Source organism: Sminthopsis crassicaudata, chromosome 2 (genome assembly GCF_048593235.1).
Source record: "Sminthopsis crassicaudata isolate SCR6 chromosome 2, ASM4859323v1, whole genome shotgun sequence".
Taxonomy (NCBI): Eukaryota; Metazoa; Chordata; class Mammalia; order Dasyuromorphia; family Dasyuridae; genus Sminthopsis; species Sminthopsis crassicaudata.
In genome coordinates, this window is record NC_133618.1 from 111,935,633 (window position 1) to 112,007,721 (window position 72,089).

Genomic DNA, 72,089 nt, shown 5'->3' on the forward strand with positions numbered 1-72,089 from the left:
CTTTGCCTACTCATCTGAGATGTTCTCCCATATTCTGTTTACTTTCAAGGGCTAAGGAAAGTCACAAAGACACAATCCTAGAATGTCAGAGTTGGAGGGGACCTCAGAAAGCATCTGGTCTGTCAGTTCCTTTACAATTTGGACTATATCATGTGCTTTACTTTCATTGACTTGCTAATTTCTTTAAGATCCTAATAGCATCTTCTCCATGAATCTTCCTCTCCTTGTCCTTTGCGTTCTTAACCCATATGACTTTTGTAGTTTTGTTATTTATATACCTGTAATATCCTCCTACTAAAGAGTAAGCTTCTAGAGAAGGGCTGTGTCTTATTCATGGATCCAAACTTTGTATTTCTTCTCAGATATGTCCCTTCATCTTCAATCTTGATTTCTTTGCAATGTCCATCCTGCATGCCTATTATTAAGAGACCATGGCCTTTAAGATACAGGTCTGTACCAAGTGCATGTACTTTCTCTCCCAAACTACTTTGTGTTTAACTATTTTGTATTTATTCACATTTAACTATTCCTGATAAGAGTAAGGTTTCATCAGTATCTGCACTGCCCCCGGCTTGGCTTCTTGTGTATTTCTTTTTCCTTTTTTTGCCTCATTTGCCATATATATATGTATATATATATATATATATATATATGTATATGTATATATATATATATATATATATATATATATATATATATATATATATATATATATATATATATATACATAAAACTTAGAATCACCCTATCATATCCAGTTCAGCTCAAGCCTTTCTTTGAAAGCACCCAAATGAAAATGACAATCATAAAAGTACTAATAATATTTTCACATATAAGAAGTAAATCATTTGATCTTTTTGAGTCCCTTATAAGGGGACTCAAATAATTAAAGTTTATTTCTATTTCTCCTGGATGTTAGTGAATTGTCTCTTAAATTCTGCTGTTTTTCTCACAAATATCTGAAAGTCTTCCAGTTTGCTGGCTAAATTATCCTTGTTCATAATTTCAACACTTTTGCTCTATACAGTATTGGATTCTAAGACCAGAAGTCCTGCAATGAAGTCTTATGTAATGTTTAATCATAACTCCACAGTATTTAAATTTTTTTTTTTCTTGTTGCCTCCAATATTTTTCTCCTTAAATTGGGAGCTTTGAAACTTGGTTATGATATTCCTGTAAGTTTTTCTCCTGGGATCTCTTTCTAGGTTTGATCAGTGATTGTTTTTTTCCTATTTCCACTTTGCCTTCTTGTTCTAGAAATTCAGAACAATTTTCCTTGATAATTTCTTGTAATATTATATCAGTATTCTTTTTTATCTCATTTTTTAGGCAGTCCTACTATTCTTATATTATTTCTCCTTGATCTGTTCTCTAGAATATAGAGTTTAGATCAGCTGTTTTTCTGATGAGATTTCATCTTCCATTTCTTTTCATTCTTTTGATTTTATTATTTCCTTGTGTCTTAGAATGTCATTAAATTCCCTGTGCTCAATTCTAGTTTCCAGGAAATTATTTTTTTCCTTAAAGTTCTAAGAAATCAATTTGTACTTGGGACCATTTAAAGTTTCTCTTGGAAAAAGGAGTGACTTTTTTTTTCTTCACTCCATTATTTTCCTCTCAGTATGAACCCTGATCTTCTCTGTCCCCATAATTATCTATGGTTGGGTTCTTTCTCTTTTACTTGCTCATTTCCATTTATTTATTTATTTATTTTAATTTAGCAGTTAATAGTGTGATCAAGTTCTAGTCCAGTCTAGTCCTTCTTACTGTTATTTTCTGAGGTCTGTCCCAAGGCTCTCTATTCCACTACTAAATCTGGGTTAGAGGGCTTAGTCATATTGTCCTTCAAATGATTTTACTCCATGGGGTGCCTCAGTGGCTGCAGCAGATTACAGTTCTCTCTTCCCTGCAACTGAAACCAGTGACTCTGCTCACCTGTAAGTGTCCATAGCCAGCAGGGTCCTTGCCTTTCTACTCCCATGCTCACCAGTAGCACCAGTTAGCTTTTTTCCTGCAGAACCAGCTCATTCTGGGACACATTTTATCAGCACAGATGTGCTTGGTATTCCTCCTCAATAGAAGATCCTTCAATCTTCTACTCAGCCTATCAGATTCAAGATGAAAAGTTTCTTAGGCTGAGGCTATCTCCTAACCCACTCCCTCCCTGCCCCTGCCCCTGCCCCTACCCCTGCCCTGGAGGGATAGGGGGAGTTGTTTGTTGATTCTGCAGAGTTGGCCTGGAGGTGTTTGCACTTCACTTAGGCTGAAAATTTTCATTAAGGAAAATTTTCATTTATTCAGCTGGTCTCCATTCCCTAAGAGCAATATTCTGTCTTTCTGTGAAGGAAATTTGGAGAGGTAAAAATTTAGTGATGTAGTCCCCCATTTTCCCAGAGTCCTCTCAACTTGTCAGAATTTTAAAATAAAAAAATTGTGTGTGTGTGAGAGATCCATGTTTAGTTCTGAGTAAACAAGTATCTTTCATCTGCCATGTTTAACTTTTTAAAAAGGGATCTGACACACAGTAGGCTTTAAAAATGCTTGCTCCTTGATTGATTGATTTAGATAAAGCATTTATTACGTGCTTATTCTGTACCAGGAATTGTACCAAGTACTGGACATATAAATGCAATCAAAAAGCCAGTCCTGCCCTCAAGGACATTTTAGGAGAGAAGACAATACATAAAATGTGGAGAGATTGAGGAAAGGTGGTCTGGGAGATTATGGGTTGGCCAGCACCAGTTCTTCCTCAGATGGAGAGAGGAACTCCACAGTAGAAAGAAGGGAATAAGTAAGGATAAACTTGGAAGCATTGCCAATGTGAGAAAAAGGCTGCTGGAGCAGGATTGGAGAGGTTGTTTGAGTCTTTCTGGACTACAGAAATACACCAGCTATTTTTAGTGTTTATTTTAGTGTTTATTAGTCTAGAAATCTTAGTTCAGTGTCAGTTCAAACCTGCTCATGTTGATATCAAAAATGGGTTATGTTTTCAGTAGAAGGGGAAAGCAAGACCCCAAATGCTGTGTTTTTCCTTGAAGCTAGAAAAAATAAATCACACACATCTTCTCTTTGCTTATTTTCTCTCTCTCTCTCTCTCTCTCTCTCTCTCTCTCTCTCTCTCTCTCTCTCTCTCTCTCTCTCTCTCTCAGTTTCTTTATGAAGTCTAAATTTGGAGTGTAATCCTTATCTGGAATAGGTTTCAGGTTTGTTTTATTCTTAATTGTTCTGTTATTTTGATTTTTCTGTTATGTAGACTGAACTGATAAATGTTTCAGAAAGAACACAATGGAAGTGTGAAACAAAAAAAACTTAATGCATGTAGTTTGGAAATTTTAACACAGACTAGTTCTTACCTAACTCCTTATTTATTTCAGGTGAATTCCATGGATAATCATTGCTGTGAGCACAGGGTTCTCCAAAAAGCTCAGGGCAGTTTTAAGCTTTAATAGTTTAAAATTTCACTAAGGATACCTTATATATGCTTGTGATATTTGAAAGACTTGGATCCAAATGAAGCCTCAAATTTTTTCCCAGGAGTCTTTCCCCAGACACTTTACTAAATCCAGAAGAGGAAAGAGAGCTCTGTCCAACCCACCAAATGGGAGTTAATTTGGTTTTTAAGATTGTCCCTACTGCACTGATGCATTGTTTATGGAGTTGTTAACTGATTCAGACGTTCAGGAGAGCAATTAGGAACTATGCCCAAAGGTCTATCAAACTACATATCCTTTGATTCAGTAGTGTCTCTACTGGGTCTGTATCCCAAAGAGATCATAAAGAAGGGAAAGGGACCCACATGTGCAAAAGCTTTTTTTTTGAAGTGTCAAGGAACTGGAAACTGAGTGGATGCCCGTCAATTGGAGAATGGCTGAATAAATTATGGTACATGAATGTTATGGAATATTATTGCTCTATAAAAGATTATCAGGATGGTTCAGAAAGGCCTGAAAATATTTATATAAACTGATGCTAAATGAAGTGAGCAGAATCAAGAGAATATTGTACACCGAGGTAATAAAATTATGTGAGGATCATCTTTGATGGACTTGGGTCTTTTGAACAATGAGTGATTCAGCATAATTTCAATGGATTTGTGATGGAGAGAGTCACTCCTACCCAGAAAGAGGAATGTTGGGACTGAATGTGGATCACAACATAATATTTTCATCTTTTTGTTGTTTGCTTGCTTTCTTCTTTTTTTCTCATTTATTTTGGATGCAATTTTTCTTGTGCAGCATGATAAATGTGGAAATATGTTTAGAAGAATTGTCCATGTTTAACACATACTGGATTGCTTGCTGTCTAGGGGAGGGGAGTTGGGAGAGAAAAACTTGGAACAAAGAGTTTTGCAAGGGTGAAGAATGAAAACTATCTTTGCTTATATTTTGAAATTTTAAAATTATTATTAAAAAAAAAAAAGATTGTCCTTACTGGAACTTCTGAATAACACTTTTCTTTGTATTCCATGTGATCTCCATTGAGAAAACCAATTCATTAAATTCATTAAAATGATGGCAGAATTTTTTTTCAAGTGAACTTATTCATGTAGAAAATAACAATATACTTACATTAGAGTTAATGCTATTTACAACATTTTCAGGCACAGTCTCCTTTTATCCTCACAACAACTCTATGGAGAAGATAGGACAAGTACTATTTTTCTCATCTTAAAGATGATGAGACTGAAGAACAGAGTTACATTATGGTAAAGTGGAAAGAAATATAAATGTGTAGTGAAAGATCTTTGATTCAAATGCCAGCTCTGCCATTTTACTATCTGTGTAAACTTGGGCCAATCAGTCTTTCTGGGCCCTAGTTTCTTTATCTGTAAACCAAGAATTGGACTAAATGGTCCCTTCCAGTTTAGAATCTAAAGTTTTGCATAGGGTAACACACTTAGTCTGTGATTAAATGACTTTGTGACAAAATTACTTGGTGATTATTTGACCTAGTCACCCACTTGAGTTCAGATTTCTTTCTCTAATATGTTACAAAATTCTTTTCACTCTGAAAGTTGCCTTTTCTGTAGTATTCCAGCAGCCTTCTCATCCTGGAAGATTCTTTGCTCATACAGCCTTCTCATAATAGAAGAGTCTTCTGCCTATATAGCTCCACATTTCTTCCCAGAATCTCTATTTTAAAGGAAGGATCTTCAGATCAGTCATGTTCACTCCTTCATTTCTCTAGGAAAACTCTTCTGGTAATCTTTCTCTATAATTCTCCTATGTAGGTATCTTTTCCCTTTCCCTTTTCTCCTAGTAGAATACAGGAACTCATTTGATTTTGAGGGGTTTTTTTTGGTTCTATTTGTATCTCTAGTACTTAGCACACTGCCTAGCACATAATAAGCACTTGATAAATGCTTTGTTAAATTGATTTGACTTGACTAAGTTGATGAACTAATACTAAAGACTAATTAATGAATTCTTGAAGAGTGAAGTAAGCAGATCCAAGAAAACAATATGTACAGTGACTACAGCAAAGTAAACGGAAAGAATAACAACTACAAAACAATCAAAAGTGAATATAATTAAAGAATTAAAAATAACAAAAAATAGTTCCAAAAATGAGATTTGAGAAGACACCTCTCTCTGGTCTTTAACAGGGTCAGGAGATACAAAGATATTGACAACTACATATGTTTTTTTCAGACTTTCTTATGAGGCATTAATCAGATTTCTCATCTTTGTCTTTTTCTTTTTTCTTAAAAAATATTATTTTGTTACATAGTTAAAGGGAGGAGGAAAAGGAGAAGGATGCTAGGAGAAATTTAGATTAAAAGCAAAAGATATCAATAAAAATTTATTTTAAAAAAATTAATAGACATTTCTGTAACACTTTAATGCTTGTTGATTTGACTACATTATGAAGCTGTATAGTATATTGAATGAAATAACATGTATAAAGTGTTTTGAAAAGTTCAAAGTGTTAAGTACTTACTATATGCCTGGCATTGTGCTAAATGTTGTTATTACAGTTATTATAATCCAAATTTTGCAGATGAGGTAGATGGAACTCTGAGGGGTTCATTAACTTGACCAGGGTTGCACAATATATAAGTAAAAATAGCAGAAGTTTAAGTTACTTGAGTACTGGTCCAGTCTTTCGGTCTTTGGGTCTGAATTCTTAGAGGCATTTAAAAAAATTGTTTTTTCCTCCCTCCCTCCTTTCTTTCCTTCTTTTTTCTTTTTCCTCCTCCTTCTTTTCCTCCTCCTCTTCCTCTTTCTCCTTCTCTCCTCCTCCTCCCTAAACCATAACAAATCTGGGTAACTGAGGACAATTCATTTAACCTATTTTGGGTCTCACTTTCCTCATTTGTAAAATATAAGAATTGAACTTCTCTCTATAATGCTAGCCAGAGCAAAATGACTTCTTTCTCTTTCAATTCCCTCTCTCCCCCACTTTGGACTACATGTTGCCCTTTTGTGATTTCTTTTACCCTTTGAGGTTGTTTAAAGTTTATTTTAAACTGATTTCATCTGTTTAAAAATAAGGGAGATAGTTAAGGGGCATAGTGTGATTTGCACCCTGAACTGTCCAGAGATGGCTTTATTGGAGAGTAAAGGTGCTACTGAGTCATCATGTTTTGCCATATCCCAAACAGAATATTGGTGACACCCCTCACTCTGATCTACCAAGGAAGGAAAAAAGGAAACAATAATTTATTAGTTACCAATCAAGTATTAGGTACTAGGCACTGTGCTAATTGCTTTGCAAATATTTTCTTATTTGATTCTTGGGAGGCAGGTACTATTATGATCTTCATTTTGCAGATGAGGAAATTGAACCAGACAGGTTAAATGGCTTGCCTGTGGTCATATAGTTAGCTAGTATCTGAAGTCAGATGTTTTTGAAAAGTGGTATTAGTCACTGAAATAGATATAATTATCTAATGGTTCAGGATGATTGATCTGATCTTACAAGGAGATGTTATGGGCCAGAACTTGAAACAAGGTACTGAGTGGAATTGAGGAGACAACGGTTAAATCTAATTTAGCATTGATTTAATCCTACAACAAATAATGGTTTTCTAGTGATGAAATGATTGGTGTGTACTCAGTGGGCAGCATACAAGCAAGAAGCATTCAGAGCTCCAGAGACTTTGGGAGTTTAAGAACTAGGATTGACTTCCCGGAGATTCACAAGACAGAAACCCACAATCACACACTCTTGGAGGCGGAGTCTGATTCATTCCAACTTCCATGTTTGTTCTGGCTGGAGACATTTTGGACAAGAGCTCTGGGGAACCAAGGAAAGAGGAATGCCTCCAGAAAACTAGACACAATAAAAGATCTGGACTTTAATTCCTGGCTACATTTTGGGATTATTGAACTGAACTGAAACTAAGGCTGCCTCCAGAAACACACCAAGAAATCTGCTCCCAGAGAACGATTACAATTCAGTGGTCCTCAAACTTTTTAAATAGGGGCCAGTTCACTGTCCTTCAGACTGTTGGAGGGCTGGACTATTGTAAAAACAAAAGCTCATACTCTTGTCTCCGCCCCTCAGCCCATTTGCCATAACCCAGCAGGCCGCATAAACAACCTCAATGGGCAGCATCAGGCCGGCATGCTGTAGTTTGAGAACCCCTGGATCACATTTTAGAGAAACAGAACATTACCTTTTCTTTTTCTTTTCAATAGTATTTTATTTTCCCAAATATATGTAAAGATAGTTTTCAACTTCATTTTTTGTAAGACTTTGTGTTCCATAAATTGTATCTAGGATATACTATAACATATTTAACATGTATAAGACTGCCTGCCATCTAGGGGAAGGGATGGAGGGAGGGAAGGGAAAAATTGGAACAGAAGTGGGTGCAAGAGATAATGTAAAAAAATTACCAATGCATATGTTCTGTCAATAAAAAGTTATAATAATAATAAAAAAGTAAAGTAATCCAAAAAGTGGGGCAAAAAAATTACAATGGTGTAACAATGCCTTTTCAAAAAACAACTAAATTTATTATAATATTTAAAAAAAGACTTTGTGTTCTAAATTTTTCTCCTTCCCTCCTTTACTTCTCCCCTTCTCCAAGACAGCAAGCAATCTGATATGAGTAAATAAGTGTAATTCTTTTAAACATATTTCCATATTTGTCATGCTATATGAGAAAAATCAGACCAAAAGGGAAAAAAAATAAAAGAATAAAAACAAATAAACCAACCAACAAAAAGATGAAAAAAACTATGCTTCGATCCACATTGCCTCCATAATTCTCTTGCTTGGATATGGATGGTATTTTCCATCCCAAGTCTACTGGATAGGTGTTTCTTTTCTGAGAAGTAATGAGGTCAAAGTTCTACTAGTTAATGGATGAGCAGAACAGGGATTTCCTGCTGGATTCATTGTCAATATATATACACACATAAATATATGTGTATATGTATGTATTGTTCAGTTGTTTCAGTCATGTGCTACTCTTTACTACCCTATTCATTTGGGGTTTTCTCAGCAAAGATACTGGAGGGGTTTGCCATTTCCTTCTCCAGCTCATTTTATAGATGAGGAAACTGTGGCAAACAGGGTGAAGTGATTTGCTCAGAGTCACATAGTTAATAAGTATCTGAAGCTGGATTTGAATTTATAAAGAGGAGTCTTCTGGACTCCATGCCCAGTGCTAGATCTACTGCACCGCCTAGCCACCCATATATGTGTATATATATATTTATATGCTGAGAGTGTCCTCCTTTCTGGTAGCAGCATCCTGTCTACATGGTAACCTGGGGTTGGGAAGTACCTGCTTCAAAACCTGGAAGCTCACAGAGTATGATATTTAAAGTACATTGTGGATACTGCCATAGCAATATTTAGGCCTTTTGCTTAATTCATGAGAGGTTATCGAAAAGGACAGGGAAGAAGGCCCTGAGCCAGAGAAATTTCTTTTCCTAATAAAAGTCAGCTCAGTTGGCAGCCTCTGCTCCTTAAGCTATTCAATTCAAAAAAGCATTTTAAGAAACACTGCTTAGCCAGCCAGCTTTGACCTTTGGCGAAAGTCAGCAAATTTTTTCTTATTCCCTTGGAAAACAAACAAATAAACAAACAACTTTCCTTTTTGGGGTGGGGGTGGGGGTGGAGAGCATTGTGTTTATAACCTTGATGGTTTCCAGAGCTAGAGGAAATCTTCTAGAGGAAGAAGGCAGAACAGTCATTAAATACATTTTAATAGGCTCATTTCCTCATAATCATATCAATAGTTCAGTACTGTTCTCCATGCTGCAATTATGAGAACCTTCTATTTGATTGTAATTCTGCAGGATAATCATTAAAGGTATGATTTTTTGCTTCCAAATAAACCTCAGGTTATCAGTATTAGAAGGTACCTCAGTGGCCAGATACAGTGCTAGGTTCTGATAATACAAAAGTAAAAATTAAACAATTTAATATGCTTTCCACAATGCCTGAAATATAGCTGGTACTTAATCAATGCTTATTTCTTTCCCTTCTCAAAGTGGTGAAAGAGACAGAGGTGAAGGTTACAATTCAGAGGGGCTAGACTAGCTTATTTTTGATCTAGAAGAAAATATTCCTCCCCCTTAGAAGTCCCAAGTAAAACTTTCAGATCAAATCTTGGCCCTTCCTTCTGCCAAAGACCTGAATGGGGAGTTTTTCTTCTGCAGTTGAGAAGAAACACTCATGACTGAATAATTATGCGTATGTATGTATGTATGTATGTATGTGTGTGTGTGTGTGTATTTTTTTCCCTGGAACTCAAGCTCAAATCTTACATTGGAGGATTATGACTTTGGTTCATTCTTCCATGAAGCCTTCCTAAAGTATATAGTATAGCCTACACTGATCTTTTTCTTCTCTGAATTATAACAGTACTTTACTGATTGTACTACATAATTTAGCATTTAATTGTATATGGCCTTATAATATTATCTAATTGATTTATGTGTATTTTTCTTCCCCCTTCCCCAATTAGATTTTAAGTTTCTCCAACCTCAAAATACCATTTTTATAATTCTTTTCTATCCTTCTATCTTCTATGTCTGGTGCAAAGCTTGTCCTTGATGATTGGTTGATATTTGCTATGGTCATTTGGGAACTAGGGATGCCTGACAATTTGGTGGAGAGGAATTATTTTTTTTCTCCAAACTTTGAAGGAAGTCTGAGAATGACGTTCCTGAAGGTTAGATTGATAGTTATGAATGGAAAGAAAATCATAGGATTCTTTGTCTTTGAGCATCCCAGCAAATCTCAGAGAAGATGTAAGAGCCAGATAAATTGTAGATGTTGGAGAGAAACTTTTAAATCTTCTAGTATTGGCTGGAGATACCTGCCTTGGTTTTACTTATGATTACTCAAACAGCCACTGTATCCATTGTTATCTATCCAGTCAAGAAGAGGTGATTTTCTACACAACATAGTACGGAGTGGTAGGGGAAAAATTGAGTTTTAGTCTAGCAATGAAAATCTATTCCTAGGTGTATTAATTTTAGGTACAGCAGAGAGAATATTTTTATTTTTGAATACTAGGTGTGAGTGAGCAGTTTTTGGCAGCTGTGAAAGATGTGGGTTCTAATTTCCTAGCTGAGTGCCAGTTGATACTGTTGCAGTCTTTTGGCAAATCTCTTGGCTAGTTTTGATAAAACGTGTCAATATCTGTTAGGCGAGCACCTAAGGAAAACATACACAGACACAAACTGATGTAACATCAAGATCAAACAAAATGAAAAACTATACTAGAGAAGTAGAAACTCATCTGAGACTTGTTAGGACAGAAAAATCTTGTAATATTAGTCCTGTTCTATCATGTTCATAGATGAGAGTAACAGAATGAGGAGTGGAAAGGCTGGAACAACGTATAGAAGTTTTGATTTGAATCAAGGAAAGTGATTTTAAGAATAATTATTTTGGCACATTAGAAAGAAATGGACTTCATTCATTTGAATTTCCCTGAGTTACTGCTAAATTTTTTGTTGAGTTTTTCTTTCTTTCCCTTCCCCCCCTTTTTTCCTTCCTAACCTCACTTCCTTTCCTTCTGCCTTACTAGTTTCTCCTTTGTTTTTTTCCTTTTCCCTTCCTTCTTTCCTTCCCCTCCCTGTCTTCCTTCCTTCCATCGCTTTGTTTTTTATCAGAGGAAAAGAGAGGACTAAGAATTAGAATGGTGAGACCTTATATTCTGAGTTCTACTGACAAGAAATCCATGCCAATGATGGAAGTTTTATTACAGAATTCTTAAATATTACCAGTAGATCATGAAGGAAATGTACTGTTTATTTCCATTCTTATTTGAAGAAGACAGTAAGAAGCAGTCTTATGATCATTTTTAAAAATTTTTCTTACATTCATTTCTTATATTCTTGGAAACCAAGGTGGAGGCCTCTAAACAATAGTTATCTTCTAGGGGTCCAGAGAAGGGCAACCAACTCATATATAGGCTTTTCCCTTTTCTCACATTCCTAAATTGATGCCTGAAATTCCACCATTTACAATGCATCCCTCAGGGCTTAGTATCCCCTCCCAGGTGACTATTGAAATGCAAATAGTCCCAGGAAAGATAAAAAATTCCTAGTTTTAAAACGGGAACTTCTGAGCTTAGTTTAGTGATGAGACTTATTGGAAATGCATTTATTAGGTTTCTTGCCTCCTAAACCAAAGAAATGAAGTAAAATAAGAATGAAGGGTAGCTAAATCGAGGTGAAGAGAGAATGGAATATGGAAAAACTGCATCCCACCTCGACACTCAAATACAGCAAAAAAAAAAAAAAAATTGAAATATTGAAAAAATATCAACAATAATTTAACTCCATGATCATGAAGCTCTATTTAAGGAAAAGCCCAATGAACTGCCTACATCTCTGCATAACTAGAGCAAGTGGACTAGAGAGATGACAGAAAGCAAGCGAACAGAAAAAGGGAGAAGCGCTGAGAGAAGGGTGGAGTCAGGGGTGCGGTGGAAATAAGAGGGAGAGTTCTGGTGTTCAGGTCCTGCCCCCATATGTAAATAGGTGGTAATACAGCCAAAGTGCTCAGCATACTTAAATTCCTTTTTTGACACTTTGGGATTACGGATTCCAGGTTGTGAGGGATTTATGAGGTCATTCAGTCTTCATTTTTTTATTGGCATGGAAATGGAAACCGAAAAAGTGACTAGTCCAAAGTCGCTCAAGTAGTAAACTGAACAGCCTGGAATACAGATGTAGGATTCTTTCCACTCGCATCACACTAAATTTCTTAAGCCTAGGGGGTTTTTCATTTAGAAAACGATCCTCCCTTTCACTCTTTAACAGAGAGTGGATGGGGGTATGCTGAGGTGTAGGCCGGACAGTGGACCCTCAGCAAAAGGTTTAAGCAAACATATTAAAGCGTATTTATTCTAGAAAAGCTAAGGGATAGGATGGACTGTTTAATAACCTTTAAATGACGGAGGAAATATTTTTTTCTTTGGAAAGAGATTTTTATTCAATGTTATTTTTTGAGTTGGTAAAAATAATTTTGAACTAAGTTGTGCTTCCAACTTTTTTGTCTCTCTCCCACACACATTTCCCACCTTAAATTTATCTAAAGGTCCCTAGACATATTCCCAGCATCCCCTCCATCAACTAATATTTGGTAAATGCCTACTAAGTGCTGTGCTAAGAGCAGTAAAAACAGATGTGTCCATCGTCTCCCTCAATGAATTCAAATGGGGCAAAAATGAAGCTAGCAGTATTTAGGTTAGAAAGAATGAAGAAGTTAATTGAGACCATAAAACCACCTATTATTCCGTCCAGAAACGTTTTCTCGTTATTTTAAGGTCATTACTTCTTCCCTGGGTGACATCCCCACCTCAGTTGTGGGGAGGATAGCTGTCGTTTCTTCTTTGACACTCTTCCCCAAACCTTTTATAGGGCTCCTACACGCATCCCAGAACACCCCAGAACAAGGAGTTGTTCTGGGGTGCGTGTAGGAGTTTTTCCAAAGATTTTAAGGTTGAGGGGGGCGACCTTGAGGGTTCCGGTTCTCGTAGATTCAAACCTTCTTCTGGCCCCGCTCCTTACTTCCTTTCTGATTGGTCTTTACCAGATTTTGGAGGCCGGGCTTTGGAGGGGGCGGGCGGGATTCCACTGTTCCCTCCTCCTTCAGACCTGGCCGAGTCGGAGAGTCTCACGGCAGCTTCTGTGAGGTCTAGTGGTGTGTGCTCTTTCCTGGAGAGCTGCATCGGGAGACTCCGGCAGTCTTCCGCTGTAGGGAAATTTTGAGGTGGGAGAGTGTGGGGGACTGGAGGGAGAGCCGAGGTCTGGAAGCAGCAGCAGCAGCAGCCTCCGACGCAGCGACAGCAGCGGCAGCTGCAACAAGTGCGTAGCGTGCCAGCCGCCTAGCCGGAGCCGGCTGCCCGCCCCAGCGAGGAGGAGCCTCGGCCGCCGCTGACGCCCACACCGTCTTCACTCCTGCCCGGCCCAGACCGCGCGCGGTGGGGAGCCCGGCTGGGATGGAGCCCGCAGCTGTGTGGTCTCGCAGGAGACGGCCCCGGGAAGCTGCCCGGGGCTGAGCCGAGGGCCAGCCGGCCGGCCCGCCCGGGGAACCGGAGGAGGAGGAGGAGGGTGGATGCGGCTCCGATCACCACCGTCCCCCACCCTCCCCGCCCGGTGTGAGCAGACACTGCTCCTGGACAAGGTAAGCGGACTTGGGCCGCCGACATACACTTCCCCCCCTCCCAACGGGGTCCACTGTGGCCCCACTCTCGGGCTGCGTATCCTTCCCCTTTAGACCGTCTCTGCCACTTCCTCCTGTGACCTTTTCTCCTCCTGCAGCCCACGCACTCGCCCTTCGGCTTTTACCTTGTGTGTTTCTTGTCTCTGCTTCTGGGCTTTAACCCATCTATCCCCCTCCCCAACCCTTTTATAAGTTTGTTGGTGAGTGTGGTCTCTTGCAGCATTATTTCTCCCCTTCTTTATTCGTTCTCCCCAACTCTTTCGCTTCCCCCCCCCCCACTGCGGTGTTAATTTCCGAGCCCCCAAAGTCGGATCAACTGAGAAGAGTGAACTGACTTTTACCAATGCGCCCCTCTCACCCTTCCTCCCATCCCTCCTTCACCTCCTCCTTGTCATCTCGAAAGGCCCCAGCCCTCTGGGTGCTCTGTCTAATTCGGCCTTTCTCTTTCCTTTGGCTCTTTCTGGGCCTAGTGCCCTAACTTTAATGAGGGAAAGAGGGGAAACGCCCGAGTCCGAGGACCTTTTAAGGCGGTGGGTGGGTTGGGTTGTTCAATCTGAAGCATTTAGTGAGAATGCTGTCTTTGAGAAGCTTGTTTTTAAGCTCTTTTCCCATTGCCCCCTGTCCCCTCCTCTTCACCTCCTTTGCCACTTTGCCGTCTTTCCTTCCTCTTCCCCCATTGCCCTTCTTTTCCTCCAGCACACCCAATGCCCCTCTTTGGCTTCTCTCCACTCCTATTGCTCCTCTTTTTGTCCTCTGCTCCCATTGCCACATTGCCCTTTTCCTCTTTTCCCTCCCGCATTGCCCCCTTTGCCTCTCCTCACCTTGACTCCTCCACATCAGGACCCAACCCACCAACATTGCCCCTAATTCCCTCCAACACATTTCTCTTGTACATATTGCACAATATTCTGTTTTATGCTGGGAAAAGTCAGCTGGTTTATTAGCTAAATAATGGCAGCAGCTTTTCTCCCTACCCCCCATCTTCTGGCCCCTAAAGGTTTGTTTCCATTAAACTTATTTAAAAGAACCCTTCAGTTTGACCTCTAGAAAAATATTCCATGCTGCCGAAGTTGAATCATTAACTAGGCTGTTAGCTTGAGTGATGGGAATTGAGATCCCACTTGGGTTACTGTAGAGACTGTTATTAGGGCCAGGCATTTAAAACAGTCAATCTCTGACAAACAGAAAAAACCGGAATGGTGAAATATGCCATAAGCAATCATGTTTGTTGTTAGCCCTTAGAATGGGGAATCTTAAAAAACTCCTAGCAGGACAGGACACGTTTTTTAGTACTGAAGTAGAAAGAGACATATCGATACCTTCTAGAGACTTCTAGAAGTAAATTCGTTTTATAATATTTCACTTCCATACTACACCATTTTTATGTAGTGATTATGTTTTGTAAAAATGAAGGTTCAGTTACAAGACCTATCCTGGGTTATAAAGGGTATAGAATTCGAGAGCTTAGAATGATTTTGTTTTAAATTCTGATTTGAGGTGGATTTGTGATTTGTTTTGACAGTAGTATGAGGGATGATAGAATGAACTAGTCTCCCCTATTTTTTTAATAGTCAAGAGAACCTGAGTTCAAATTCTGTTCAACTCCCCTCTCCCCCTTTTACTACCTGAAAGAATATTTTAACCTATACAAGCCTTCTTTAATTCCCTCAACTGTAAATTGAGTGTGGTAGACTAGGTTTCTAAGGTTCCTATTAGCTTTAAATCTCTCCTCCACAACTTTCAAGATGACTGTTTTGCATAATTATATTTTTTCTTTTTCCTTCCTTTATCATGACCTTATATAAGTTTTCAGATCATAAGTCCAGTTGTAACAATATTTTAAAAATAAACAAACCCGATTTGTATCTCAGAAGGTAATAACTCTGGTAATGAAGTAAATGATGTGTTTATTGTTGAATTTGGAGAAGAGATATAAACTGAGCACCTATAATCGAGAACTTCTATACACCCATGCTAATAATCAGGCTTCTAATCTAACAGTGACCCTTAGGGAAAGGTATGTTAGTAACCTAGTTTATGAATGTTTTTTTGAAATAGGTGTTACTTGTGATTCTCAGGCAAAATTTATTTAAATTATGATAACTGCATTAGCAATTGTTAATATAAACTTTTCTGTCTTATTTTCCTTTTCTACTATTTAAAAAAAAAGATTTCTTTTGAAATTTGGGCTTTTCATTTTCAATGTTGTCAGTATGTTTTCTTCTTGATTTTTGTGTACTGAAGGTTTTTGAAAGCTTTCCTTTTTATGGATGAAAGAAATAATTATCCTCTGGTAACTTTGTTAGAGATGTTTCCACAATTGACATTTAACAGATAATTTGAACACTTATCAAATGTCCATTATCAAAACCCAATAAAACTATAAGAACTACTTTAGATTTATAATGTTAAGCCCCACTTTGAATAATACAACAAATTTTTATTATTTTAAATTATTTTCTTTCAGTCAGTTTTAAGACTCAGGATTTGATAGAGCCTGGTGCAATGAAATGAGTGCTGGATTTAAAATGAAAGGACCTGGATTCAAATTACACCTCTTACTATCCTTGAGATCTTAGGCTAGTCAATTTAAATTTTTGTTGCTTGCTGTCAAATGTAGAAACTAGACTAGAGCACCTGAAGTATCTCTGCAGGTGGCGATTATGGAAGATGAGCAGAAGTTCCTGGAATTTCTAGGCTTGATGGAGCCAGTGAATATTCTGAAATCCCCATATCTGGGAGGGGCTAGAAGCATGAACCACCACATGGTAGAATTTTTATTGTATATTTTATATATATATTTGATTCTGTGTGTATTTACACACATATGTACATACATAATTTATACATTTACATATATTTGCCTTGATTAATTCAAGTGACCAGTACTGTATGTGTTTTGTTTTTTAAAGAAGGTATTTCCTAGTTGACTGATATTATGATACCTTGGGAAACATTTAAAGCAATTCATTTTGTTGCCAAAGTTGTTTGGCATTTCAGTCTTTTGAGGCCTGAAACATGACTATATTTTTTGCAGTTGTTTCCATGTAAAGGAACATTTTCCATATTTACTTCCTTTGACTTTTGTACATTCCATCTTTTAGTTTTTATTCTTTGTTAACATTTGAAAAAAAGGATATGTTTGGCAAAAGTAGAATGTGGTTAAAGTATTTTCCATGATAAAATCTGTAAGAGGCTGAATAAATATAATGGATAGGACTGGCCTCAAAATCAGAATGACTTGAATTCAATCTCTTCCTCTGACTCCAGATAGCCAGGTGATCTTGTCAAATCACTTAATCAGTGTCTTCCACCATGCAAGTTTATGAGGCTATAATGATGGATGGTCTTGTGGAAGGAGTTCTCTGAATTGATGGAATTCCAGATCCAAACAATTAAACAAAAATATTTTTCTTAAGACACTGAGTTTCCATTTCATTTCTTTCCATTTTTTCCCAAATAGGTATTGTTTTGTTGGATTACTTTTGCCCACCAAAGAAGTTACATAAGAGTAATGGACTAAAAAAATTTTTTTTTACTTTCCTTTTTCTTTCTTTCACCAAGGCAATCAGGGTTAAGTGACTTGCCCAGGGTCACACAGCTAAGAGGTGTTAGTGTCTGAGGTCATATTTGAACTCAGATCCTTCTGATTTTAGGGCTGGTGCTCTATTCACCTACCTGCCCATAGAAAAATATTTTTAAAACACTTGCTTTTGCATTATGCTTTACTTATATAGATTAAGTATTCTAAACAGAAATATTCTGTAGATTGCAAGAAGTTTTTCACTTAGCATAGGACTAGAAGAAAAGGGTTGAAGTTCATATTTTTCATCCTTATGGTAATCTGAAATGTAACTTTCTTTTGTAATATTATTGTACTTTATTTTTAAAAATAAGTATTCAATAATTGAACAGTTTAGAAATGTTTTGCCAGGGGCACTACTCCAAGGCTTTGAATAAGTAACATTTCTTACTGACTCTGAAATATCTCTTCCAGCTGGTTCCCATTTGCCCAGTGGATACAATATTACATAATATTTAGCTTCTTGAGAAAACTTCATTGAAGCTTATTAGGGAATATAGTTTACAAAAGTAATTTTAAACTTTTAAATGCTAGTACTGTATGAGGTTGTTTTGTCTGTACTTATGATTTCACTTGTATTTGGAATTCATTGAAGAAAAATCTTATAACCACAATGCAGATCAGTAGTTTGGGAACATAATGGATAGAACATAGGATTTGGAGTCAAGAAGAGTGGGGTTCAAATTCTGTTTTAGATACTAGCTGTATGATCTTGGGCTAGTCAATTAACTTCTATGCCTCTGTTACCTTATTAATTTGGATGGATTTTGCATGTCTTAAAAGCATATATAAGTGCTGGCTATTATTACAGATTGGGGAAACTAGGTGACAAGGTGAATTGAGCATGCCTAAAGTCCAAATCTGACCTCAGATACTAGTTCTGTAACCCTGGGCAAGTCATTTAACTTTATTTGCTTCAGTTTCCTCATCTGTAAAATGAATTGGAGAAAGAAGTGACAAACCATTCTACCTTCGTCAAGAAAACCCCAGAAAAGGTCATAAAAAGTCAGATACAACAGAAAAATGACCAGACAACAACAATTATTAACTATTATCTTGGGGCCTTGAGAGGTTAAATGACTTACCTAGGACACATATCCCTTGTATCTTATCAGTAGCTTTATTGTATTTATTCACATTTGGTTGTGAAATATTCCAATATACTATTTGTATGCTGAAGTTGATTAATTATTTTTTTCAGAAAACTCTTAAAAACAGTTTGTTTTATCTGATATATAAGTAATTATTGAGAATTTCTGTTTATCTAGATAATTCTTCAAAGCAGTTGCCTGCTACTGTGTCTGTAACATTAATAACATGAAACTGGATAGTCAGTGACAGTATGATACAGTATAATTAAACAAAAATAATAGTATAAAATAGAATAAGGGGGTAATGTTTGAAAATCAGCCTTCCATTTCTTGACTGCCAGGAAGTACATTAAAATGGATGCATTTGAGTACAAAATAGAATATATACTCAAGCAGTTGTTGAATCCAGTTTTTCTTTGGAATAACTATTGTTAGGTACTTAGCAAACATGTTTCTATAAATTGTAGGATGACTGAATTCTAGTCTCTTGAGAAGCAATTACTATTCAGATTGGTGTGCATAGATGTATGCTTTGAAAAGCAATAAGGAATTGATGAAATAATTTCATCAGCACATATTTGATGACAAAAATTCGATAATTTTAAGAATTAGAGTTAGAAGACTTTTCTAATTAGAAATTAGAATGTGCTTTTATTGACCTTTTCTATTTGCCTGAGCTCATATTCTTTATATGACATAGATTGTATCTATACTAAGTTTTAAAAATTTCCACTTCACATATCATGATTTCATCTTGATTCTATTATATTGTTGACAGCTCCAGAAAGTTTGGAGCCATTTTTTTAAAAATATGGATTGTCTTTGTTGATACATTTGCAAAATTCATTTTCTCGGAAATATTTTGCAGGAATTCAGATTTGTTTATGTAGAAATAATGATGCAGAAAACTATTTTATTCTGAGAATGTTGTAACTAATTTATTGTTGAACATTTTGCCAGTAACTTATTTTTGATGACTTCTCATTTTAATGATCTATTAATATTTGGATTAGTATTATTTTTACTTGAACAAGGATTGGAATCATAGATTTATAGGATTGCTCTGGTGCTATTTATCAGGACGTAAATTCCTTACCAAGATTTTTTTTTAAAAACTATTTTCTGTTTATGCTTCAAGAATCTATGATTTCCTCTGTGTGGGTATTCTATCCATCAAACTTTATAAGTTAATTTAAGCCTTAGCCCCCAAACTCATCACTTTCATATCAAACTTTGAGTGATAAGCTTCTCCCAACTTAACTAAGCTGCTGCTGATTGATGTTAACTGATACTAATAGACATAAAGTTTGTAGCCAGGCTTGATAAAGCCTTCCATAATTTCTGATTCCTTGAAATGGTCCTCAGTAACCCAGAGCTACCTCCATATTATAATGAGGCATTAGAATAAGACTTCAGTGAAGAATTTACTTATAGTAAATTCCTTATACTATTTCCTTATAGTATTAATAAATTGATAGCAGTTTTTCATTTTTCCAAAAGCTAACTTATTTACTTTCTATATCTTATTTTTCTAATACCTATTAGGGTGGCTAAAGATTTATTTAACAAAAGCATTAAAGTATTTGTATACTTAAAAATTCAATCTAGCAACTATGTATTAATCAAAAAGCTTATTATTTATTAACAAGCAGTTTTCAGACAAATCAAAGTTATCTATAATCATATGAAAAAAATGCTCTAAATCACTGTTGACCAGAGGATTACAAATAAAACAACTCTGTGCTACTATCTCACACTTCTCTGAAAAAGGCTGTGACAAAAAAGGAAACTGTTGCATTTTGGAGTTGTAGAAAAACTGGGACACTAATGCAATGCTGGTGGAGTTGTGAACTGATCCAAGCATTCTGGAGAATAATTTGAAACTATGCCCAAAGTGCTATGAAACTGTAATTATCTTTTGATCCAGCAATGCAAATGCTAGGTCTGTATCTCAAGGACATCTATCTAGAAAAGGTGGGGAAAGAACCTATTTGTATAAAAATATTTACGGCAGTTTGTTTCTGGTAGCCTAGAATTGGAAATCAAAGGGATGCCTTTGGGGAATAGATAAACAAGCTGTGGTATATGATTATAATGGAATGTTATTGTGCTATAAGAAATGACAAGCAGGATGATTTCAGAAAATTTCATGGAAAGACTTACATGAACTGATTGATGCATAGTGAACAGAATCAGGACAGCATTGGACATAGCAGTAGCAATGTTGTTTAATGAAGAATTATGAATGACAGCCATTCTCAACAATACAGTAATCCATGACATTTCCAAAGGACTAATGAAATGTACAGATAGCCTCCAGAGAAAGAACTGATACTCACTGAATACAGAATGAAGCATGCTATTTTTCACTTGTTTTTTCTTTTAGTCAAGTCTTCTTCTTATACAAAATGACTGATATGGAAATGTTTCACATAATTGCAAAAGTATCTCTTGTATCTATATTTGATGGGCCCTCCTGCTCTCCTCCTTGAGTGGGTAAACAAAGGGAAGAAGAGTTTGAAACTCAAAACTTTAATTAAAAATGGTAAAGAAAAAAAAAGTTTATCAGATTAAAAAAGCAAAGATACAAAGTAAATATGAACCAGACTTTGGGGTTAGGATGGGGAATAGTTGCTTTAGGGGATAGGCAAAACACATAGGAGAGATGGCAGTTAATCTGGAGCTTTAAATGAAATGAGGTTTTTAAGAGATGACAGTTAGGACAGTCTGTATAGAGACACAGAGATAGAAAATGAAATATATGAGGGGTTAATTTGGCTAAAACCTAGTATATAAGGGGGAATAATATGAAGTATCTGGAGAGGTAGACTGGAGTTCAGTTGTAAGGGGATTTGAATGTAAAACAGTCCTGTCTGGTCTGGTCAGATCAGTGTTTTAGGAATATCAGTCTGTGAAGTATGGACTAAAAAATGGAAGTCTTAGAGTTGGGGAAACCAAATGTAAGTGAGAATCTTGTTATAGTCTAAGGCAGTGGTTTTGAGGATCTGAATTATGTTAGTAACATTGGAATAGAGAGAAGGGGATGGGTGCAAGAGGTATGGAGGTAGAATCCACAGGAATCTGCACCTAATTGTGAAAAGTGAGAGTGAGGCATTGAGGATAATGTTGAACCTAGGTAACTAGATAGTGATAACTTTGATAGATAAAGGGATTTGTGGGGGAGGGAAATAGCTTTGTTTTGAACATGTTGAGATGGAGGTGCCTGTGGAGAGGGATATCTAGTAGGAAATATAAGATAGGTGGTTGGTGACCTGGAGCCTCAGGTAAGTGAGGAGAGCTGAATATTTAGATTTGGGAATCATCTTCATAGAGATGAAAATTGAACTCATGGGAGGTGATGAGATCACTGACAGAATATGTAGAAATAGATGAGAAGACTCAGGATCAGAGGTTTGGGGGACATCCATAATTAGAGTTAGCAGATGGATAGAGGATAATTTAGATGAGGAACCAAAGAGAGAGGTAGGTAGGAGTAAGAAGAGAACCAAGAGAAAGTAGTACCAGGAAACCCCAGAAAGGAGAGAGTATCTAGGAAAAGAAAGTAATTGAATATTAACAGATGTTGCTGTAGCCTATAAGTGACAGTCCTAATGGAAGACATAGTAGAATTATTTTTACAGATAAATAAAATATACATTCTTTGATGCTAGGCTGTTTGGTCTCCCACTTAACAGAATGTTATAAATATATCACTTAGTATCATGAGAAGTGAAATCTAGAGATGCTTCAATTTTTGAAAGGTCAGTGAAGTGTTTCTAAAAGTCTTAGAAACATTATTTTGTTTTTTAAAAAATAATTTGTCGAGGAAAGAACAGAGGCTGAAGAAATCTGGATTTGCAGGGGGAACTTGAAAAATCTTTAGAAAGGATGTAGTCAATTTCTTCATTTACACATGAGTCACTTGAAGCCCAACTCCAATGGCCAACTCCCATGGGTAGCAATGCCAGGATTCCAATCAAGGTCTCTATTTCCAAATTTTAGTCTTTCCATTCTAGTTCAGATTTTGTTTCTCACCTATTATATCACCAAGCCTCCTTTTATTAACTTAACCTTAGAGCTTAGTTTCCTCATCTCTAAAATGAATGGATTGGAAGAAATAAACTTTGAGGTACTTTCCAAGTTTGAAACTTTCAAGGTCTCTATTTCCAAATTTTAGTCTTTCCATTCTAGTTCAGATTTTGTTTCTCACCTATTATATCACCAAGCCTCCTTTTATTAACTTAACCTTGGACCTTAGTTTCCTCATCTCTAAAATGAATGGATTGGAAGAAATAAACTTTGAGGTACTTTCCAAGTTTGAAACTTTGTAGATGTCCCAGGAAGATGATTCTTGTTAAATACTGAGTGAGTGAAAGGAAGTGAGTATTCTTTCCACATAAATAGTTGACTATAGCAAAGAAGTTATAGAACAGAACATCCAAAGATGGTACTTGTTTGTGAAAAGAGGAAACCAGAAGCCAGAATCTGAAATGAATGCATGCAAGGTCAAGTCGACAAGCATTTATTAAGCATCTACTACCGGTCTCTCTACTAAACTCTGGGGATACAATGAAAGGAAAAACCCAGTTCTTAGCCTTTAGGAAATCACATTCAAAGGGAGGAGTCAACATGCAAACACCTATGTATAAACAAGGTATAGAAAAAACAGCTTTGAAAATTTCCAATTTATTATATGCTAAAAAGTCTCAAATAATTGATAATCTTTAAAAGCACTACTGAAAATTGAAGGATCCAATTTATGGAAAAATATTTCTTAGAAGGAACTAGCATTAAAAGGATTGTTGGAAAAGGAGGCACTCCCCCCCCCCCCCATGTGGTATTTTAGGTGAGATCAGGAAAGCTAGGAGGCAGAAATGAGGAAGGAAAGCATGGAGGACAGTAGGTGAAAATGTATTTAGTTGAGAGATAAGGGTATTGTTATGTGGGAGGAGCAGCAGGGAGGCTAGATACAGTATCCCAGTATCTCTGAGTCTGGAGGGCAGTGAAAAAAGATGTCTGAAGACTGGAGAGGTTCTGTAACATAGCAACTCATCTGGTCTCTGTGCTTTGTATGGTGGCCTTGACAAAGGCGGTACTGTAGCTTCAGCTTTTGCCAAACTGATGTGGTTAAGGCAGACTGTAGCAGTGACAGAATTCAAGTGCTTTAAATTGCAATATGAACAGAGGAGAAGGATTGGAGAGAGCTCTGGCTGTGTTTCTGCAAGCCTGCTTTTGAACATCCTGATGTCAGCTCTCTGGAACTCTGGCTGGCCTGCAGCTTCTGTCTCCTTTCTGGCTGGGCTACCTCCTGCGTGTTCTTTATTTTTTTCCCCTTCCTGTTTCTGTCTTTCTTCCTTTCCTAGCACCCCACACTCCAGCCAGTTCTGCAGTCCTTACCTTTTTTATTGTAATCCTGCACTTTTTCTCCCAGTATGTGCTTTGTTCTTATGAATCATGTTTCATTTCTGTGTCCATATATAGTTAATAATTCTGTTCGTCTTTCAGTCTGATACTAAATTTGATAGGCTAAAAGCACTAAGGTTCCTTTAATGAAAGGGACTAGTTCATCATTGATAATTATAGTTACGTCTTCTTCAGCACTTTAATTTTCAGTGTGACTGAGACCAGTCTCTAGGATCCTTCAATTTTCAGTAGTGCTTTTAAAGATTATCAGTTACTTGAGACTTTTGTTAGCATACAATAAATTTGGAAATTTTCAAACTGTTCATTGAGTTATTAAAATTAAAAAAAAAATTGAAATGTCAATATTTACTACTATTTTAAGTGCTGATTTTCATATTTTTTCCTATATTAGGGATTTACTGTCATGTGAATTGAGTGATTTATATAATTGTGAGATATACGATGTGTATATTGATTTTTTTTTTTTGTGGGGTTTATATCACCTTTATTTCCAAATATATCCCTTTGCTCTCCTCTACCCCAGAGAATCATTTCTTAGAACAAAGAAGAAAAAATTGAAAAAAAAATTTTAAAACTAGCTAACATCAGCTGAGGCTTATAGGGAATGTATATAATCTTACTAGTTTTCTCCATTGAAGGAATGGAGGTGGATCTTCTCTTCATGTCATAGTTGGTCATTATATAGAGTGTTTGGTTTGGTTTAATGCTTATTGGTCTTTCCATTAACATCCACTTTGCATCAAGTTTTATGTTTTCTCATGTTTTTTGTTATTCCCTATTTGTAATTTTATTACATTCACATACCATATTACATTATATTTGTAATATTTCGTTACATTTGCATACCACAATTTTAGTCATTCCCAAATTGATGGGCATGTATGTTATATTTTTTTTAAAAAGATTTTGTAACCAGGCAACTCCTGGCTATACTGACATGGCTCCTTGATCACTAAGATGCATATTACTTTGCTCTAACACAGAAAAAAATATGCAGCAAGGATGCAGTGAGTGATAGCATCAGTTCGAATAAGCTTGGACTACTTTTAGAAAAATGTCTGGTCTGTTGCTTAGTGACATATTTGGGCTCAGGTATTCACTAAGTTTTAGAGGCCAGGATTGTATTGGGTGGAACTTTTGTTTTTAATGCCCTTAGATGACCAGGATGAAGGACCAGTTAATCAGGTCCCAGACTGCTTTGTCTTGGGAAATAGTCTCTATGACTGGGGAGAAGGAAGAGTGGGCTATACATCTGGGGAAAGTGAAACTCCTTTTGGTAACAAATATCTCATTTCATTCCTCCATTGAACCTGAGCTGTCCCTGAGCCAGGTCTACCCTTAACAGCTACCTAATAGGATTTAATTCTCTTTGAACACCTACCTTGTGCTAGGTGGAACACAAAATTAAGTTAAGCACAATCCTCTATGCTTCAGGAGATTTGCCTTCTGGGTAGAGTGAACTGATACACAGCTGTTTAGCTTCTTTGTTATTCAGTAAATTTGGAATTTTCTTTCTTTCTTTTTTTTTTTTTGGCTAAAATTTACCATCTGGTTAAAAAAAACCTAACTTTTGTACTATGGTAGAACACACGTACCCTGAACTACCAGAGAGAAAATAGATTTATTCCTACTGATGAAATTCAAAAAGTTACATTTAGCTTTTCTGTTTTTGATTTTGAATATTATTAAAATGACTTTGAAATTTTTAAACTCAGTATTACATGTGATTTCTATCCTGTCAAAATCAAGCAGAAGGAATTATTTTAAAAGTTAATTAAAATTCCAGAGAAGGCAAGTTTTTATTTAATTTAGTTCTAGCAAATATTTATTTAGTATTTACTAAATTCCAAGCAAAAATGAAACCTTTCCTACTTTTTTTTTCCCCCCAGGTAAACTTGCCCAAGGTCATCAGCTAGGAGGTGTTAAGTATCTGAGGCCAGAATCTGAACTCAGGTCCTCCTGACTTCAGAGTTGGTGCTCTAACCATTCGGCAACCTAGCTATCCCAACCTTTCCTACTTTCAAAAAGCCTACTACTGATGCTTAATTTTACCTCAAGTGAAATATCACTATGAATTTTTCCATTTTTGAACATCAAAATTTTCTTAATTATTATTATTATTATTTTTACCAGTTTCACAATTAGATAAATTTAGAACTGGTTGAACAACTAGATCCAAAGAATGAAGTGATTACTGCTTTGCTAATCTCTTGGAAAAATCTTGAATAGAGTACTTCAAAGTTTTGTTCTTGGCCCTATTCTAGATAACATTTTTATCAATGATCAATGGAAAATGTAGGTGGTATGCTTGTCAAGTTTACAGGTAGCACAAAGCTGAGAGGGTTAACTAAGATTCTGTTGGCCAGACTGCTTTTTAGGGGCTCACCTCTAATTAGAGAGATAGCATGCAGGCAACTATAACCAGGAATAAACTGGGGGGAATCACAGAGAGAAGCCACTCAGATTAAGGAGGATTGGGAAAGGCTTCTTGCAGGAAATGGGACTCTAATGGAGATTTGAAGGATAACAGAAAGCCAAGATTTGGAGATCTGGAAAAGGATTCCAGATATGGGAGACAACCAGTAAAAATGTGTTTAGTCAGGATATGGATGTATCTTTTAATAAAGAAGCTAGTATCACTGGGCTAATGAGTGTATAGGATGAAGAGGTATTGAAGAACTAAGACTGGAAGTAGGGTACACAAGTTAAGGTCTTTGAACACCAAACATAGCCTAATTGAGAGTCACTATAGTTTATCAAGTAGTTGGGGGTGTGACATACTTGCATTTATGAAAATCATTTTATTGACTAAATAGAGTAGTAAATAGAGTGGGGAGAGACTTGTGGCTCACAATTTTTTAATCCCCCTGAGGACCTTCTTTACACTCTTCAAAAATTATTGATGTCCCTAAAGAGTTTTTGTGTTAGTTTTTTATATATATATATATTTTTTTCCATATTAGAAATTAATATACCTTGTCTACCTCTCACCTTCCCAAAGAAGTGGGAATTAAACCATTTTACAGATGAAGAAATGGAATTTGAGAGGGGCTAGACCATGCCCAGGGCCACACACATATGAGACAGGATTTGGACTTGGTCTTCCTGAGATTCCCACCCACATCCAGCATTCTCTCTGTTACAATACTTAGTATTGAAAGGCTCTATGAGATTTATTTGGGGAATGGGGACTATTTGAGGACTGGCCTGATTCAGTCGGGTCCAAGCGAGAACATCCCCTCTCCTCTTCCTCTCAATTGAAAAAAAACAAAATAAAACACTCTTTATATAATAAATATACATGGCCAAGCAAAAGAAATTCCCTTCTTGTTCAGATCTAAAAAGAGATACATTTCTCATTTTGCATCTTAGATCTATCATTTTTCATCTCTTTTTCAGCAGGTGGGGAGTTACATGGTTATTTTCTGGTCTGCTGGAATCATGCTTGGCCATTTCATTGATTAAAGTTTGTCTTTTAGTGTCATTCATCTCCAGTTCATAAAAGCCTTCCTAGGTTTCTTTGAAACCAACTCATTTATCATTTCCTATGGCACCATAATATCCATTACATTCATATATACCATTTTGTTTTTTAGTTATTAACCAATTGATGGACACTCCCTTATTTTCTTATTCTTTGCCACTACAGAAAGAGCGACTATAAATATTTTTGTACCAGAATGAGAAATGTATTTATTTTTAGATCTGGCCATAAAGAGAATCTTTATTTATTTGAGTTGTAGCCTTATTGATAGTATTCCTGAAAGTTTAATGACCTTGTAGGATGATTGTAGATTTAGAATCCAAGTCGCCATAGAGATCACATAGTTTAATACTCCCAGCCAATGTTAAGTGAAGTGAGCTCCTACATCAATGAGATCAACAAACAGTCTTATCTTTTTTCTTTTTCTTTTTTTTTTAATTTTAATTTTATTTTATAATTATAACATTTTTTTGACAGTACATATGCATGGGTAATTTTTTACAACATTATCCCTTGCACTTACTTCTATTCAGATTTTTTCCCTTCCTCCCCCAACCCCCTCCCCCAGATGGCAAGCAGTCTTATATATGTTAAATATATTACAATATATTCTAGATACAATATATGTGTGTAGAACCGAATTTTTTGTTGCACAGGAAGAATTGGATTCAGAAGGTAAAAATAACAGTTTACATTCATTTCCCAGTGTTCCTTTTCTGGATGTAGCTGGTTCTGTCCATCATTAATCAATTGGAATTGGATTAGCTCTTCTCTATGTTGAAGAAATCCACTTCCATCAGCATACATCCTCGTACAGTATCATTGTTGAAGTGTATAATGATCTTCTGGTTCTGCACGTTTCACTCAGCATCAGTTGATGTAAGTCTCTCCAAGCCTCTCTGTATTTCTCCTGTTGGTCATTTCTTATAGAACAATAATATTCCATAACATTCATATACCATAGTTTACCCAACCATTCTCCAATTGATGGACATCCATTCATCTTCCAGCTTCTAGCCACTATGAAAAGGGCTGCCACAAACATTTTGGCACATACAGGTCCCTTTCCCTTCTTTAGTAGTTCCTTGGGGTATAAGCCCAGTAGTAGTATGGCTGGGTCAAAGGGTATGCACATTTTGATAACTTTTTGGGCATAGTTCCAGATTGCTCTCCAGAATGGTTGGATTCTTTCACAACTCCACCAACAATGCATCAGTGTCCCAGTTTTCCCACATCCCCTCCAACATTCATCGTTATTTGTTTCTGTCATCTTAGCCAATCTGACAGGTGTGTAATGATACCTCAGAGTTGTCTTAATTTGCATTTCTCTGATTAGTAGTGATTTGGAACAGTTTTTCACATGAGTGGAAATAGTTTCAATTTCATCATCTGAAAATTGTCTGTTCATATCCTTTGACCATTTATCAATTGGAGAATGGCTTGATAACAGTCTTATCAATCAACAGCTATTATTAAGTGATTATTATTTCCCAGTCAAAGTGCTAAGGTCTATTGAATAATTTGAAATTTTAGTGTATCTAAGTAATATGGTTAATTTTAAAAAAAATTTAGTACTTTGTTTACTTATGAATTATAGAAGTGGTCCTATCTTTTTTTTTTTTTTTTTTTTTTGATTAAAGGTTTTTATTTTCAAAACATGCATGGATAATTTTTCAACAATGGCCTTTGCAAAACCTTGTTTCAAATTCTTCCCCTAGATTGCAAGCAATCCAATATATGTTAAATATGTGCAATTTTATACATATTTCTACAATTATTATGCTGCACAAGAAAAATCAAGTAAAAAAATGAGAAAGAAAACAAAATGCAAGCAGATAACAAAAAGAGTGAAAATACTATGTTGTGATGGTGGCTCTATCTTTTGCAGTCTGTAATTGTTCCATCTTTCTGGATACAGAGGAATAATGAAAAATCATTTAGTATGCTTTCTCTGGGTTAATAGTTTGTGGAAAAGGTTTTGTTGGGGAGGTCTTTAACACTGAATAAAAGTTATATGTATTTAAATTTGTATATATTTACACTTCATTGTTCATGCTGTTTTTTTCCTTTTCTTTTGATAATGATAATATTCAATGTCTTAGCCAAAAGCTTACTGAACAAATAAAAATGTAACTTATTGGTCTGAAAATAGAACTTTTAAATGACTCAGTATGTAAGATTTGAAAAGTCGATAAATTGCACATATTTCATTTTATATTTACACATTCTAAATGTTATTAGAATGTTGTAGATAATACTGGATTACTCCTTTTCAATCCCTTCTCTTCAATTTTTTGTCTCTCAGTTAACTTGCCATTTATTCTTTCTGGAGGCATCATCATGGACAGTAATTTATTTTTTAAAAACTATTCACTTTAAATGATCAACATTAGCATGCAATATAAATTTTGGATTCAATAAATCCAAATTAGTATGTTTCAATGTATAACAATTTTTCACTCCCTCTGAATCTCTATCAGGAGTCTTTTTTTTTTTTTTTTTTTGCTAAGACAATTGGGGTTAAGTGACTTGCCCAGAGTCATACCACTAGGAAGTATTAATTGTCTGAATCCAGATTTGAACTCAGGTCCTCCTGACTTCAAGGCTGGTGCTCTATCCAGTACACCAACTAACTAGCTGCCTCATTGATAAGGATTCTTTTTCCATTTAGTCTCATTTGTTAGACTGGTCATCCTTTATTTTCAAAGAGTATCAGTGACATATATAATACCTTGACATGTACACAAATTAGATTTTAGTGAAGTTGAGTTGGGTAAAGTTGTCAGCTTCATTTTCTTACTTTTCACACAAATAAAGACAAATCTAAGCTCATAAGCCAATATAATAGGTTGAGCTAGAAAAAAATAACAAAATTTATTTGGAAGAACAAAAATTAAAATCAAGAATACGGGGCCTGAAGTATCCGGGAGTTCAAATGGGATCTCAGATACATACTAATTTTGTAATCCTGGGCAAGTCTGCCTCAATTTCCTCAACTGTAAAAAGGAGATAATAGCATCTTCCTAATTGCTGTGAGGATTAAATTAGGTAAATTTTTGCTTTAGTACAGTACCTGGCACCTACTACGTGCTTAAATAAATACTGCTTTCTGTCATTCACTTCTCCTTCCCCTTCCATATAATCATAGTGTGTATTCTCCTTCTGATTCTGCTTTTTTCACTTTGTATTATTTCAGGGTGGTTTTTGTTGTTGTTGTTGTTGTTGCTGCTGCTGCTGTTGTTGCTACATTTAATTTCAATTTAATTTCTGACTCACACCTGCATCAGTATTCCACTCCCATCCCATAAAATTTGGTCCCTGAAAATAGTTGAAGAAAACTGCCTGATATTGTAATTTTGGTTGATACTGTATTTAACAGAAAGATGCATACTCAAACTTTGAATCTGGTTCCTGGTTGAAAATTGTTACTTCCTTTCTACATTTGTGAGTTCTGGATAATGTGCAACCTGAGAACAAACACTTCTGTTACAGAGATACTTTCAGTGCGATCTGATCATAGAGTAAACTATTTAGTGGTGCAATTGCTTTTTAAAAACAATTTAGCAAAGGAATTGTAATTTTATCATCTTTTGAGCAAAATGATTTTGTCAGGCCTAAATACTTTCCCTTACTATTTTTCTTAAAGATGAAGAACATATAAGGCCCATTATGTTTTTTTTCTGACTTCTGTGTCCCTTCTTTGGCCTTTTTACTGCCAGCTTGAACTGGTCTGCTTAGCATTCCTGTGAATAGTAGATGTGACCTTTCTTTCTGTTAAGTCCCTATTTCATTCCCCAGCTTACCATGTATGCTTCCTTCCCTTTCTTATCTAAGCCTTATCCTACCTTGAAAGTCCTTTCAATTCTTTACCTCATTCCTGAGGCCTTTCTCAACCTGTTATCTTGCCTACCTCTGTATTCCCAGACCCTTCTTACCTGTAATTGTAGTTCTTGACCTTTTAAATGAGAAAACCTTTTTTTAGCTCTGAAAAAATTTCTTACATTCCTTCCCCACCCCACCCCCCAGGACAGTACATATTCTAACTATATCTGCTGATTATAGAGGAATAGGATGCCAAAAAAACTACTGTGAACTTAATTTGTATTTTATAAATCTTGGCAGCACTAAAAATTATTTGAAAAATAGTGATAGAATACCTATACATATGCATAAAATTCAGTAGGTCTTCATGTTGATAGCATGACTAAATAAAAAAAATAATATACAAGATAGAAAAAAGGAATTACATGAGAGAAGTACAAGGATCATAGAAGAAAATATAATTTATAACTACTGAGATAGAAAAGAAAAGGTGTTATCTGCAAAAGAATGTGACAAGGGGTAGCTAGGTGGCTCAGTGGATAGAGTACCAGCCCTGAATTCAGGAGGACCCGAGTTCAAATGTGGTCTCAGACACTTAACACTTCCTAGCTGTGTGACCCTGGGCAAGTCACTTAACCCCAGGGGGGGGAGGGGGGGAGAATGAGACAAATGAAAATGGAGGCAAGTAGGAGGGCATTTCAGGAATAAAAATCAGCTTTGAACAGAGATTCAGTGATAGGAAATATGGATTGTGTTTGCAGATAATGAATTTGGCCAGTTGGGCTCTTGATATATGCAAGAATTCATCAAGGACATAGGCATGCTGAGTGTTTTGTTGTTGATCATGTTCTTGAGATTACATTATTGGAAGTGGTTTTATATTATATCTTCTAGATGAACTACAAATTCAGAAATTTTAATCAAATAGCAGTCCTCCAGCCTTTTTTTTTCCTATTGCTTTGTTGATATTATTTTTAAAAACCTTTTTTTCCTAATTAAAAATTTTAAAAATAGCCCATTTCTCACGGTTATCTGTTCACATAGAATGCATCATTGAACGAAACAGCACAGCTGTCATTTTGAAAAGTAGACCTCTGGTCTACATTCTCTTCTGAGAGGCAGGAGAGGAAACACACATCATTGTATGTTTTCTAAAGTTAAAATTGGTAGACTGTGAACTCCTTGATCAGGGACTGCTATTTTATCTTTCTTTTGGGGAAAAAAAAACAAACCCAAAAACGTGCCATGACAGTGCCTGGTACATAGTAGACATATAATTAATATTTTCTGACTATTGACTTATCTACATTGGTCAATTAATTTTTTTTTTTTTTATACTTTCAAAAGAACCCTTCAAGTCTATCCTTAATTGTAACATTAGAAAATTGATGTGGGTCAAAAATACCCACCTGTCTCCTCCAGCTGCTTGTTCAAAATGAAACAGAATGTAAATACCAAGGCCAGCAAGCACTTGTGAGTGTATTAAGATGTTCAGGAAGGACTGCACTGAATTTTTTTTTTCTAAAAATAGTTGCCAGACCTTGAGGAAGTCACCTATTTAATATTCCCCACAGACAGGGAAGTGGATGTCTCCTATATTGTTGCTCTGCTGTAACACAGTATTTTCCCCCTTGCAAGCACTCTGAAGAATTCTTGTCTTTCCATTCTAAAGGATTTTTCAGGACTAGGTGTTCTAAGAACTGCTGAAGACATATGTAAAAAGGTCACTTGATGAAGCTAGGTCTTTTTCTAGAAAGGGGCTGTGCTTCTTGGTTGAAAGGATGTGAGGATGGGGAGTCCATCTTTTAAACACCAACTCTGGCCCAGGGATTGATAGCATTCTCATTTGAAATACAGATGTTGTCTCCTGGTCAAGTCTTCATGACTCCTGCATGTTTGTCTTATTTTTAAGAAAATCTAAATGATTCTTCTTCCCTCCCCCCCCCCCCCCAGGTTACTAATTGATCAGTCAGAGTCTGTAAAAGTAGAGCAAATAAGCTTGACCTTTGGCTGGTAAAACAGCAGCTATTTTGGAAAAGGATGGAGTTATACAGTGTAGATTAAAGTCAAATATTTCTTAATAGATACTCTTAGTCCTGACGTGCATTGTTTGGCTGTTTTTTTGACAGTTGGCAAGCCAATATTTTCAAAAAATCATTTTCTAATCTGTTCTGTTGGTACAGCAGAGTGCCTTCCATGTGTTGTTTAACTGTTTTAGTCATGTCCAGCTTTTCATGACCCTATTTGGTGTTTTTCTTGGCAAACAACTGGAGCAGTTTGCCATTTCCTTCTCCATATCATTTTATAAATGAGGAAATTGAGACAAAACAGAATTAAGGTGACTTGACCAGGGTCACACGATGGGTAAGTACCTGAGTTCAGATGTGAACTAAGGAAGATGAGCCCTGATTCCAGGCACAGCACTTTATATACTTTGCCACCTTAGCTACCTTTGCCTTTCATGTAGATGCTCCATTAATATCTTTTTTAAAAATTATTTTTATTATAGTTTTTTATTTACAAAATATATGCGTGGGTAATTTTTCAGCAATGACCCTTGAAAAACCTTCTGTTCCAACTTTTCCCCTCTTTCCCCCCACCCCTTCGGCTAAATGGTAGGTAGACCAGTACTCCATTAATATCTATTGAACCTAATGACATTAGCAAACAAATGTATCTTGCTCTCTAAAATGTTGTAATCACTTCGTGTCCTTTCTCCAAAAAAACCCCCCAAAACTTCCAACCCATTGGTTTACAGGCTAGCAATTCCTCTTCTTGTGTCTTTTCATATTGTGGGAGTTACTAAAGTGAAATAAAGTATCTCACAATGCCTTATGGCATTGAGGTGATGTTGAATTGTCAAAGGCTATGTCAGTAGAATTCAAATTTTGGGAAATTCCAGAACCTGGTAACTTAGATTTGGGTACAACCTCAGTAACAGACTGTGTTTATTGATGGAAGACCAGAAGGACAAGGTTGGAAGTAATAGGTGGTGAACTTTTCAAGCCACAACAGTTCATGAAATACTGTATTCACATGAAGAGAGGTTGTCATTTGCATTGATGGAAGGTATACACTGCCAAAATCCCTGAACTTTAAAAGAAGAAATGAGCAAAGACAATTAAGAGTTTCTTCATGTATTACCAAAACAAGGCTGAAGGAAGAAATGTCTTTCTTCCTTAAAGGAAAAAATGGAGCCAAGGAAAGGAATATTTTATTATGCACAGACCTACATTAAAGAGTAATCATTAAGCAGGTAGAAAAAAGCAGATTAGGGAAGTGACATCAGAGAGAATTGAAGGAGTCCTTTAAACCTCAAAATAATTTAATCTACCTAGAGTGGTGATTCCCTTTCTTGTTGAGATTTAGTGTCCTGTTAGTTTTTCTACTCTTCAGGCTCCTTCTAAAATGTGGTATGGCATATATTTATTTTTGTAAATTAATTCAAGGTAAATCCAAGGTAAGAGATGTAGAAGATAACTGTTGTTCCTGCCTCATAATAGTTTTTGCTCAGTGTCCTCCTTGGGGATTTCCCAACCTCCAGACTGAGACTATTCAAACCTATGCTTTCTTACATAAAAACTTGGTTATTTTTTATCTCTCCTGCAAGCCAGGAGATAGTTTCATCCTTCTCCTGGGCGTTTGAAATAAATTCTTTATTCTTTCATTATTTATCCTCTGATGAACTTGACTTACTCTGCTATCACAGTGTAGAACATAGCACAGATCAAATCATATAATGGGTGCAAGGGAATATTTGCAAAATTGTGAGGACAATGGTGATTTTTGTGGTCCAATATTCACTCATACTGGTCTATAAAATGCCAAAGTCAGTTTAGACAAGATTGGTTGGAGAGATTTTTTTTAACTGGCCCTAATTTAATTATATGTTGGTGCTAACTCAGCCTTTGTTTTATTCCTTTTGTTCCTGCCTATCCTTTCCTTTAAATCCAGTAAATTTATGACTTGATATTAACATTAAAACAAACTCAGTTTTTCCCATAGTAACTGATTTCTCAGTTGTCTATCTTCTGGAGTTGTGATTGGACATTACATTGTCCAGAATTCTGGAGTCTTTTCAGTTTTTCATTTAGAATGCTATGTTCACTGTTTAGATAACTTTCATTCCTCTCATTGAGCTTTGCATTAGCTCTCCCCTGGTTTCTCTGAATCAGTCCTTTTCTTCATTTCTTATGGTGCGGTGATATTCTACCTCATTCACATAGCACATTCCAGTTCTTTGTAACAATAAAAAGTTCTGGTATGAATCATTTTGTACAAATGCTTAAGACATTTTTCATGTTATCATTCCTCTGTACCTTTGCTTGTAACTTTAGTATTCAAGATCTTCTATAATGTGGCTCCAACCTATCTTCTTTAGACTTGTTTCCTATGAGATTCTCCCTACCTTCTGTACTCTTCCCCCTCATCTTTCCATCCCTTTCTCGCTCTCTGACCAAGTGATTTTAGCCTTCCTTAAATTTCTTATAATACAATGTCTAGAAATATCTTTTGTGCTTATTTTTCTTTCCCTTTTACATAGTTGAATATGGTATGTGAAATAAAAGGCATAAACCATAGGCTGTTGGAGCTGGAAGAAATCTTAGAAATCAATCTTATCTCATTTTACACAAAGCAGATATGTGAAATGACTAATATAAGGTCACATAACTAGTCTGTTCTCTGCATTATATTTAAGTTCTGTGAGAGCAAGGTCTGTGGTGAATATATTTTTGTATCCCTAATAGTGTGTGTAGCCTCCTACCCAATAGGTACTTAAGTGTTTGATGAATGAATGACAACCCTTGCCTATGCTGCCTTTCTTCTCTTTCCCATCTCTCTCTATTGAAATCCTAATCATTCTTTTAAGATCATATTCAAAAGCTATCTCTACCATAAAGTTCTCCCTAACCCTGCTCCACCTCCTTCCACCTTTTGGATCATACAAACACCTGGTTTGCTACCTCCTTTTTGTTTATCTTGTTTCATTTTGCCTTGTACTGATTTGTGTGTGTGTGAAGTCCTTGAGGATAAAGACCTTATCTTATTTAATCTTTGCCTCTCCCCAAAGCTTAGCACTGTACTCTGCACTGCTGCCTAAAATGTTGAATTTGCATCCTGGGAAAATTATAACCTAGGGATGAAGGCTAAAGTTGCACTGGTGTCAAACAAGTCTTAGTGTTGACTGCTGGGAAACATAATGCAGAAGATGAGTCTGGAGTTCCTTTGGGGTGGGGCAGTGGTTTGAAATCTTCCAAATAAGGAAGTTAACAATATGCTAATAGAAGTTTTCTGGAAAAATGAAAGACTGTGCACTTCAGGGAAATTAAAATGCTGAATTAGAAGATTAGATGGTTGGTGGCAGGATTTGGAAGTAGTTTGACCAGGGTTAAAAGTCGGACTGGAGGAGATGAATATTTATTTTGTTCATTGTCAAGAAGCAGCCTTAGCTGGCCTGTAAATCTTAACCCCACCCAGTAGGTATAGCTATGATAAATCACCAGATTATCTCTTTGCATAGTCAAGCTAGAATCCAATTCTAGCTAAACCACACTCCTACTGAAATTGATTTTTTTTTTAAAGAGGAAACCACTATATGTTCTTTCTGAGTTCTCCTCTCTCTTCACTTCAAAGTATACTTTTGACTAAATTCTCTCTTCCTTTAGTTTCTGTGGCACTGTTTTTTACTGGTCTTCCTCCTTTTCTGTGACACTGCTTTTTCCTGGTCTTCCTCCTATTTAACTACTTTCTCCTACTTCCGGATAATCTCCCCTGCCCCGGCCTTTGTCTTCAGTTATTTTGTTTGGAATTTTACCCAGTGATTCTGTTTCTAAAGGGGTTTCTGTGTGGATGGCTTCTAGATCTAAACATAGTTCCAATATTTTGCCTTGATAACTTGCTCCCTTCCTGCTAGACATTATAGGTGGATTTTTCAGTTGTGTGTACATCTTCTATATTTCATCACATCCTATCTTGTATTATGTTTTTCTGGTAACGTGGCTTGTTCCCTCATAGTAGAATGTAAGCTTCTTGATGACAGGAGCTGTCGTTTATTTTTTTAATCTCAGTTGCTAGTGCAATGTCTTACACAAAGGGTAGACACCAAATAAATATTTGAGTTGGCCTCAATTGTTGTCCTTCCTGTCCCATTGTGTCAGCATCAATTTATGCTTGGTATCTTGGACATAGTCCAAGGAATGAGAAAGCACAAGTTACTGAGAGTTAACAAAAAAGGGGTGGGGAAGCTGGGAGATATACAGGCTTTAAGGGGGAGAAAAGAGACCTTCATTTTCCAGATAAGACACCTATAGATCAGGGAGCATAGTAATCTATACAAAAATCATAAGTCATTAGCATTTGGAAAGCAATCCAACTAGTTTCAAATAAAAATTTTTGAGTCATGGTTGCATTTTCTCATTTTGAATGAGTAATACACACACACACACACACACACACACACACACACACACACACACACACACTCATTTATTTATTTATTTATTTATTTGCTTGTAGTCTTCTTCATTAGACTATAAGCTTCTTGAGAGCAAGGACTGCCTTTTGCCTGAATTGAATTTTCCCTGAAGCTGAGTGAATGAATAAATGATCAATATCACTATAAATGAACAATTACCATTCATCTGTGAGGGGAAGGAGGTCTCATTAAGATTGGTTAAAAAGCCAAGCCACATTGTTAATTTTTAGAAAAGTTGACCAAGACTACTTGCCAGGTAATGCTTATATAGGCTATGACTGATACTATTTACCTTTAGTTCAAAGGCTCTTCTCCTGGAGTTTGTGACTTAATTTTTTATAATAACTATTTCAATATAATTGGTTTCTGTTAAAGTCTGTATTTAATTTTATTCAGTTAAAAATGTTATTCTGAGAGTCTGACACACACACACACACACAGACACACACAAAAATTAACCTTTGCCCCCGTGACTGTCCGGCAAAAAAAATAAAAGCTCTAAAACTTAGAAATAACTCATTTGATCTGTAATAATACTTATTCTTTGTATCTTTAAAACACAGTTTAGCACATATTAATATGTTAGGAACTAGACTAATGAGGTTTACAAAGATAAAAGATAACAGCTTATATTTTGACCATGCATTTCCCCCCTGAAGCCTTACATTCCTTGTATAAAATTAAAAAATCCTTACATAAGAATAAAAACTCAAGGAGTCAGTCCCTCCATTGCTTAGAGGTTCTATTCAATTGGGAGCTATGTTTTATATTCAGATGAGCATAATACAATGTAAGGTATGGATAAGAACTCTTCCCCATTGCAAAGAGATCTTCACGGTTGAGGGTAGAGAGGATTCTTATTTGAACTAGATAGCACCTGAGCTCCTTTTTTTTTCTTTGAGATTTTGTGAGATATCTAGAAAAATTTGAGGAAGAAGAGACTTTTACTAGGTTTTGCTTCCTTTCTGTACTTTGATATTCCTTACAATCCCAGTGAGATAAAGAGGGTGTTTTTAATCTAAAACAAAAGCCATATCCTAGAACAGAAATAGATAACTTTTCTCAAATTAGTCTCTCCTCCCCTTCTGCCCTGACTTTATCATAGTATTTGTTCCTTTGTGAGTTGGAAAGATTAGAGATGAGGAGCAGAGAAGAATAACTAATATGTCAGTAATAGAAAGATGTCCAAAGTATTGCTATTCTCTCCTATGCTTATGATTTGGTCTTCTGTATGAGCAAAGAATAAGCTTTATGTTTTTGCTAGTTGCTACTGGACCTTCCTACCCCATAAGTACTGACTAAAGGTTAGAAGCAGGTAGAAGCAGGTTGACTTTAAAGAGCTCTATTACATAGTTGCTTTAACTCGTAGAACCTTTGGGGTAGTACAAGGCAAAGAATAAGAAAAAAAGAAAAGATTGCTTCTGAGGACATTGCTTGGATTGCTACATGGGTGCAGAGGGCCACCTATATGTATATATTCTTAGCACAGAGATGTGTGGATGTGATAGAATGGGAGTAAAAAATATATTGAACAAAGTTCTAATTGATGAATTTATTATGTTCTCTTAGCATCATTTACATGCTTTTGGCATTATTTCCCTGTTGAAGAATTAAATATCTCAGTTGGCAATGTAGTCTGTGGAAATGGAATAGGATGCCTTTTGACATAGCATAATGCAGAAAAAGTGCCATACGGTAAAGATCCTGGATTTACAACCGCTAAATAAGGAAGGATATTTTGAGAAGTGGAAGTGATGCACAAATAAGATAATAATAAAAAGTCCATTTTTTAAAAATTAAGAGCTTCAAATCTTTCTTGCAATAATAATATATATTGCAAGATAAGAACACTTATTTGTGTATCCTTCCTCCCCTCCCTTAAGAAAGCTATCATTTTTTAACAAAAAAATAAAATAGAAAGAGTTTGTAGCAGAACCAAACAATATTAAGTGTGACATTATATTTACAGTGTTTTATATGCACAGGCATTCTCCATCTCTGAGGGGAATAAAAAGGGAGGGAGGTGTCTTCTCATCTTATTTTGGGGGGGAGGACTACAGATTGCTTATGATAATTTCACAGCAGTAAGTTTTGCATTTTGGTTGTCATTCTTTGGGTTTCCATTTTTATAGACACTGTGTATATTGGTTTCCTGATTCTACTTACTTCATTTTGCTTTGGTTCAATAAGTCTTCCCCTCAGTAGGATTCTGTAAAATTTAAGCACTACCCCAACTTGTATAAACATTTCCTGATTGATAGGCATGTACTTTGTTTTCAGTTTTCTGCTACTACTAAAAAGTGCCACTATAAGTATTTTGACATCTTTGAGATATTGATATAGACCACTTTGAGGTATACATATCCCTAGGAGATTTTTGAGTCAAAGGCTTTATTTTTTAAAGGCTTTATTTCAAAAATATTTCAACCTAATTATTGTAACCATATAGAATTCTAAATGTTTTGAAAAGAGCTTAGGGACCTAATTTGCTGATGAAAAAAACTGAGAGACTTAGAAGATAAATTGCATTTCTGAGATCATAAGGCTGGTTAGTGGCTGTGCCAGGACGAGATTACTCTAGGTCTAGTTCAGTTCATAGCTGAAATATTGGGATCAAATCTTGAGGAAGTCAAGTATTAGGGCACTAGAGATCCTACAAAGTTTACTTAGAGATCTTTAGCTAGAAAAGAGAAGACTTAGGGAGGACAGAATAGCCTTCAATAGTAATGAAACAAGATTAATAATAATAATTGCAGCTAGCAATTATAGAATAGGTTAAAATTTCCACACTACAACACATTCTCATTTGATCCTCTTGGCACAGTGCCTGGCACATAGTGAGTGCTTAATAAATGTTTGTGGACTGATAGCAATGTTGTGAAGTAGTGTCATTTCCCCCATTTTACAGATGAGAAAACAGACAGATTTAAGTGATTTGCCAAATGGCAGCTAGTAAATGTGTTGAGTCTGAATTACAACTCAGAGGTTTCTGATTCTGAATAGAAGAGGAATTAAGTAAATTCTGCATGACCTTAGAGCAGAATTATATCAGCCATGGGATGAAATTGCAAAGAGGCAAGATTTTTGCCCTAATAGAAGAAGGAACTTTTAAACAGTTAGAACTGTCTAAAACTGGAGTAGAATGTTTCAGTAGTAGAGTTTGCCACCTAAAGTCTTAGAGATGGATAACCACTTACTAGGTGTAGAGAGGGGATTCTTATGAGAATAAACTTGATAGTTTCTAAGACCTCTTCCAACTCTTGAGATGTGATGGTTCTGAATTCTACCATGATTGTATTTTCATTAGATCACACAGTCTCTGGCAGTGTTTCCCAGACTAATTATACATCTTTGTATTCCCACAGATTAGCAGAGTGCCTATTTCTTAGTAGATATTAGTCAGTTTGTATTTATTAGGTGCCTACTATGTGCCAAGCACTGTGCTAAGATCTGATGTTAAAAAGAAAGGTAATGATAGATTAGTCTCTTCTCTTGAGGAGCTTGTTATTGCAATTACTTTATTGCAAAAGTATTATGGGTTCAGAAATAATTTTTTTTGTATTCACAAGTGTTCTAATATAGTTAAGTACTCCAAGAATTAGTGTTTGCATTGTAGTGGATATTCCAGTTCAACTCATAACCCCTTCATGCTTTATTAAATTGAAATTTTAGTTTCTTTGGCCTAAAATTTATCACTGTGCAACTGATCTGTTCATGAGCTATCTTTCTATAATTAGCTAGAGTGAAAATGATGTGACTGGACCAGCAGTACTTAAGGCTTGCCTTGTTTAGGTTAAGACCTGTTTGTGTTCTTCTGACTTAGATTTCAAAAATCGAGGGTCAGCTGCAGTCTGTGATAATAAAATGATAGAGGGGCAAATATAATTCCAGTCATCTGAGTGATTTCAGTGTAATTTAGAACTTACATAGAATTTGTTACAAATGCAGATTTAAGCAAAGGAAATTAAATATTACAAATAATTGGCTTATAAATATTTGGTTTTATTGTGAAAAAATTTCTACTCAGCAATTTGGAAGCAAGGAGAAGAAAGATGACAAATGGGAATGAAGTATGATCACTTCTGGAGTATGAATACTGTCTGAAACCATACTTTATTATACTAGAAATATGCTAATATCTTAGAATCCACTTGAGTTTCTACCATTTCTGTCTTACTGATCCTTAACCATGGGTTACCCTTATCATTTAATTTCTATTCCCTATCTCCTGAGCATTACTAGTGAAAGTCTAGTATAAAGCTAGTTTAATTCATTTTAAAACTTAAGCAAAAAACTTCAGATGAGTCTGTACCAGCTGCTCAGAAATGACTTGATTCTCCACTTAAGTCATTCCATATTTAATTTCCTAAAACACCTGTTTCCTCTCTCAACCATTCTTCAGGCCATCTGTTGGGAGCCTTCTTAGGTTATTAACATGTCTAAAAATTATATTTGTCTTTACCCATTCATTCTCTAATACCCTTCTTTTTCAGAGAATAAGGTGGTCCTATTTCTTGTCTTGATCCATTCTCTACTTTCTTCCTTCAGATCTTGCTCTATCTGCCATGAGTTCTATATTTTTAATTTCTTTGACTACTGGCTTCTTTCTATGTAATTATGGATATGCTAAGGTAGCAATAATAACTCCAGCATTTTTCTTGTGTGCTTTAAGGTTTACAAAACAAATTCCCATGTTCTATATCTCTTTTGATCCTTATATAACTCTGAAAAGTAGATTCTATTATTATTTTCATCTTAAAGATGAGGAAATGAGGCTAAAAAATTAGGTTACTTTCCCATGGTCATACAGCTAGTGAGCTCAAGTCTTATAGATTCTTAATGATGTCAACACTCCATACGTTTTGCCAAGTAATAAATAGCTAACCTTCCTTTGAAAGTAAAAGTTTCATTCTATGTTTTTCCTTTTTCCTTTATTACAAACTTTATGGAAAAATTACTTTCCATTTCTTTGTTACCTGTTCACTCACTATGCATCCTCTCCGAAGAGACTTTTTTTCCCCTATCACTCTGAAAAAAAAATGTTTGTTCAATGAATCCCTTTATCATTATATCTAGTGTCCTTCCTTTGGTCCTCATCCTCTTTAACCTGTCTATGATATCTGATACTATTGACTAATTAATCTTTCTTCTTTGTTTCTCCTCCACCCTTGACTTCTGTGACATGCTCCACTGGTTCTGTCTCCGGTTTCTTGTTAATTTACAAATCTAACCTCACCCTTCTCTTTAGACTTTCTCCCTATGCAGTTGCATTCACTGTTACTAGTCTAAGATATATCTTAGAATCACAAAATTGGAAGGATCATCTTAGGGAGGTTGAATAGCCTAGACAAGTGGTTCTCTAATTTTGAATGGAAAAGACTTTTGAGGTTAAGGAACTCAACTCTTTATCAAGTCAGTTTTGGGTAGTTTGAATTTGTAGAAAGTTTTCTATTAGTATTAAGACTAAATCTGTCTCTTTTTACCACCTACCTACTCCTTCCCACTCTTGGCTTTCTTCCACATGACAGTACTTTAGATAATCGAAGATGGCTTTCATGTGCCTCCAAGTTTTTTTCTTTAGGTCAAACATCTCCAGTGCCTCATGTGGCACAATTTCTAATCCTTCTTTCATCTTAGTTGCATGCTTTTGCACTCATATCAGTATATCTTTTCCTAAAGGATATGAACAGACATTTCCAGATGAAGAAATTGAAACCATTTCTAGCCATATGAAAAGGTGCTCTAAATCACTATTGATCAGAGAAATGCAAATTAAGACAATTCTGAGGTACCACTACATACCTCTCAGACTGGCTAAGATGACAGGAAAAGATAATGACGAATATTGGAGGGGATGTAGGAAAACTGGGATACTAATACATTGTTGGTGGAGTTGTGAACTGATCCAACCATTCTGGAGAGTAATTTGGAACTATGCCCAAAGGGCTATGAAAATGTGCATACACTTTGATCCAGCAGTGTTTCTACTGGGCTTATATCCTAAAGAGATCTTAAGAGGGAAAAGGACCCACATGTGAAAAATGTTTGTGGCAGCCCTTTTTGTAGTAGCAAGAAACTGGAAACTAAGTGGATACTCATGAGTTGGAGAATGGCTGAATAAGTTACAGTATATGAATGCTTTGGAATATTATTATTTTATAAGAAATGATCAGCAGGATGATTTCAGAAAGATCTGGAGAGATTTAATATGAACTGATGCTGAGTGAAGTGAGCAAAACCAAGAGATCATTGTGTATGGCAACAACAAGATTATGAAATGATCAATTCTGATGGATGTGGCTCTTTTCAACAATGAGATTATTGAGGCCAGTTCCAATGACCTTGTAATGAAGAGAGCCATCTACACCTACTGTGAGAACTGAATGTGGATCACAACATAGATTTTGTTTTGCTTGCATTTTTTTTTCCTTTTTGATCAGATTTTTCTTTATAAATATGTATACATAAATTGGATGTAACATTTTTTAACATGTTTAACATATATTGAATTACTTGGCATCTAGGGGAGATGGTGGTGGAGGAGGTTGGAAAGGGGAGAGGGGAAATTTGGAACACAAGGTCAATATTGAAAAATTATCCATGCCTATGTTTTGAAAATAAAAAGCTTTAACCAAAAAAAAAAAAAAAAAAAAGTGTGGTAAGAGATTTGTTTCAGCCAGATCATCCTGAGGACATTTTAGGCTAAAACTGAAAGGACAGCAAACAGACAAAAGATGGAAAAGATGTATAATTTTCTTTTTTTTTGGAGGCAGTCATGGTTATCTAACTTGCCCAAGCTCACATAGTTAGGAAAGTATGTGAGGCTACATTTGAATTTAGGTTCCCCTACTCCAGGGTTGGTGTTCCATTTTGCTACCTAGCTGCCTCTGATCTAAAGTGTTCTACAACAAACTCTTCTCTCCATCAGTGACAATGGAACTCCATTATATTTGGATTTTTTTCCCCAAATACATGAAATATATTGGAATGTTTTCAACATTCATTTTTGTAAAACTTTGTGTTCTAAATCTTACCCCCTTGTGCCCCAGATAGCAAGTAATCTGATATAGGTTAAATATTTGCAATCCTTTTCAACATATTTCCATAATTGCCTTGTTATGCAAAGGGAGAAAAAACCCAAGAAGGTAAAAATACTGTGCTTTGATCCCCATTCAGTTTCTATAGTTCTCTGTGGATGCAATTGGCATTTTCCATTCCAAGTTTATTGGGATTAACTTGAATCACTACATTGTTGAGGAGTCAAGTCCATCACAGTTGATCATAACATAATCTTGGTGTTACTGCATATGATGTTCTCCTTATCTGCTTACTTCATTCAACATCATGTCTTTCCATGATTTTTTGAAATCAACCTGATCATTATTTCTTATAGAACATACATTTGGATTTTTTACATTAATGTATGACATGTGTGGCATGAGGAAATAGAAAAGGATTCTTTTCTCTTACAAGTTATTATCGAATCTCATATAAAGTGTTTTATAAATTTAAAAAAGCATGATATGTTAACTGGGTGGTAAAAGGAATTGTAATATTTGTTTTTTCAACCAAAGCTTTTGTTCATACCTAAAGCAACATCCAGAAAGCAAAAATAATGACCTCCTTGGGGTCTGATTGATAACTGAATTGATAATTCCTAATAATAGCTTTCCAGTGTCTAGGTGGTTTCCTCATAACCACCATGGCATATATGGAAGTACTTGTTATCCTCATATGAAAAATGATAAACTTGACTTTCAGAGATTCATCAGAATTGTGATAAACCCAGATCTTTTAACTCCTGAATCCAATAAAATTGTCACTCTACTCTAATGCCTCTAATTTCAAAGACAGTAATGAAAGGTGGCCAGGATGTCATGTGGAGGGATTATATGTATTTGGCTTGGATCTCTCTAATTTTATTCTGTTTGTATAATAGATAATAGAAATGGACATGAGGGGCAGCTAGGTGGCATAGTGGATAGAGCACCAGCCCTGAATTCAGGAGGACCCGAGTTCAAATCTGGACTCAGACATTTAACACTTCCTAGCTGTGTGACCTTGAGCAAGTCACTTAACCCCAGCCGCAAAGGGGGGGGGGGGAAGAAATGGGCATGAAATACAAATAGTTCTTAACATTTAAAAAAATACATAAGCCACTGTATTCTTTAGCAGTTAAAATTGCTTAAGCCTGAGATAGTTGAAGGATTTCTGTAGAGATATTGATTATTCTAGTTGGTATCAGTTCCTCTTTGAAGTTCTGAGATTTTGTGACTGTTTAAATAATATCTCTTCTGTCTCCTTAGACTTTACCTCATGAATGAATTTAAAATTATAATTAACATCTAATCATAAATGGTCTATATTTGAAATGCTTTGAAAATGAATTATAATCCTTATAAATATGCCAACTTCTTCCCTCCTAGCCACATACAAACACATCCATACATATATGCACACACACACACAAGTCAATTCTGAGTCTTCTTTAGCACACTCTCTTCATTTTTCAATAAAATTAACTATTGAGATCTTTTTAAATAGATACCTTCATTTTAGCAACAAATTCAGACTGGTAAAAAATCATTAAAAGCCCATGTACTATTTCTTTCCTCTCCCTTCTATCTTGCCTTTATTATAAATAAAAGGAGTTTCTTACTAAGCATTTTTAGATCTATTTTTAAATGTTTAATCCTTTCCTCTCTGCTTTTTTTTTTTTTTTTTTTTTTTTTTTTTTTTTTTTTTTTAAGATGTTGGGGGCTGGCTGGTTTAGTAGTTAGAGCTCTGAGCTTGTAGTTAAGAAGACCAAAGTTCATACCTGACCTCAGACACTGTCTAGCTGTGTCACTCTAAACAAATCATTTAACTTCTGTCTACCCCAGTTTCCTTATTTGTAAGATAATTATAACACCTACCTCCTAGGGTTGTTATGAGGGTAAAACAGGATATTTGTAAAACACATGTACATGAGTGCTAGTTATTATAGGCTATCATCTTTGGGTACCAGAATCTTTTAGTATGTCTGTCAAAGATAGATTACATGATATCCAGTCTTTGAACCATGCTGGATAAATATCAATAAATTCTTATTCCCTCATTTTTTCCCCTCTATAATCTCACCAGTTTTTTTTTTTTAATGACATCATCATCTTGAAGGTATAAGAATTCATTACATATCAGTTTCTTTGTGGCACTTTAAGTTCTTAGAGGTTTAGTGAGAAACATTTACTCTGATAATTTAGGAGACATCTCTCTATCCATGATTGAATTGGGAGAAAATGTAGCCTCAACAAGGTTTATTCACAATCTTGTTGTGGTGTTTTTATTCTATATTAGTTTGATCTCATTAATTTTATGTTTTTTCCCCTTTGGCCTTAATTTGAGATCTGGGTTTATCACAATTCTGATGAATCTCTGAAAGTCAAGTTTATCATCTTTCATATGAGGATAACAAGTACTTCCATATATGCCATGATTGTTGTGAGGAAATTAGTATTTTTCTGACACTGCCCTCAAATTCTGAGGATGTGTCTTGTTTTTATTCAGTAGCCTCCAGGATATAGACTATACCATTAGTTGATAGAGTTGGTTTACTATGAGTTAATAAATAAAGGCAAAAATAACCCTCATATCTTTTAGGAGGTCATATTCTTTAATCTTCTTTCACACTATAAGTTCCTTTTATATTTTTAATAGGAGAAAATGTTGTTTGTTTGCCTTTCAGGGACAAGCCTTTTGGGGATTTGGCAGAGAGAAACTAAAAACTGAATTATGGATCTTAAAAAAATTACTTGCATAACCATCCGGTCACATGGAACTGTCTAGAGTAGATACAGTGAAGGCTTTAAAAAAAAAAAACCAAAAAAAAACCAACCCATACACCAACAAACCAGATGGCTAAATATAGCTAGCTAGCTAGTCAATGGCTATCAGGACTTGACTTAGTCTTATTTAGTTGTACAGGAAAAATGTATGGAATACAAGAATGTGTATAAGAAAAAATGTCAATAAACAATTGTAAATTGTTGACCTGTTATGTTTCTAATAGTCTTGATTTTCTTTATTATTTTTTTTCTTCCAGATATGAGAAATGAGTGTTGGACGCCGAAGGATAAAGTTTTTGGGAGTTCTGATGATGGCAAACTTTTTTATTTATTTGATTGTAGAAGTCTCCAAAAGTGGTAATCAAGAAGAACGTGGAAAAGGAGAAGTTATATTGCCCAAAGGCAAGTTCTGGAAGAAATATGTACCTGCCAAGGCCTTTTGGAATAGGGAACAAGAGAAATTAAATCATCTATACAATCCCATTTTGAGCATCCTGGCTAATACAACAGTAGAAGAAAATTTGATTTCTAATGCAAGTGTTCTTAATTCCTGTGAGCCGGACCTATCGGTGATGTCAGCAATTAAGGAATTTGAAAACCTACCTGAGAGATTTAAAGATTTTCTGCTTTATCTGAGATGTAGAAATTATTCACTACTGATAGACCAGCAGGAAAAGTGCAAGCAGAAACCTTTCCTTCTGCTAGCTATTAAGTCGCTCACATCCCATTTTGATAGAAGAGAAGCAATTCGAGAATCCTGGGGAAGAGAGACTAATTTTGGGAACCAAACAATTGTAAGAGTCTTTTTATTGGGACAGACTCCCCCTGAGGATCATTTTCCCAACCTTTCAGATATGTTGAAATTCGAGAGTGAGAAGTACCAAGACATTCTTCTTTGGAATTATAGAGATACTTTCTTCAACTTGACTCTGAAAGAAGTACTGTTTCTGAAGTGGGTGAGCACTTCTTGTCCAGATGTCCAGTTTGTTTTCAAGGGGGATGATGATGTTTTTGTCAATACTCATCAGATCCTAAATTACTTGAATAGCATATCCAAGGAGAAAGCCAAAGACTTATTTATAGGTGATGTGATCAAAGATGCTGGACCTCACCGGGAGAAAAAGCTAAAGTACTATATCCCAGAAAGTGTTTATGAAGGTGCCTATCCTCCTTACGCAGGAGGGGGTGGATTTCTCTACTCTGGCAGTCTAGCCCTGAGGCTGAACAAAGTGTCCGAACAGGTCCTTCTCTACCCCATTGATGACGTTTATACTGGCATGTGCCTTCAAAAACTTGGCCTCGCTCCAGAAAAACACAGAGGTTTCAGAACATTTGATATAGAAGAAAAAAACAGGAAAAATATTTGCTCTTACACAGACTTAATGTTAGTACATAGCAGAAAACCACAGGAAATGATTAGCATTTGGTCCCAGCTTCAAAATCTTCGTGTAAATTGCTGAAATATATGAAAGTAAAATATGCATAAGAGAATATATCTTTAAAATGTCCTAATTTTTTCCCTATAATTTAGGTGTAATTTCTTGCTGAATCATTGGAATTGCTTCTTTTTCTGGAATCTTTTTAGAGGCATTTAAACTTTTCATCTAGTATTTTGGAAAGTGAGAATGCATATGGTCATAATTCTTCATGGAAAGAATGGCATGAAAATTTAGTTCTGCCCAGGGGTCATTATGTTTGAATGCTGTACCCTTTCACCTCGAAAGTCATGAGTTCCCCAGGTTTATAATTGCACAATTAGATTTATCTTTATTTTATTCTCAGAAGTAATGGAGGAGTTGTTACTATGCCTTTATTCTATAGTACATTGGTTGTTGTAAATTTCCTGGGTACAAAGCCATTTTAATGAAAATTATGTCTGAGATGCAATGAATTTCATATTAATATGGTCTAGAGAAACTTAAATTTAGGAATAATTTCTTTGTCACCTTTGTCTTTGCTGCCACCCCAACAGTATTTTTGAGTCAATATGGCCCCCTAATTTTTCAAAATGAAGCCAGCTTGACTGACTGACAGTTTTCCCCTTAGACCTGACTTTAAAAGCATCCTTTCATAATAGCAACGAGAGTGGGGACACAAATTTTCTTTGGGGATGGTAGGCAGTATTATTAGGATATTTTGTTTAATTTTAAATCTTAGCTAGACATGTAAACTTGTCTTTTGCTGATCACATTTTAAAAGTAGTCCCCATTCTCATGTTGGCAAGGGATGATTATGATCTGCTAATGGGTAATTGTTATCAAATTGCTCAACACTTAAGATTGTTTGGTTTGTACTACTAAATGGTCCTGTGGGCCTTGAGGGAAATTCTTGCTACTTCAGGTAATAATTTGAAGGTGAAGACCATTTTATGAACAGTTTTTGTCTATTGAACTCGAATTCTTTTCTTGCCATATTTCTCACATTGCTTGTATAAAATAATTATTCTGATTAGTGATTGATTCCAGTGTCTATATGTAGAAGTGCCTGTGTTTTTATTTATTGTTCAGATTGACCAAAACATTTTGTTAAATATATTTTGTGTAATATTTTATTTGTATACAGTGTTGTCCTTTAAATATTTAACTAGAGCATGATATTTTTAAAAAGTTAAGATGTAACATGTCAAATAAAACTAAGTGTTATTTTTGAATTCAAAAAAGTTGTTTTGGGTGTATACTATTAGATTTAACAAAATCCTGCCAAACTGTTGTCTTATGCACATTATCCAGTATCATGTTATCTTGAAGTACCATTTTTATGCTTATTCTGTCACTGAGAATTCTTATGCATCATAGATTATAGTTGACTATGTAAAGGGTGGAAATAAAGTCATTGTGTATTTTTAATTCTCTTGTGTAACATTTTGTCATCTACCACATTTTAGAACTTAATGGTTTTTTTTTTTATGTACATAATAATGTGTTATTTCTTTGTCATCAGTATTTTTCTTAATCCTTAAGGAAGATTTCTATTCCAATAACCCAAATTTTGAAGCCATTTTGGAAAGTTTAAAACAGGGATAACCAATAAAAAAAGTTTTTCTATTTCTAGATCTTGTAAGACAGCTAAGGGGGTTGGGGAAAGAAGGGAGTATGTGGTATATCAGAATGGAAAGAATGATAAACTTGATGTCACACTTAGTTTAAATCCTGACTTTGCCACTTAGAACATGTGTGACATGAGGCAATTCATTTTACTCTTTAGACATCAGATGTAAAATAAAGTGGTTAGCCAAGTGATTTTTCCATCTAAGGGCCTTTCCAGCTCTACATCTCCTTTCTTCTGAGTCCACAACTGTAAATTATAGTCCACAGCAGCACTTTTTTTTAGGTAGCATGAATTTGTTAAATTAATGAGATACTAAGGAAGCTCAGACTGATTTTCCAGCTAGAATATTAACAAGGGGTTTAAGGAAGATGGAATATTTTATATCATATTGATTTATCTTTACTTGGGGCCTACCTTTAGTTTATCACAAAAATAACAAGCAGCCTCTCTTCTCAATGTGAAATAAACTTTAAAAAACAGTAGTCAAAGTTGCAAATATAGAGAAATTTGACAACATTCTCAATACTTAAAAAAGCCAGGTAGAAGACACGTGGTGAGCCTAAAAAAATTTATTTTTAGATAATTGAATGGGAAATCAATTACCCTTCAGTTCTTTGCTAGTTGGTGTCTTGAATTAATGGATCAGCAGGCTTACTGTGTAGAGGACTTAATCATACCTTCATCTTTATAGCAAAATGATTGTGTGACTTTTTTGGAAGGAAGTCCACAGCCAGCTTTTGCAATGGTTATGAAATACAAGTGTAGCTGCATGAGGAAGGTGTCTTAATTTGTATTTATCAATGTAACTTACTCTGCATTTTCTCAGGCATCTGTTTCTCCCCTGAAAGTTTAATATTTCTCTACTCTCAGTCTACTCATTCACTCAATTTTTAGTGAGTCTGTATCTACTAGGGGAGAAAAATGGAGATGAGCTGGAGCAAGGTTCTTGGACAGTAAATATTTCTGAATTGCCAATAGTGATGCTTTGTCACAGTTTGGAGAACACTCAAAAAGGGCAATATTTTTGGTAATTAACTATTGATGCTCCCCAATATCATCTTGTCTCACCCCCTTCTTACTTAATAAATGTTCACTGAAAGATTTAACACCTTTCTAAAGCCAATAAGAATACTACTAAGAGCAACTAAATTTTAAGCTTCCACAAAACAAAAACTCTGTGTGTGTGTGTGTGTGTGTGTGTGTGTATGTGTGTGTGACCTGCAATTCTTGTCCTTTGCATATCTTTTGTAGTTGGAATTGCAGTTGCAATTTACACATCAAAATCCAATTCATTGAGGCTTTTGTTGACCCTCAGAGCCATAAATAAATCTTTTGAGCTTTTTCCTTTAAATTCTTATAATACTTCTTTTATACCTTTTAATAATTTATATTATATTTAACTTCAAATATGTCTCATTGAAACAGTGAGGAAACATGTGGAAAGAAGATTGGATTTGGAGCCATGACTTCCATTCCATTTCTAACTATCACTAGCTATATAACAGTAAAAATTTATTGACATCCAAGTACTGTGCTGAATACTGGGGATACAAATATGAAAAAGAAAGTGTCTGTTCTCAAGGAATTTACAATTTAAACAAAAAAGGAAGTTGAAAACCGAAGTTGTAAGGGAAAGTACCAGCTGCAGGTGGAGAAGTCAAAGTTGAAGTTCATGCAGTCAGGTGAAAAGTAAAGAAATGTCTGATTTGAGGTCCTTCCAGAATTCACAATCCCACTTTGCAATTGGAGAGATAGAGGTAAGGTATCAAAGCTGATGAGATTTTAAGGGTGATTAGGTGTACTAATAATGATAGTATAGAGAAGTCAACCAGAGAAGTCCTAAGATACTGCATCCAGGTAAGAAATAAGAATTGTTAACTATGAGCAAATCATTTGCCCTCCCAGTCTCCTTTCTCTCCTTTGTCAAATAAGGCTACCAAACAGGGATCAAATAAAAATTTTATTTTTAAATTAAATTAAATTTATTTGATGTGTGTCTTAAAATTCAACAACTAAAATAATTCTAGAATTCCAAAGTCTCTCAAAGTTGTTTTTCTCTATGATTTTTGTTGTCATTGTATAAAATTGTTCTCCTAGTTCTGCTTGCTTCATGAAGTATCAGTTCATAGAAATCTCCAGTTTCTTCTGTTATTTTATGGCACAATAATAATTTCACTACATCCATATACCATAATTTGCTTAGCTATTCTCTTGTAGAACCATCTCTTAGTTTGTAATTTTTATCTATTGTGAAATGTATGATTGTTTCAGAGCTCATAATGGTATAGCAGAATCAAAGGGCATTCACAGTTTAGTAACTTTTATAGCCAAATTGCTTTCCCAAATGACTGGGCAAATTCATAGCTCCACCAATAGTACATAAGTGTATTGTTCTCCTATGCTAGGTTTAATCGCCCTTTTTTCCCCCCCATTAATTTCTTTGATATTCTTGAATTTTTGTTTTTCCAAGTGAACTTTGTTAATTTTTTTCCAACTCAATAAAATAATTTTTTGGTAATTGGGGTGGCATAAGAATATATAAACTAGATAAAATTGACATTTTTATTACATTGTTCCTGCCTGCCCACGAATAACATTTCTACAATTATTTAAACCTGATTTTGTGTGAAAATTTTTTCTTATAATTTTGTTTATATAGTTCCTAGATTTGTTTTTGGCAGGCATATTCCTGCGTATTTTAAACTGGGCTAGTTATTTTAAATGGGGTATCTTACTGTCTTTTTCAGGGTTTTGCTTAGGATATATAGAAATGCTGAAATATATGTGAATTTCCTTTATATCATGCTACATTGCTAAAGTTAATGTTTCAACTAGCTTTTTAGTTGTGTCTTTGGCCCAGCAGTTATCACTATTAGGAATACACACCCACACCCACACCCACACACACTTGCATTCAATAGTAACCATCTCTGTGGAAACAAGGGAAGAAAAACAAGAGGGGAGGGGGCTTTGGAGGGAGGGAAGGGGAAAGAAATTTACATGGCAATTATACTTAAAAGGATTAGCAAATTGCATATGGTAGACTTAGTTTCATGTACAATCATTTAAAAATCACATTGTTATAGAAATACTTGTTTTATTCCATAAACTATCTTGAATTTTTAAAATATCATAGATGTGGCCTTCTCTCCTTAAGTTACCTATTATTCCTATACCATCAATCTCTTCCTTCTTATTGGTTAAGAGTTAATTTCAAAATATCAGTGCATAACCTAATTCCTGCCCTGCCCTCTATTTTTAAAGATTAATATTTGAGGATCTTTTAAACAATTTTCATAGGAATTTCCTGTGAAGATATACTTTCCACTCACTGAATTCTACTTTGTAACAAAGAGCAATAATATGAAAAACCGACCAATAAAATAACCAAGTTTTACCACTTATGAAACATTTCTCCCTTACACCCAGAGGTATGTAACTCTATACTTAGAGGTAGGATGCATGTTTTAGCTTCTGATCAGGATTCATTGGTCTTCTGTTGCTTTTTCAGAATTGTTTTTATTTATATTGTTGCAGTCAGTATATTATCCCACATTATTTCTTTGCTTTCTGGAAGGAGAAACTATCAGTAAGGCAAGGAAATAATATCAGGTGCTTTGCTTTTATCTTAAAGTGATCTTTCTCTAGCAAATACCTAAATAGTTGAAATCTCTGTCCTGAAAGCCAGTTTTGTGATCTGTACCAGGAAATGGACATTTATTTCCTCTATTCTTTATCACTTTTACTTCTCCCTTTTGCCTCTTTCTTTCCATTTGTCTTTTCAAGGAGACAGCAACCTATATTTCCCTTTAGTTTAGTGATAATTTAATTAGTAGGGAAAATAATACCAAAATGTTCTGTTCTTCGAGTATTGTCAACTCTTGGTTCTTGGACAAAAGATTTCACATTTAGAAAGCCAGCAATTAAATGTATATTTATAGAATACATTTTTCATTCATTTATTTATGTAGATGGTCTAGAAACTGTCTAATTCTTAGTATCCTCTGTTTTGTTTTTTTTTTTCTCTGCTACTATCTCTCTTAAAATGGAAGGAAACCACATAAGATTGAGTCCTTATGCATTTTTTGTTACTTTAGGATTGCCAAGATTAAAGAATTCCTCATCTAGTTTCCAGTCTATCTATGATGAATCTCCATTATTAGTTAGACTGGTCCTGAAATTGCAAGTAAGAATTGGCCCTACTTGGCCATACTTGAATCCTTATCTATTTGGTGGAACTTCCTAGAGATAGTGCTGTAATCAGTCAATAAACACTTATTAGGTGCTAATTATGTGCCAAGGACTGTGCAAAGTTCTAAGTATTAAAAAAGGGGGGGAGGGGGAGGCAAAATACAGTTCTTGTCTTCAAGAAGTTTACAATGTAATGGAAGGCATAGCTTTCCAAAATGCAGAGGATTGGAGGGTTACAAATTGTGGCTAAATTCAATTTCAGTTGGCAGAAACTGTGACTAAGGTAGGATGAATATATATATATATATATAATATAAAAATATGTGTATATATAAATATATACATATCAATAGAACTAAATAGAATTCAGCATTATTCTGTAATTAGCTCCATATGTACCTTCCCTTTGGCATTCATTTTTTCCCCCTTTTTCTTTTCTTAAATTTAATTTATTTTGTTCTGAACTTAAATAAAACAAGTGTTTCCATAACATAGTAGAACAGAAAAAAAGATGATTGTATATAAAACTGCAAATCTATTAAGAACAACTGTTTTTCCTTTTAAATTTATAATAAAATTGCCCTGTATTTTTTTCCTTTGTCATTCATTTTATCTGTTACTGGGAATATACATTCTTTTTTTTTTTCCTCTTCTTTCCCCATAGTTTATGCTTAGCCATTTTACATCGTATGAAGAATTGTAGCAAGGAGCTCTAGATATACTCAGGAAAAAATTCCAGAATTTCAGAGTTTAATGGGACTTCAAAGTCCATCAAGATCAAGTCTTACCTAAATAGGAGCCTTTGCTGTTCTAAAATATCTTCAACAAATGAGCAGAGAGTCAAAATTGTAGGAAAAAAGAGTCACTTCTGAATCAACAAGAAAGTATCTCCCAATACAAAAATTCCATCTATATATAATTTCTCCAACACTGAGTAGTGAGAAGAATACTAAACTTGAACTCCTAGTCCTAGAATTCTGTATGTTAGAAGAAAGATTGGGAATGCAAAAGACATATTCTGATATATTCTTAAGATTAATTTCACTTAACAGTTTGGAAAGGAGGAGCTTTTCAAGGAGGCTAATATGGTACAAATTGAGATCCAGTGGCAAAGTGGGAGCTAAGTTTTCATAAAGGCTGTATAGGGCTAGTTAGAAAGTTGTGAACTGTTGCCAAAAGCAGAAAGATCAAAGCTAGGATAAGTTTGAATAGAACAATATCAGCTGGATCCCAAGAGAAAATCAAAGGATATGCTAAGGAAAGGAAGGAAAAAAAATTACAATTACAGAGTTTGCCTCTTGCAAGGATCTAAATTGAAATATGATTTTATTTTGCATTTTAGGAAATTTATTTATATACTTTGGATGCATCAATTATGCCCAAATAACCTCCCATAGCACTTTCCCACAAATTCTTGCTTAGCATAGTCTTTGGGACTTAATGAAAGTTTAACAAATGCTCATTCCTTCAAAATAAGTTTAAAAATATCCAATACAGAGAATGTGACTCATGGCTCATATTAATTTTCATTCTTAAAGTTTGTCCTTTAACAGAAGGAATGGAAGCATCAGTCATGTGTAATTGATCTCCGCCATTGTAATTTAACTTAATACTGTTGACTTTTAGAATCTGCCTTTGTTTGCAAGATTATAGCCATTGTGTATATTATTTTTTGTTTCTGTGATAAATGCTTGTTGACTGATTTGTCCTGCATCTCTGGTTTCCTTCCCCTGCCATTTGCTTTTTTTTTTTATCCCTCCCCCACAGCTGTCAGTTCCTCCAAAATGTTCTTGTATCTATTTTTGTATAAACCTATATATGTATATGAAGTGGTGGATAGAGTGTCAGACCTAGAGTCAGGGAGATTTATCTTCCTGAGTTCAAATATGGCCCCAAACACATACTAGCTGTTTGACTCTGGGCCAGCCACTTAACCCTGTTTACCTCAGTTTCCTCATATGTAAAATAAGCTGGGGAAAGAAATGGCAAATCACTCCTGGATCTTTGTCAGGAAAACTCCAAATGGATCATGAAGATATGAACAGCATTGAAAAATGACCAAAATATATACACTGTTTTGTCCTACTAGAATGTATAACCCTAGAAGGCAAAGGATTATTTTATTCTTGTTTGTGACTCCGTGTCTAGCACAGTGAGCAGCTCATAATAGGTGCTTAATAAATATTTCTTAATGAATATAAATCTTCCTGTATTTCCTTTTCTTCTTCATATTTTTGATTCCTTTTGAGTTCATTCTATTCAGATGCCACATTTTGTACTACTATTCCCTCATTGTTGAACATATAACTTAATTTTATAGTTTTCCAGATAGTGAGCATCATGCTTTTATAATGGTGCTATTCTAATCAAATCCCCTTCCTCACTTGGCTAGGTGGGCCCAGATATTATCATGTCCACCTTGATTGGATGTCATTGGTAAAAGGACTTCACTAATATAGAACAGGTAAATTTTTCCTTGTTTCCATATTCTCTCCTCATACTTGTGACCCCTTCTACTTTATTAGGTAACATGGTAGCCCAATTGTCTCAATAAATTCAGGATTTCTTGGGCTACGTATTCTTTTTGTCTCTTATTTAATGGGAAGGAATTAACTGGACATAGCTCAGTGATGATATACTTCAGGACCTGTAACAACAATGGTGTTTAATGAAGAGGATAGATAACTCTCAGACCTGTGTAATTAGGAAGGCTCTTATTTACCTATTTCACTAATTTTGGGAAGGCATATAACTATGTTCAGGTTTGGGTATGGGACTGATGTCAATCAGCTTCCCTTTATTTATGAGCAGCTTCTCCCAGGATAGAAACACTGCAAGTTAGTTTAGACAGTCTCCAACTTCCTTATGGTCACTTATATTTGGAAGCGAGTGAGGATAGAAAGAACTGGAGACAGAAACAATTGTTTGTATAAGAAGTTTTGAGAAGATGAGTAAACTTATCGTAAAATTCTATAGGCAGTAGATTGTCTTTTGTGCATTGATGGATGATAGGAGATATAGTAGCGATATCTAGGCTAAATGGTTCATGTACATTATATGAGCAATATATAAAACATTAGTGGAAAAGTACATCTTTACCTAAAAAGCTGTAATCAGACAAAAGAATGAAGCTGGGCACTCCCCCTTCTCAATTAAAGTGTTTCTAAATACTTCTGGAGAAAATATAACCATGTCAACTATTTATTAAAAATTCATCATTAATATCAACTGGGCTCACTCTACAACTGAACAATCATTTTAGAAGATTGCTAATTCTTTTAGTTGTTGCAGAATCTCCTCCCACTCTCTGCCAAATTTATGCATATTTTCCTACCTAAGGCCACTCCCCCCCAATAGAATGTATACTCTGAGGGCAAGGTCTGTTTTATTTTGTCTTTGTATCCCCAGAAACTTGTCCGGTGCCTTATATATAATGAGCTCTTAATAAATGCTTTACTTAATTTAATTAACTATCTCCTGAATATCTATTATATTCCCTTTTGTAATTGTTCTATATCTTCTCTTCTCTTTTTAGTATTTCTTGATCACCTTCTACCATCTTCCTCTCAGGCAAGAATCTCCTACCCTACTTTACTGATAAAATTAAAGCTATTTGTTATAAACTTTACTTTTTCCTTCTCAATGGATCAAAAAAACCCATTAATTCCCTGCACCACCTTCTGTTTCCTTCCAAGGAAGAAGTGGCTTTCTTCCTGGCCAAGATCATTATCTATACTAGTATTCTTGATTCTCTCTTTTCTAATTATGTTATCATCAACTTTTCAATCTTATCTTTCCCCAAATTACTTTCTTATTCATTGATTCTGTCCCTGGTTTTTTTTAACAAACTTGCCTGGGTCTTCTCAGTCCTTAACACACACACACACACATACACACACACCTTTTACTTAACACTAAGATCCCTTTAAGTTATTGTTTTTTATCTTCCCCAACCAAAACTCTTTTCTGCCGCCTCTACCCCTCACCACCCACTCACTAACCACTCACTCTCTACTAGTTGCAAATTATGTTCAGATCCCCACACAATTAAAAATGTTCTCTCCCATGTTCTCTTTCCTTCTCTCTTTCTTTTTTTTGCAAGGGCAATTGGGGTTTAGTGATTTGCCCAGAGTCCCACAGCTAGTAAGTATTAAGTTCTGATGTCAAATTTGAACTCAGGTCCTCCTGAGGTAAGCGATGGTGCTCTATGTACTGCATTATCTTTCCCCTCCAACACCTCTTAATTGCTAAATCTGATGATATTTTCTCAGTCCTCATCTTGCTTAAACTCTCTTCACCTTTTTAACATTATTGATTATGCCCTTCTTTTGTTCTTCAATTTTCATGGCATTGTGTCTCCTGTTTCTTCCCCTAGCTGATTACCTCTACTCAGGCTCTTTTGCTGAATCAGGATTCATCTTCCATCTCCTTTCTCCTTAGTATTGGACACCTTCAAGGCTCTGTGTAAGGTCCTCTTCCTTCTCTTGCTACATCTTCTCTTTTGGTGACCATCAATTTACATAGGTTTAATTATTCACCTATTTGGAGATCAAATTCCCAATTTCTTCTGAACTTTTAGGTTCATAAGCATACTCAGGGTTTGGTTTAGGTGCCTGCCACTCATTAATAGGAAACATTTTCTGATTCTCCTAGTTTTTGATGCTCTCTCCTTAAATTATTTGATTGTTTAATCTGTATACCTTTTGCATTCCTCCAACTGAATGCAAACTCCTTGAGATCAGGAGTATATTTTGTATTTGTCCTTATATCCACATTTCCCTGCATGATAACATTAGCCTATAACATATGCTTGATGAATGTTTGTTGAATTGAATTGGTAATGTTTTTCAAGGTTATCTTGTGCAAGAATGTATGGAGGACATTGTGGCTTGTAAAAGAAGAACCCATACCCTAACACTGGATGCATGATTTTCTATGATAAGAATTGTTCATGACAATATGAATAATTAAAGATGAATGCAAGAAAAATATTACTTGAAATCACCGAATGCCCCCCTTTTCATGAGACACATTGTCAGAGTGAAAAACATGGAGATGAAGAAGTGCCAATATCTTCAAGAGTTGATTTCATGGTTCTACCTGGGTCCCAGGCACATCAGCTGTTAAAGCAACACATTGACTTAGATCAAGCCTTTTATGTAGGGAAAGTGCATTGACTATGCCCTTGTTCTCCTTCTTGTTCCTGTTCCTGTTTGATGCTGTGCAGCCGTGAGCTGCAGGTGGCCAAGACAAGGCTTTTCCTAGAATAATAATTGTTTAGCTGTTGGAGGCTGCTGAAAACTAATTTGAAACAGGTGTTAAAATTATTGAGCATCTGACCTTGTACACCAAGGGGAAAAAGGAGAAAACATATTCATGTTGCCCTGTCTAACCTTCTGGTGTTGAGGAAAATGTTCTGTGATCAAGGGAGCTTCATAAGGGGACTTGGCTATATTTAGAAGGGAACCTCTCAGACAAAGGGAAATGGAGAAGGAATAACTGGACAAACCTAGTGTTCTTGGCTACTCCAAATTGTCTCCATGTTACAGACTGAAATTTTAAAAATGATTATTTAACATAGTATAGTGGACAGAATACTGATCTTAAACTCAATATGTCCCAAACTGAATTGATTATCTTTCCTCCCAAACCTTCTCCTATTCCTAACTTCCCTATTACTGTTACAATTTTGTGTTATCCCTTAATATCTCCCTCTCACCCCACCCATATTTTTATATATATATATATATATATATTTATTTATTTATTTTTTGCTGAAGCAATTGGGATTAAGTGACCTGCCCAGGGTCAAACAGCTAGAAAGTGTTAAGTGTCTGAGGTCAGATTTGAACTCCGGTTCTCCTGATTTCAGAACTGGCCTTCTATCCACTGAGGCACCTAGCTATCCCTATAATATCCCTTGAATATGCTTGCGACTACCTTCATGAAGGCCCTCATCACATTATGGCTTACTGTTAACAGCCAGTTAGTTGGTCTCCAGGCTTCAGGTCTCTTCCCACTGCAAATCTACTCTCTACTTAGCTAGTGAATTAACCTTTCTAATATTCAGGTCTGACCATGTCACCCTTCCCCTTCCATTTATTTAACTCCTATAGCTCCCTATTCCCATTAAGACCAAATATAATATCTTCTGTTTGACTTTCAAAGCTCTTAAATTTCCATATTTTAAAAACCTTATTTACTGACATGTTCTCTGGCTTCCTTGACCATGACTTCCTTGTTATTTCATAAACAAGACACACCATTTTTAGGCTCTGGTCATTTTCTCTACTATTCCCCCATGTTTAGAATACTTTCCCTCCTCATCTGTACCTATCACTTTACTTGAGTCCCAAATAAAATCCCAACTTCTATATGAAGCCTTTTCCAACCTATTTTAATTCTAGTCCCTTCCTTCTCTTAATTATTTCCTATTTATCCTATAAATCATTCATTTGAGCATATGTATTTGCTTGTTGCTTTCCCCAGATTTGTTATCTGAAAATTTAATGGGCATATGATTAATGTCTTTATCCAAGTCCCTGACAAAAATGTTAAATATCCCAGGGCTAAGAACAGAGCCTTGGCTATTCCACTCTATATCTCTTGCCATAATGAGGTTGAATCATTAACATTTACTATTAGAGTTGTGTTTAAAAGCTAGATATGATGGAGTTCTCTTCCAACTCAGAGAATCTGTGATCCTATACTAAGGTGAAGATTAGTGCATTGTTGTTATTGGCCAGAACTTTGAAACAAGGATTCTTACAAAATGAGAAGTCAGTGGAATTGATAAAGACAAAGGTTTTCTAGTTTAGCATGGTGATTAATAGAGTTCTACAAGATGCACACCTTTGATAAGAGAGCATATAAGCTTGGACAAACTCAGCCAGATTCAGAGGCAGAGAAGACAAGAGAACTGGAGGCAGGAGCTTTAGCTCTCAGAGCCAAGGAGAGAGATTTATTTCTATCTTCATCAGCAACTATGGTGGCAGGCTCTCCTCCTTAGTTTCTCCACTGAAACCAAGATTCTGGAAGGCCGTTAAGAAAGCTAACCAGGTCCCAGGAAAGGAGACGAGACTTTGAAGGAGATAATAAAAGATTTGGACTTTAATACCTGGCTACTCTTGTGGTGATTACTGAACTGAAACAAACAATGTTCCCAGAGACCCCAAGAAAACCAAACAAAGAACACTACAGATTGTAACTACTAACTGCAAATATATTTCAATGCCAATTTAAGCTAAAAAACATTTTTAAAGAGTACAACTTGTGGCAAAGGAGATTTAGGATATAAGAGATGCAAATTTGGTAACTTGATGTTAATGAGTAGCTAATAACAGGAAGTTTTATATCAGCTTACGCACTTTGAAGGTATAACATTTAGTGAGAATTTAAATGTATATCATTTAGAATGGATTTATAATTTGATTTAGCATTTTAAAAATTCTATCATTCCTTATTTAAGGTCACAAATATTTCGTCTTTCCCACTGCTATTTCTAGAAGGAATTTTAAAGGAGAATTCTTTGATTTACTATTCCATCATTTCCTTGGGATTTTTCTTTGCTTTTGTGTATATGCTAGGATGAATGGGTGAAAGCAATTAGAAGGTAGAGAGAAATAGGGATGGGGTTGGGACATTCTTTGGAATATCTAAGTAAATCACCTAGTTTAGATATTTGATACTTTATATTGTTGAAATGTAGAGGGATGATTAAAAAAAATACTTTGTCTTCCTCATTATGAAGATGTCAGATATCAATAGATAGCTCTTTCTTGCAAACCCAAAACCTGACTGTGCAAAATGAGCTGGATGATCCATGGTCAGAAGAAGAGTGCTGGTCCTGTCTTATATACCCACATGAAGGTCTCCAAGCTTCGGGCTGTTGACTTCATTAAGGGGAACAATGACATTAAAGGTATTATAAAGGACATAACCCACCTTCCAGTTCAAGGGGTTCTTTGGCTTCTTAGCTACCAACGGTAGTTTTTCAGGATCCTTACCGATTTTAAAAGAGGATAGAACTGTTCATTACTGGTCAGTTTTGATGACTAGGGTAAACTTGCCTGTGCATTTGGAAACTATGTCACAATGATTTCCTATTATCCTGAAACCAAGAAAACAGGTAAAGCTACTTTAAAGTCTAAGAAAGTGATCTCCAATTCTGATGGATATAGCTCTTTTTAATAGCAAGGTGATTCAAGCCAGTTCCAATGATCTTGTGATAGAGAAAGCCATCTGCACTCAGAGAAAGGACTGTGAAAGGCTGAATGTGGATCACAACATAGTATTTTAAGTCTTTTTTGTTTTTTGCTTGCTTCTCATTTTCTTCCTTTTTGATCTGATTTTTCTTGTGCAGCATGATAATTGTGGAAATATGTATACAAGAATCACACATGTTTAACATATATTGGATTACTTGCCATCTAGGGGAGGGGGTGGGGGAAAGGGAGGAGAAAAAAATTTGGAACACAAGGTTTTGCAAAGGTGAATTTTGAAAATTATCTATGCACATGTTTTGAAAATAAAAGGCTTGAAAATAAGAGAATTGTGCTTCCCCTTTTAGCTTTTTCATTCAAATCATTAACACTTTTAAAAGAAAAAAGCTTACATACTTCTCTTCTCTCCTCCCCAACCCCATGGATCTAGGCTATGGCAAAACATAATTGCCTTCTTTGCCTTGAGTCTCTTTTCTCTCTAATCTATCCCACCCCACCAATAGCTGATGAGTTTATATTACTAAAACAGATCTGACCATATAATCCCTCTTCCCCTTCAAAAATCTTGTAATGGGTCCCTATTGCTTCTAGGATAAACTACAAAATTCTCAGTCTCTTATTTGAAGTTTTCCACAATCTAGCTGCTACCTACATTTCCAGGCTAATTTTATTCTCCCTCAGGGATGTTGTTGTTTCTGCCTCCTGATATCATGTTTTTGCACAAATGGTTCCTAATTTCTAGAGTGCACTTCCATTACCCTTCTGCCTCATAGAATTGATAGCTTCTTTTAAAGTATAATTTCCTGGAACTGCAAACCATTATCTATAAGTATCATTAATAGTCTACAAAATCACTGGTTCTACATGTATGAAAAAAAAACACCATATGATTACATATTTTAATCAGCAACAGTGTTGATCAACTTTTTTATTTTCTGGAATTGAGAAGTTTCTACTTATATTTAGAGTAAGAAGAAAAAGAGACCTTAATGGAAACAAGCTATGATTATTTCTGGAATTGTACAAACTCATTCAAATCTTTCAAAGAATGCTTATTCTGTGTGTAGCTAGGTGGCACAGTGGTGCTGGACCTGGAATCGGGAATACCTCAATTCAAATTTGGCCTCAGACACTTATCAACTATATGATCCTGGGCACATCACTTAGCCTTTGTTTGCCTCACCTTCCTCAATTGCAAGATGGGGATAATAATAGCACCTACCTTACAGAGTTGTTGTAAGGATCAAATGAGATGAGATTTATAAATGTTTAACACAGTGTCTGGCACATATTGATGCTGTAGAAATTCTTATCTCTTCCCTTTTTGTCCCATTTAATCCTTTTTGAGAGCCATGTAGTGTGTATTTTGACTTGACATTTTGCTTTAAATCAGCTATTTTTCAATCAGCCAATTGTTTTCTCTTTCCTTTTTTCTATTTATAGGCTCACTTTTTCATTCTGATTCCATCTTTTGGGTTATATCATGTCAAACTTTGGCTGTCAACAGTCAAATCATAGTGGGCACAGAGCTTCATATTTAACTGGATTGAGGTTTCTCCCTTGTGAATCATTTAACCACAAATATCTACCTATTACTATGTTACAAGTACTCAGACCTGAAATCTGCAAATGTCTCTCGGTATCTTTTTTCTTATTTGTTTGTCTTTCTTCCTCAAAGGTGCTTGGGAAATCCCCAAAGCATTTTCTTAAGGAAAGGTGATTAACAGTGAACTAGTAATGTCACATGGGAAAGGAAATAGTAGTAACCTTCTGAATCAATTGTAGAGATTGGTAAAAAAAAAAAAAATAAATAAATAAATCTAAATTTGAGAGGTCCTATGGGGGAAGGAAGAGTCCCCATTAGGGTAAATTATCTGTAAATCTCTGAATAGGGAAACAGGCCAGTTAGTGGTCTGAGTGCAAACACATTAGAGAGGAGGTGAAACCCAGCTACAGAAACCCTGGCAATAAAGACTGGGAATAAACTGGACCTGAAAATCTCATCTAAAAGAGTTTTTTTGTGGAGGGTAGGAGTTGGGGGTGGTTATAACAGCCTGGTTTTTACAGAAAAACCAAACAAGGAACTGAGATAGAAGATATGAGTAAATAGAAGACTATGAAGAAATTAGAGTTGAGGTACTCAAGAAAGCACAAGGTCTAAAAGACTATTTGGGAGAAATAAAATGAGAAAACAATGAACTATAAGTGAAAAAATACATTGGAGGAAAGAATTAGAAAAATAAATGTTGTTGTTGTTTGTCCTTCATTCTCAAAGAGGACCATAACATCAAGAAGGGTGATGTCATGACTGCAAGTGAATTGGACTTAAATGAGGGAAGGCTGTGCAAGGTCACCTACCTCACTTTCCCCTCCAGAGTCATCTGGATCTAGTGAGAAGATACAGATCAGGATGACTGGAGATGAAGCTGGATGCAATAGAAGACCTTGGCCATTTTAAGCTAAGGTCTTTAACAGGTCTCAGTTTGGCTAAGGCCGATGCTCAATCAATGATTAAGGCTAGATAAGAAATGAGTCAGAGAATGATCTTTTACCTAATTAAAAAAAAAAAAAATCAACCTGGGAAGGGAAGATGCTTAAGATTTCTCCAAAACAGAAGAATAACTAGATTAGAATAGAAGGTAGAAAACATTATCCAAGTATTGGACATTTAAAATTTTTAAATAGACCAAAGAAAATTCAATGAAATCACAAGACAAGATATATTAGAATAGAATTTACAAGTTAATAGATAATAAAAATAAATGTGAGTGGTTATGTTTCCTAGCAATGACAATTAAGCTAGATGAAAAATCAAGGAAAGATAATTTGAGAACATTTGGGCTCCTTAGAAAATGTATGATAACTCAAAGAAAAAGTTTGGCTAGAATATATATTTTAAAAAATAACAATTAAAAACTGCTCAGATTAACTATAAATAGAAGTCAAAGTACAAATAAAAAGAACATACCTATCATCAAAATCCAGAGCTTCTAGGTAAAAAAAAAAAGATTACTATAAGTAGTCAGAAAGAAAGAATACCAAGGAACTACAGCCAGAGTTACATAAAAACTGTGGAAAACAATTTTAAAAGAAAGAAGAAATTGTAATACAATATTTCAAAAGACAAAAAAGTAAAACCTTGCTATCTGTAAACTGAGTATATAATCTTTTAAGGCAAAATTGGATGAAAATACAGGATTCTCAAGCATAGTGTAAGAAGATAATCTAAGACTAATTTCTTCCAGACTGCTTTCATATTTCCCCAGCAGTTTCATTTCTTTTCTTTTTTTTTAATCAAATAATCTTTTCCCAAGTAATTTATATTATATCTAGAATAAATTACCCTAATGATGAGTTGTTGAGCTCCATTGTTTTTGATTCTCCCTTTCTCCACTATGTTTTCTTGATATCTCTATTTATTTTTTTAATCAATACTAAGCAGTTTTGATAACTACTGTTTTATAATGCAGTTTGAGGTGTAGAAGTACTATCCCCCTTTCCTTCTTATTTTTTCATCATTTCCCTTGATAATCTAAATCTATTTTTCTTCCAAATGAATTGTTATGATTTTTATCAAGTTCTGTAAAATAGCCCTTTGCTAATTTCATTGATATGACATTAATAGTTACAAATTATCTTTGGTAATATGGTCATTTTTGTTACATTGACTTGGCCTTGTAATGAGCACTGAATATTCTCCAACCTTTTAAGATACTCTTTATTTCTTTAAGGAACACATTGTAATTGAACCTATACAAATCTTCCTGTGTTTTGGTAGATGGATCCCCAGAGTTTATGAATTTTGTAGTTATTTGGAATGGCATTTCCCTTTCTATTATTGCTTCTTAGATTTTATTATTATTATTAAGAAATGCTATTGATTTTTAGTGTTTATTTTGTAGCCTGCAACTTTTCTGAGGTTATTATCTTAATATATTTCTTCCTTTCTTTTTTTTTTTTTTTTTTTGTTGTTGTTGTTGTTGAGGCAATTGGGTTTACACAGGATCACACAGCTAGGAATTATTAAGTGTCTGAGGTTGGATTTGAATTCAGGTGCTCCTGACTTTAGGGCTGATGCTCTATCTACTGTACTATCTAGCTGCCCCTCATTATATTTCTAATTCCCTAGAATTTTTCAAGTATGCCATCATATCATCAATAAATAGAGATAATTTTATTTCCTCCTTCTTATCTTTATGCCTTTTCTTTCTTGTGACTCATTACTGTTGTTGACATCTTTGAAATTATGTTAAATAATAGTGGATTAAGTAGACACTTTTGTCTTGTTTCTAGAATTATTAAAAAAGGTTCTAGTGTATCCCCATTGTATATGATATTTGTTCTTGGTTAGAGAGATGTTTTTATGATATTAAACAATGATCCCTCAGTGCCTGTACTTTGTAGAGTTTTTAGTATAAATGAGTTTTGGGCTGTCTCAAAGGTTTCTTCTCCCTTGCATCTCTTGAAATAACCATGTAGTTTTGGTTTTTAATATCAGTAGTTATGTTGATTGGTGTCCTAATGTTGAATCATTTTTGCATCCATGGTAAAAATTCCAGTTGGTCATAATGAATGATTTTTTTGAATAAACCCTTGTAGTCCAAATGGATTTTATTTCAAATTTTGACTCAATATTTGTTAATGATATTGTCCAATAGTTTCCCTTTGCATTTTATCCTTTACCAATTTAGATATTAGGACCATATTTGCTTCATAAAAGGGATTCTTTAGGGTGCTTTCCCCTCTTAATTTCTGAAAGTAGTTTGTAAAGTATAAGTACTACTTGTTCTTATAAAGTTTGTTAGAATTCTCCTGTGAATCAAAAGTACCAGAAGTTTTTTCTTTCATAGTTTCTTTATAGCTAGTTCTCTTTCCTTTTCTGAGATTGAACTTTTAAAGATTTCTATCTGGTTTTGTGACAATTTGACTTTTTTTTTTTTTTCTTGCTGAGGCAATGGGCATTAAGTAATCTGATGCTCAAGGTAACACAGCTAGGAAATGCTAAGTGTCTGAGGTCAGATGTGAGCTCAGATCCTCTTGACTTTAGAGCTGGTGTTCTATCCATTGCAACACTTAGCTACCCCAACAATTTGACATTTTTGAAGGCATTTCTCTAATTCTTTTGTGTTCTCAATTTTGTTAGCATCTAACTTTGCCTCTTAAGTTCTCATTATTCTTTTTATTTCTCCTATATTCTTGTGATTTCACCTTGCTTATTTGCTATTTATTCGTTTGATTTTTTACTCTCTTTAATCAGATCAACTAAAATTTTATCAATTTTATTATTTTTTTAGAGAACCATTTTTTAGTTTCATTTCTCATTTCTATATTTTTTATTTCCAGTTTATCTATTTCTTTTTTAAAATTTAATAAGCCTATTCAGTTAATTGATTACTCTATTTTTGATTTTTTTTTTTAACATATGTTTGTAGGGAAATGATTTTTCTCCTTGAGGACTGTTTTAGTTGCACCTGAGAAATTTCAAAGTGTTGTTTCATCATTTTCTTTTTCAAAATTATTATTTCTTTAATTCATCTTTTGAGCCATTTCTTATTCAGATGTCATTAGTAAGTCTCCTTTTGGGTCTTTGTCTTTTGTTTGTGGTTCTTGAACCAATGACTATTTTTATTGTGTTATTCTATATGAAGGATGTATTTATTATTCTTGCCATTTTATATAGTATACAAGCTCTCTATGTTTTAATACATGACCATTTGGGGGGCAAAAGTTCCATATCGTAATGAAAAAGATGTGGATCTCTTCCCTTTCCACTTAGGAGTTGTCATAAGTTTTTAAGCTCTAGTTTGTTCAGCAACCTCATTCTGTCCTATATTTTTCCTTTTGTTTTTCTTTGTTAGTCTTATGCAAAATTTAAAAAAAACAACAATTAAATTGCTTGTTGTTATTGTGATACTGTTTTTGTAGTTCAGTTGATACTTCGTTTATGAGTTTGGGTGCTATGGCATTTGGAGCATATTAGTTTGTTGTCTCTGGTTAGGTTCTTTATTCCTTTTTATTTTTTGAGTGCTTATTTTTACTTTTCTTGGTACTATAATTGTAACTCCCACTTTAAAAAAAAGATTCATTTGATGAACAATAAAAATTTCCCCATTCCTTCATTTTATTTTGTGTATGTCTTTGTTTTTAATTGTATTTCTTTTAAGGAACAGATTTCAGGGTTTTGTTTTCATATTCCATCTGTCAATCTTTTTTATTTTATTGGATAACTTAATTCTTTCATATTTAAAGTTATAAAAAGTTATTTCTCTCCATCTGTTTCTAATATTCTTCCCAAGTTATATATTTTTTAAAAATCTTCTGCAGCAAACATGATACTATAACTCTTCAGTTACTTTGGCTTAATTTTTTTAAAAAGTTGACTCTTTTCCCACTGGCTCTCTTCCCCTCATTCCCAATTCTTACCACAATGTGCCAAACAAAGGACTTTATATATGATCCATGAAGGTAATATGGCACTATTGGACCTCTTGGAACATACATTTCTATGAATGTATGTTCATGATGAGACCTATTATTTTAGAAAAATCACTTTGGCATTTACATGGGGGATAGATTGGAATCAAAATAGATGAGGCAGACTAATAAGATGGCTATTGAAAGATTTCAAATTAAAGATGGTAAGGGCCTAAACTAGGGCTGTAGCTATGGAAAAAAGGGGATGGACATGAAAGATGTTATGAAGACAGAAAGGACAAGATTTGATAATTGATTGGATATAAGGCAATAAGGAAGAATAAGAAATTAGGGATGACATGTAACCTGGGAATCTGAAAGAACAGTGATGTAAAAGGGAAGGTCAGAAGAGGGATAGATTTAGGGGGATGTTGAGTTCTGTTTTAGAAATGTTGAATTTCATACATGTTCAGGATATCTAGATAAAAAATGTCCAAAAAAGCAGTTGTTACATGCCTGTAACTCATGAATTAGAATAGGATTTGATAAATACAACTGAAAATCATTTGCTTAGAGAGAATAATTGAACCCATGGGAATTGATGGTAAGCTATAAATATATACAAAGTATATTAAAAAAAAACCCAAGATATACAAAGTACAGAGTATAGAGGCAAACCCAAAATAGTCTTGGGAGAAGGAGACAACAATGGATAGTGGATGAAGAATCAGCAAAGAAGACTAAGAAGGAGAAGTCAGACAGATAAGGGGAGAATCAAAAATCTGGAGAGAAGGTTTTTCTAAGAGAAGAAAATAATTTTCAGTGTTAAGCTACAGAAAGGTCAAGAAAGGGCTACTTTGAGAAAAGATCATTAGACTTGGCAACCAAGAGATTATTTAACTTTGGAGTGGAAAGTTTTAGTTAAATGATGAGGTCAGAAGTAAAGACATGTTGGAGGGTTTAGAAGAGAGTCAGTGAAGACACTGAGTATGGCTGACTTTAACAAAGAATGGAAGAAAAAAATCTTTAGGACAATAATAGCTGATGAGCATGGTCAGATCAGGTGAATATATTTAGGAATGGGGAAGACATGGGAATGTTTGTAGGCATTTGAAAAGTAGCCAATAGTTATGGAAAGATAGAAAATAAGAGAGATAATGGGCATGATAAATAATCTATTAGAAAATAAGGGAGGGGTAGAATCAAGATTGATACAGAAAGCACAAAAAATTTATTATGCATTTACCATAAGTCAGCAATTGTGTAAAGTATGGGAATACAAATACAAGCAAAAAATAAAAAGTTTCATCCTACAATCTTTGTCCTTAAGGATCTTACATTCTACTAAAAGGAGCTGAAAGGAGGAAGTTAGAGTGATAAAATTCAGACTCAGGAGTATAGATGGGAAGAGAATGAATCATGATCTGCCTGGCCCATCCCCTAAAAGTAGAAAGCCTTGACAAGAAGAAGAGCAACATTTTCATTGGTGACTGAAGTGGAGTTAATGAGTGTTATGTCAAGGGAATGTGAGATGAATAGAAGAGGAAAAGACTAGACTAATAGTCCCAGTTTTTCAGTGAAATATTGATTGAAATCTTAGCTAACAGTATGGGAAGAGAGGTATCATGGAAGGATTGAGAAGAGAAAGAATTTGGAACAGCCATTATGCAGAATGTGATAGTGAATCAATTAGAGAGGAATAGAATGATTGTCTTTATTGACATGAGATTCCAGTTAAGATTGTTCATATTGTATCCAACTGCATGTGATGTTATTGACTTTCTTTTTTATTATGGAGTGGCTTGCCATTTCCCACTCCAATATGTCCCCATTTTGTAGAGGAAGAATTGAGACAAACAGAGATTGTTATACAGCTAGTTTGAAACTAGATTTGAATTCTAATCTTCCTGAATGTAGACACAGTGTTCTATTTGTTGCATTATGTAGCTTCCTGGTTAAAATGAATTAATTGGAACATGTAGTAAACCCAGTTAATAGAGTTTGATAATTTTTTACAACTCAAGCAAAGATTAGAAGCAGAAAACTGGGAAAAAACTTTTACATAACAAGGTATTTGATAAAGGCCTCATTTCTAAAATATATGGAGAATTCACTCAAATTTATAAGAATACAAGCCATTTTCCAATTGATAAATGGTCAAAGGATATGAACAGTTTTCAGACAAAGAAATTAAAGCCATTTCTAGTCATGAAAAAATGCTCTAAATTATTATTGATTAAAGAAATGCAAATTAAAAACAACTCTGAGATATCACCTCATATCTATCAAATTGGTTAAGATGACAGGAAAAGATAAAGATAAATGTTGGAGGGAATGTGGAAAAACTGGAAGACTAATACATTGTTGGTGAAGTTGTGAACTGATCCAACCATTCTGGAGAGCAATTCTGAACTATGCCCAAAGAACTATCAAATTGTACATAACCTTTCATCAAGCAGTGTCTTTATTGGGTCTGGGTCAGATCATAAAAAAGGGAAAAGGAACCACATGTACAATAATGTTTATAGTAGCCCTTTGGAGAATGTCTGAATATATTATGGCATATGAATGTAATGGAATATTATTATTCTATAAGAAACAATCAGCAGGATGATTTCAGAAAGGTCTGAAGAAATTTACATGAACTGATGCTAAGTGAAATGAATAGAGCCAAGAGAACATTGTACACAGCAACAGCAAGGTTATGTGATTATGATAGACTAAATTCTTTTCAACAATGAAGAGATTCGGGTAATTCCAATATTTTTGCATCCAGAGAGAGGACTATGGACACTGAATGTGGATCACAGCATAGTATTTTCATCTTTTGTGGTTGTTGTTTGCTTGCTTGTTTTTTCTTTCTCATT

General features: G+C 35.1%; 1 protein-coding gene across 1 annotated transcript; it reads left to right on the top strand.

Annotated features, from left to right (window-relative positions):
• The first annotated feature begins 13,068 nt into the window (after positions 1-13,068).
• Positions 13,069-50,193, top strand: B3GNT2 (UDP-GlcNAc:betaGal beta-1,3-N-acetylglucosaminyltransferase 2). The gene is made up of 2 exons (XM_074287025.1): positions 13,069-13,605; positions 47,605-50,193. The coding sequence occupies exon 2, from the start codon at positions 47,614-47,616 to the stop codon at positions 48,805-48,807; it is 1,194 nt and encodes a 397-aa protein (XP_074143126.1). The 5' UTR covers positions 13,069-13,605; positions 47,605-47,613; the 3' UTR covers positions 48,808-50,193.
• The last annotated feature ends 21,896 nt before the right edge of the window (positions 50,194-72,089 follow it).

What these genes read in the sequence shown, in the direction of transcription:
- B3GNT2 (XM_074287025.1), top strand. Translation starts at nt 47,614, where the DNA reads ATGAGTGTTGGACGCCGAAGGATAAAGTTTTTGGGAGTTCTGATGATG.